This window comes from Nicotiana tomentosiformis, chromosome 2 (genome assembly GCF_000390325.3).
Source record: "Nicotiana tomentosiformis chromosome 2, ASM39032v3, whole genome shotgun sequence".
Taxonomy (NCBI): domain Eukaryota; kingdom Viridiplantae; phylum Streptophyta; class Magnoliopsida; order Solanales; family Solanaceae; genus Nicotiana; species Nicotiana tomentosiformis.
In genome coordinates this window covers 86,156,375-86,228,463 of record NC_090813.1, presented here as the reverse complement: position 1 = coordinate 86,228,463, position 72,089 = coordinate 86,156,375, and the positions used below count along the sequence as shown (strand labels likewise).

The window sequence follows — 72,089 nt, the reverse complement described above, 5'->3', positions numbered from 1 at the left end:
ACACATGGAATCCAAGATGGAATGGCTGAGGACCGAACGCAGCCACTGCGCTTGTTATCGGAACGGATAACGTTTATAAAAGTGTATTAAATGCTCTGCGCCCAGTAGCATTTACTAAAGAATATTCTACAACATTAAGAGTGGCGGTCCGTTATAAAAAATTTAGTATTTACACTTAACGTTACATCTTCATCAATGACCCACATAATTGACATTAAAGAGGGCATGATCCTAAGTATTGCATATTTATTCGATTATTATATTATTTCAGGATCAAATTAGTTCACTTGTCTAGAAACCACGTATAAATTCAACTGTACCATTTTACGGATAAACAAATACTTAGATTACTCTTTTGGAATATCATAATGTCAACTTTTGAGAAGACAAACAACGTTGAGAGTCATGAAGAAGTATTAGTCGAAGATATTAAAATTGATGAAGAAGATGATGAGAAAAACATAGAAGAAAAAGTTTCAGAAAATATCATAATTGAATTAGAAGGGAAGATAAAAGATCAAATTGTTAAGGATGAGGAAGAAGCTTATAACTTATATTGTGAATATGCACGCTCCAAAGGTTTTAGTGTAAGAAAAGATAAACAAAAATTATTTTCAAGGTAGTGTGATTATTCGAGAAAAACATTTTGTGTGTTATAGGCATGGGGAGAAATATGAAAGGTAAAGAAAATCGAGTAAGGCATCTTACATTCACATAGATACACGATCTTAGTATCCTGCAATGATAATCTTTAAGCGTCAATTTTGTAATGGTCCTTTCATGGTGGATAGATTTGTTAAAGAGCATAATCAAGAGTTGGTTTGTTGAATTAGATTTTGCAACTTTACATGTGACATGCACTTGCAAGAAGTTTGAATCTATGAGTATTATATGTGCACACTGTTTATTGATATTAACTTCAAAGAAAGTGTCTCAAATCCCTGAGAAATACATTTTGAAGAGATTGACCAAATATGTGACGAAAAGAATAAAAAAATTGCCAAGTAAGAGTGGTTCTATCAATGAAAATTCAGAATCTGAGATTGTTTACACTAACAATGTGATGCAGAGTTGTTATAATCTTGCTTATCTTAGCAAATCTAATGTGGAATGCCGGGAAATTCTATAAAACTATCTCGAAAATGCTTCAATTGAGATAGATGACTATCTAGGCAAGTTGGACAGTTCTGATATCCATATTTCCACCAAAAATGGTAAGCAAAACATAGAAGAGAAGGTATTGGACCCTGTTGCAAAGAACGTATCCATAACCATTGGAATAAACCCCAAAAAAGAAAAGCTACTCAACCAACTACTCAGGGGAGAATGAGTAAGTATTATGCAACTCTTTACTTTATTTTTATTTTTGATCCATCTAATTAGTTATTTTTGTTACAGAAAAATCTCAAAAAAGTGGTTGCACCACCAATAAAAAAGTTGTTTCAGGACAATGCATACACTCCTCATCAAGTAACATCTCCTTTATCAGAAGCAAATTTTCACGTTAGTTTTCTTTTAGGATTATTCATACAGTGTTTCTTAGACAACCGTTAATTTTGTAAGGATGCTTTTGATTTGGATATGATCGAATCAAATGTTTCATTTTTAACCTTGTTGGAAGGTGTTGATAAAACTACACAGGTAATTATATTTGAAAATTTTCACTATTCTAATTTTCTTTTGGTGTAGCTATCATCTACAAGTACGTGAAAACCAGGACCAAATTATAATTGAAGTGCTATGACTCGACTGCCGTTAATGAGATTTATTGCTGCATTTAAAGTTTTGGCAAAAAGTAGGAGCCATTAGATTGGCAACTGGAATTCTTTGATATTAGTATTTTGAGACTTTTGAGAAGGAGATGCTAGTGAACTTGGTTGCTCTAATTTTTAAATAGTAGTAGCATTTTACATACAATTGTGAACGAAGAAATCATTTCAATGAATAATGATTGGATGTTGTCATGTAAAAAAAATAATTGCTTTTGTTATTGTTATCTTTTTTAATGAGTAAAGCTGAATGTTGTCATTACTCTTCGTGTTTTTCCGATTTTAGATTTTCAAGTCTTTGGTTAAGCTTGTGAAACTTATCCGGAGAGACGTTAGTATAATATGATGGTATTTAAAAGGAGCTCTTAGACATATTGAATAACCTTATATGATGCTTCCTCTGAAAGCTAAGTTTTCGTGTAGTTAACTTAATTTCTACGTGTTAGAGCAAAGTAGAACAATTATCTTGTAGGTTGCCTTGTTGAATGCCTTTAATAGTGATTAGTTTTGTGATTTTATAGCTATTTTTTATGTTAAAGAGGAGTTGAATGATCTACTATAAGTTAGTGTGGAAAGGTGAAAGCTAGTATATTTTTGGCTTTATAAGATCCTGGAAAAATCAATGAGGGTGTATTTGGAGCAAAAATTTATTTAAGAAGAAAGAAGGAGAATTTGGGTGGTTAATGAGAAATTTGTTAGCCTTGATTTGCTCCCTTACGATATTTGTCGTGGAACAACAGAATAACTAGAACATGGTAAAACGAGTTCGAGATATGATTGCGAAGGATCGGAATCGAAGCAAGGGTATCCTTGAGTCAAAGTACGGGGGCCGATTGTCGGCCCTCGATAATATCGGGGTCATGATTCGAGATCGACCTAAATCCTGAAGGACTTCGGAGAACGTTGTCGGGCAATCAAGCACGGCCAATAGGAGGCCGTAATATTCGCGACCGGCTGGATATCACGGCATGGATCTCGACACGTATCGATGTAGAACACGCAATCAATTAAACAGAAGGTTTCTTTTACCTTTTATAGAGTTATAATTAGAGTAGGATTCCCCTACTATATAAAGGGGCTGATAATTCATTAAGTACATTGTAACACGCATTCCAAAGTAATATATTATTATTCTCGCTGTTATTATAAGCTTTTTCTTTAATCCACCAACATTGTCCACCGTGAGCCCGGATCGGTAAGGCTGCAATCATCCTCCTCGCGTGGTTTGAATTTACTGTATTTCTATTTGTTCATTCTAATCCAATTTATCATTTTGTATCAAATTATTCCGCGTATCCTTAAAACTATTTACAAATTCAATTGTTATCCGATTTTGAGGGTAAACAGTTTGGCGCCTACTGTGGGGCTAAGGATAATAGTGACAATTTGATACAAATTTCCATAACACACCCTACTTCACACTTGTTCTTTGAAGTGTCTTTGATTTCAGGTCTACGTTTAAAATATCGAACTCCCAATATTCCCCTCTAAACACAGATGTCGAGTCTAGCCACCATGGCGACAACAATAATACAGTCCCAATCTGCCCCTTCTAGTTCTGTTTATCCCGTCCGAGCTAGTGACAGATCCAAAAGAGACATTTATCGTGAACCAAAGTCAAGTGGGGATCGGTATCAACTGTACAACGGTGATCGTAGGGGTAACGGGACTGGATGAAACCCTGTGAGAAATGAAAGAAGAAGCGATCGGAGTCAAAATAACCGGGGACTCATGAGCAAAAACGGCTTCGACAGGCCCATCGGGCCTAAGGAAGCGCCGAGGTTATCGGAGTATAACTTCAATGTCGATGCTACTGCTATCGTATCCGCCATCGGACGCATTAAACACACCAAATGGCCTCGACCTATTCATTCCGATCCAGCCCAAAGGGATCCCAACTTAATATGCAAATATCATGTCACACACGGCCACAGAACAAAGGATTGCCGACAATTGAGAGAGGAAGTAGTTCGGTTATTCAACAACGGATATCTCCGGGAGTTCCTGAGCGATAGAGCCAAAAATCATTTCAGGAATAGATATTCTAGTAAGTAGACTCAGCAGGAGGAACCTCAGCACGTCATTAACATGATCATCGGTGGGGTCGACGTTCCCCACGGGCCGATGTTAAAACGCACCAAAGTATCCATCACGAGGGAAAAATAGACTCGAGACTACGTACCAGAAGGAATCTTATCTTCAATGATGAGGACGCTGAAGGCATAGTGCAGCCCCACAACGATGCACTGGTAATATTTGTACTCATAAATAAATCTCGAGTTAAGCGTGTGTTAATTGATCAAGGTAGCTCGGCCAATATCATTACATTGAAGGTCGTGGAACAACTAGGTCTACAAGACCGAATCGTGCCTGCAGTCAGGATTCTAATTGGACTCAACATGGCATGTAAGACCACTAAAGGAGAGATAACATTACCAGTGAACACTGTCGGAACCATTCAGGAAACAAAGTTCTGCGTGATCGAAGGAGACATGAGGTAAATTGCTCTGTTCGGGAGACCATGGATTCATAACATGAGGGTAGTACCCTCGACGCTACACCAGGTGCTGAAATTCCTGATGCCAGGAGAAATTAAAATAGTTTACGGGGAACAAGCTAAGCCTGGATCCAAAGTTCCATCCGATCAAGAAGAAAAGGAGACTTCAGTACGAAATCAAGCATGCATTCATCAAGGATGAGATATCTAAACTCCTTAAAATAGGGTCCATCGGGGAGGTTAAGTACCCGGATTGGTTAGCAAACGCAGTAGTAGTAATCCCTAAAAAGGGAAATAAATTAAGAATGTGTGTAGACTATAAAGACTTGAATAATCCATGCCCCGAGGACTCTTTCCCTCTGCCAAACATCGATCGCATGATCGATGCAACGGCCGGTCACGAGATCCTCAGTTTTCTCGACGCTTTCTCCGAGTACAACCAAATTCGGATAGACCCGGACGACCAGGAAAAAATGTCCTTCATTACTAATATGGTACCTACTGCTATAACATAATGCCATTCGGACTAAAAAATGACGGTGCCACTTACCAACGCCTAGTAAATCGGATGTTCAAAGAGTAAATAGAAAAATCAATGGAGGTTACATTGACGATATGTTAGTTCAGTCCCTACGAGCAGAGGACCATTTGAAACATTTGCAGGAAACCTTCAGCATATTGAAAAAGTATAATATAAAGCTAAACCCGGAGAAATGCGCATTTGGAGTCGGAACCAGGAAATTCCTTGGATTCATGGTGTCCAACCGGGGAATCGAGATTAATCCCGATAAGATCAAGGCCATCGAGGACATCACCATTTAGGATAGTTTCAAGGCCGTACAAAGGTTAACCAGGCGCATGGCAGCTTTGGGTCGATTCATCTCGAGGTCCTTCGATAAGAGCCATCGGTTCTTTTCACTGTTGAAAAAGAAGAATAACTTCTCATGGACCCCGGAGTGCCATCAAGCCCTGTAGGAACTCAAGTGGTACCTCTCGAGCCCACCTTTGCTTCATACTCTGAAGGCAGACGAACAGTTATACCTGTACTTAGCGGTATCCGAGGTAGCGGTAAGTGGAGTCCTAGTCCGAGAAGAGGAAGGTATGCAATTTCCTAACTATTATGCTAGCATAAGTCTAGGCGAGGCCGAAACTAGGTATCCTTACCTAGAAAAATTGGTGCTCACTTTGCTGAGCGCCTCTAGGAAGCTAAAGCCGTATTTCCAATGCCATTACATATGTGTTGTGACTACTTATCCATTAAGAAACATAATGCATAAGCCTGAGCTCTCAGGACGATTGGCCAAATAGGATGTGGAGATCAGCGGGTACGACATCGAATATCGACCCTGAACCGCCATCAAATCTCAAATTTTGGCGGACTTCGTGGCCGACTTCACGCCGGCCCTAATTCCTCAGGTCGAGAAGGAGTTGTTGTTGAACTCGAGGATGTCTTCTGGAATCTGGACCCTCTTTAAGGACGGTGCCTCGAATGCAAAGGGTCCGGACTTGGCATCGTCTTGAAACCACCGGTGGGTAATGTAGTTAGGCAATCTATTAGAACTGTAAAATTGACTAACAACGAAGCCGAATATGAGGCCATGATTGCAGGTCTTGAACTAGATAAAAGCCTGGGAGCCAAGGTTTTCGAAGCTTAGTGTGATTCCCTCCTCGTGGTGAACCAAGTTAATGGAATGTTCGAAGTCAAAGAGGAATGAATGCGAAGATACCTGGATAAGCTACAGATAACATTACATCGGTTCAGGGAATGGACTTTACAACATGTACCTCGAGATCAAAACAGCGAGGTCGATGCTCTTGCTAACTTGGGATCGTCGGTCGACGAGGATGAATTCAACTCGGGAACGGTCTTACAACTCATGAAATCGGTATTGGAGGAAGGCCATGCCGAAATAAACTCGACAAGCTTAACCTAGGACTAGACAAACAAGTACATAGATTACTTGAAGACTGGAAAACTTCCTTCGGATCCTAAAGAATTGAGAGCTTTGCGTACGAAGGCGGCCCGATTCAGCTTGTCCGAAGACGGTACCCTATTCAAAAGGGCATTCGATGGCCCACTCACAATATGTCTGGGACCGGGAGACACCGAGTATGTTTTGAGTGAAGTCCACGAGGTCACCTGCGGGAACCATTTGGGCGTCGAGTCATTGGTTTAGAAGATAATCAGAGTCGGATACTACTAGATCGATATGGAGAAAGACGCAAAAGAGTTCGTGCGAAAATGCAACGAGTGTCAAAGGCATGCTCCGATGATCCACCATCCCGGGGAACCGCTGCATTCGGTCTTGTCACCCTAGCCGTTCATGAAATGGGGGATGGACATCGTTGGTCCCCTGCTTTGGGTGCCCGGTAAGGCTCAATTTATCTTATTTATGACTGATTATTTTTCTAAGCGGGTGGAAGCCCAGGCATTTGAGAAAGTCAGGGAAAAGGAGGTTATTCATTTCATATGGGACCACATAATATGCCGATTCGAAATGCCGGCCGAGATCATGTGCGACAATAGGAAGCAGTTCATTGGAAGTAAAGTGAGCATGTTTTTCGAGGACCATAAGACTAAAAGGATTCTATCAACGTCCTATCACCCTAGTGGAAATGGGCAAGCGGAGTCCACGAACAAAACCATACTCCAAAACCTCAAAAAGAGGTTAACCAACACCAAATAGAAATGGAAGGAAATCTTGTCCGAAGTCCAATGGGCATATCGTACGACCTCAAAATCTAGTACCGGGGCCACCATGTTCTTGTTGGTCTACGGTTCCGAAGCTCTTATACTGGTCAAAGTGAGAGAACCAAGTCTCAGGGTCCGATATGCGACTGAAGAGTCAAACGATAAGTCCATGAATACGAATCTGGAACTATTAGACGATAGACGCGAGACAGCCCTTGTCCGAATGACCGCCCAAAAGCAATGGATCGAAAGATATTACAATCGGAGAACCAACCATCGACACTTCAATGTCAGGGAATTAGTGTTAATAAGGGTGACACTGAACACCCGAAACCCAAACGAAGGGAAGCTGGGACCGAATTGGGAAGGCCCATATCAAATTGTTGAGATCATCGGTAAAGGATCTTACAAACTCAAAATGATGAACGGTGAACGTCTACCGACAACTGGAACATAACCCACTTAAAACGATACTACTGCTAAGGTACGGCCCCATTCATTACCTTTATTTAAATATATTACGGATTGGACTAACACTTGCAGGTAACGACTAAGGAACGACGCGACTATTAGGCCTGAAAGAACGCGTTGCACTTTTTTTCCCTTGAACTAGTTTTGTCCCAAATGGGTTTTCCGACAAGTTTTTTAGTGAGGCAAAAGTGGATTGTGCTAACTTAGAATTGAAGACCGACTAAAAACCGGTGTCAAGGTTCGTATCAACAGTATCCGAGCCCTCTCTAAAATCGGCCTCAAATACTGGGGGCCATCACCCTCGGGTAATGATTTTAGCAAGGAATTGTGCCCACATAGACCACTTAAGCCATAACATGAAACTTGTACACATTTGCAGTCTTGTATGTTGCACAGAACTAAAAGAAAATTTCTACCTTGCAGATACATATTTTGTCTCTTAAAAACTACTGTATTTTGTACCTTAAGGACATCGGCCCCAAGGGCCATGAAACTTGTGCACATTTGCAGTCTTGTATGTTGCACAGAAATAAAATAAAGTTTCTACCTTTCAGATACATATTGCCTCTTAAAAACTACTGTATTTTGTACCTTAAGGACATCGGGCCCAAGGGACACCTCTGTCAGAATTCAAGAGATCATCCCCGCTCGGGGACTATCGTCATGGGCAAGCCTGGACATCTCGGGCTATGAAATTCGGGGGCACAAAACCTATTAGGCAGTGCCCAAACTTAAAAGGTTATGACCATCCTTATTCGGGGACTATTATCCCGGGAAAGCCCGGATGGCTTGGGGTAATAAGCCCATTGGGCAACACCCGAACTTAAAAGGCTACGGCCATCTTAGAACGGCTCGGAGACATCCGAGATCTGTAACCAAAACATAAGGCCTTCAAAATTTCTAAACCGATTCGAAGGCTACCCTCAGCAAAAATTATAAAAATTCTAAGTAGACACTTTGGAGAAAGCTTCAGGTAATACCAAGCCCCCAAGAGTCATAAGTAAAATAATATCGAGAACTAACAAACATTGTTTGAATCTCCGGATAGGACCTAATTATTATGTGCTAAGGCATTCGAAATCTTTGCAATCATAAAAAAAAAAAAGCAAAACAAAAAACAAGCTTGAAATTTGCCGAAAGGAAAAAGCCTTGTATATATATACATAAATCTTTACATAGGCCAAACGGCCTCAACAAAATGCGAAAGTACAAAAACGAAGAAAATCTACAAGGCACCTAAGAAGCCTGATCTTCGCCGGAGACCGCCTCGTCACCAGGGCCATCAGGGTCTTCTCCGTACTCGGATCCGCCCGAACCCTCTGAATCTTTCTGGTCCTCGGGGTACGCCAACTTCTTGGCCTCGGTCTCGAGCCTTTTAACATTTTCAAGCTCGGGAGATAAATCGAACCCCCGGACATGAACCTCCTTGAGAGCCTCCCTCCGGGATTGCCACTTTACATAAAAAATGGTCTTTAGGCGTTCCTGAGTTGCCTCAGCATCGGATTTATACTGGGCCACCATCTCTTCAGTGTCAGCCCTAGTCATTTTCGCCAATGACTTGGCTACTTCAAGCTCCTTGGCAAGAGTATCCCGTGCGGCAACGGCCGAGCCCAGTTGAGACTGGAGATCTTCGATTTCTGGGGACCAGATCTCAGCCTTCTCCTTCACCAATCGAAGTTGGGCCTCCGCCGAGGCCAGCTACTCCCGGCCAGTCTCCTTTTACGAAGCCAATTGGTCCATCTTGCCTTTCCACTCCTCAGCCATGGCCTTGACTTCATCCATCTCAGTTTGGAGCTAGTCGACCCGATCAACCTTCTACTGGACTTGTGGATTCTGACCATTAGACACCGTGTTTAGCTCATCATCACTAACTTCAAAGATTTTTACCTGTTCCAACAGGTCATCGTGTTCCTTCTGAGCCGCGTCCAACTCAGCTCAGAGGCTCCTGACTTCTCCTTCACGTTGCTCGCTAAGAAGCTTATACATGCCTCTCTTCTGAGCAAGCTCTTTTGACTTCGGCCTCCAGTTGGCTCAACTCATCTCGATATCGGAGGAAGGTATCGTGGTGGAGCACCGAGGCCTGTAAATACGAGAAACAATATTAGAATTATCAAAAATTAGTTCAAATATTAGAAGAGATAGAAGAATCATCGAGAATTATCAAGAATTACCAGTTCAACTCCTGTTGTGCTTTGATGAACAAGCATGGCGCGTCTACCTCATTCATTTTGTCCTGGTATTCTTCAGTTACCTGACACCGGAGGTAACTAGCTATCCTTATGGGGTCGGAAAGGATTCGTGCATCCTCGAAAATGGTGATAACGACAGTTCGCTTCCGACAAGGATCCGTGCTCGGAGCGGGGAACCGATTGGATAATCTCGGGCTAGAGCTCGACCTGCCAGCCTCCAAAGGTGAACTTTTCTTCGGCACCTCTAAGTCACCCAACCAGGTAAAATCCTCTAGGGAGGATGAGTCTATGCCGTTAAAAATGCCTCGGAGGGGATCATCCGCTCCATGGACCTCCTCATGGGATCGCTCCTTCGTTGTTTGGTCTTCATCGAACATTGATTCTATGAATGAAGGCGATTCCAAAATATCTATAACATCGTGTGGGCAGGACCGACATCTCGCGAGTCCTCGTCCCTTACCTCGGCATCAGCCTCGCGAACTTAAGGGGGATTAGCTTCAGTTGTTTCCCCCTCGGCTGCCACCCATTCCTCGAGGATAGGTGGATCATGGGCCATAAAGATGTTATCCTCTTCAGGCTCATCTCTGAGCAGGAGGAGTGATTCCGAGTCAAGCATTTAAGAGCTGGAGGTTTCCTTTGGCTTACGAACCAGCCTCCTTCTCGTTTTCTTTTTCTCTGAGCTCGGTGAACTCGGGGCCCTTTTTCTTTTCTTCACCGCTGCTGTGGCTCTGAGATGTCCCAAAGCGGAAGAATCGGCAGGTAGGTCCTCCTCCCCAACCGAGGGCCTAAGCTCGACGGTCTTAGGCAAACCAGCAAAAGGGAAGTAAAGAAAGAATAATAAGAACGTAATGCTAAGAGAAGAAGCCTAACACAACCTCCTCGGAAAAAGAATCTTACCATGGGAACGGGCCTCCCAACGGCCCTTCGAGAGTTTGCACCAAGAGCGTTCGGAGTAGGGCATCTATGAGACAATACCTTCGACCCACTCTTTGAGTCGAGGGACAACATTTGGGACTCGGACGACAGCTGCACCACCACGGATACCAATGAGAAAAAGAGAGATGAACACGGAATCAACATTCGAGGGAAAGTTTTTACTTGCGTGATGCATTCCACTTCTCGGGGAATGGCCTGAATTCGGCCGGGATCAAATATGAGGTCAACACCCGGACAAAATGACCCTGCCAACCTCGATCTCGGTTCTCATCGATACTCTAAAATGGGGCTTTGCTGGCCCAGCGAACAAGCTTTATTAGTCCCCCTCGGAAGATTCGGGGACTGTATAAACGAAGCAGATGATCGATGATGAAGGTGCACGAATAGATTTTATCCACAAAAAGTCGGAGGAGGATCACAATCCTCCACATTAAAGGGTGAATTTTTCCAAGACATACTTCGTACCTCTTGCAGAAATCCAAGATGATCGGATCCACCGGGGCCAGCGTAAAGGGATAAGTGTAGACACTTAGTATCCCTCAACGTGAGTAGTAATGGCCTCCTCAGAGTCGGGGACCACTATGTCTTTTTCGGCCCAGTTACAGTCTTTTCAGACTAAGGGGAGATCGTCTTCGGTGATCGAGCAAATATACCTCGATGCCTCCTCACACCGACCCTGCACCGAGGAGGGTTTCTCGACATTGAAGTCATCAGCGACCGAACAACACCCAGGAAAGAACATCTTCAAGGGAGGTTCAAGAGCCGGTTCGTTGATGACCACGTTAGCAGCAGATCTACCGAGGTCGACCACATCGGAAATGGTATCACTGGTTCCGGCAATCGTTTGGGAGGTAGAAGTAACCTTTTGGGGGATAGATTTTGAGGTTTTTGCCATTGTTCTAAGAGAAAGCTTGAAGAAGATAGAAAAGGGTTGAAATCTGGAGGCTCAGATGTGTTGGCATGAGTGGTTTATGAGTAACATTTTCGAAGGAATCTCGAATACCAGAGGTACAAATGCTAGAATGTGAAAAAGAGTAATGAAATCCTGAGGGTACTAGGGTAACGGTTTAATGTAAAGTAAAAAGGGAATGAAATAGGGGTTATTTATAGTGGTTCCGCGATGTTTTGCCTCCACGGACATCTGATGGTAGTCTATAATCTGGTGTTTTAATCGCTTATTGCACTCTAATTTACTGTACTTTAATTTAGTTTGAGCTTTAATCGCTAGTATTTTGCACTAATTGTGTGTTTTATGCCTTGTAGGAGTGATTCTGATCTATGTAGATGTTATGGAATAAATTCAAGCTATTCTGGAGCTTTGAAGTCCGAGTAAAAGCCCAAGGATTAAGTTGGGATCATGTTCGGGGATCAACGAATGATAGTGCACTTTAAGAACGAAACGAAGAATCAAGCAGGCATACTGCACATTGTCCAGTAAAATGCACATAACCTTTCGTTCAGAAATCCATTTGGGCTCCACAATATATCGTTGGAAAGCTACTTAAAGGTTCTACAACTCTCATGTTTTACATTCCCCCAAATTCCCAACTACCACGTCTCATGGTGCGGCACGGCTGTGCAAAATGTGCCCAGAATCCATTTTGTAAATTATTCTGGAAATTGCCACAAGCGCGTCGCATGGTGTGGCGCGGTAGTGCAAACTTCTTAGAGTATGTTCCCAATTCCGCTAAAAAGGGTATTTTCGTCCGGGATTCATTTGGGGGATAGTTAAATACACGGGGAAAATATCATTTCTGGACTTTTGACATACCTTAGACCTAAGGAAGCTAAGGAGAAGCAAGAGCACAAGGATTTCATCCTTCCTTCTTCACTCAAGATCAGGGTTTGGATTGTATTTATGTTTTTCTATACTTTTATTTCATTTGTGAAGAACTTCTCCATGTCTATGGAGTAATTCCATTTGGGTTTTGATGGATTTGGTGTATTGATGGTTGTTTGTGCATTATAACTCTATTTTTATGTAATTGAATGGTTTTGGAAGACTTAATTGTTTCATCTATATTCACTAGTTCAAGTAATCGAAAGAGGCATAACTTGTGATATTTTTGCATTATATTGTTGGTTGAGTTCATAGATTCTTCTAAGTAATTGAAAGAGGCTAGTTGAATTATTGATTAAACCTAGTTAGGAGGATAATCGATAGAGGTTCTCCTAAAGAACAATCCATTACGCATTCTTGCATATCTTCACAGAGCTTAAATTGGTTCATATTGTGAGGTTGAGACTTAATTGAGAGAGGGCTTTCTACTAAACAATTGTACTGATAATTAAGTGAATTCGAGAGACTCACTTGAACATTAGAAGTGAATTATCTAGAGTTAGATCCCAAACAATTATCTTGCATCTATCCTATCAACCCCTATTTTCTCCCATTTATAACTTCCTTGTTTACCTTTCTTGCGATTGTCATTAGTCAATAGCTCTAGGTTCTTAGTTAATTGTAGTTAGAAATCATAAAAATCTCCATTGTTGATCCTCTTGGATAGCAATCAAGCTAGAAACTACGAGAACATTGTTTAAATCTAATCCATGTGGATACGATATTATATTATACTATCTTTGACTAGCGAGCACAATTTAAGTGTGTGTTTTGCGCTCGTCAAATTTTGGCGTTGTTGCCGGGGATTGGATATCAATAGTGCTTGAAGTAGTTTGTAGTACTAATTCAGGAATTAGCTATTAATTTTTCCTTTTATTTTTAGTTTTGTTTGGTGAATTTCTCTTCAAGATTTTTTTTGTTGAAGAAATCTTGACGAGCATATTTTTGTTATTGAACTCTAAATGATGTAAAGATAGAGTACAACCAGCCTAAGAAAGCGGTTGAAGAGTTAGCAGCTGAATATTATTAGCGGTGTGCTACATGTTTTAAATGCGGTGAAAATCATCTATGGGTTGATTGTCAAGCAAGTAGGTATTCTTCATATGGTTCATCCTTTGAACACTCTCACTTTGTCTCTAGTCCGTACATGTATGAGGATTCATATAGGTACAATTCTGACTCGGGTTGGGATGAATACCCTTATTATGACTGGAATGAAAGAGAAGTGAGACAACCACCTCAAGAGGAGAATAATAGTTTAGAAGAGCTGATGTATAAGTTCATAAATAAGGTGGAAGAGAAGTTTATACAAGATGATGAAGCCACTAACAACCTAACAATGCAAGTGAATCAATTAGTAAATAGACATAGCTCGTTGCATTGTGATGGTGAATATATGGAAGAGATACCGTGTGAAATTGAGCCTACCTGAGATGATGAACATCTACAGAGAGAGTTTTCCACTCTGCAAGAGGACTCGTTTACAACTGAGATGATTGAAGATGATGCTTGGGTTGATTGTGTGTTAATAAAAGAAGAGTTCAAATCCCCATCCACTTATCCACAACCACAATTTTTATTAGAAGAGAATGAGGAACAAATGGTCTTGGACATACTAGAGGAATACTCACATGACCCTTCTTCTTCAATTTCTTATTCTAACCTTGATCACGTGGATTTTGTTTTTGGGGATTTACAGGAATATGCAGAGATTGATCTTGTGAATGAATGCAAAAACAAGTTGAGCATAATTCTACAAGAACAATCCAGCACTCAAAATGAGTCCAAGAAAGAAAGAAAGAAAAAAGCGGGTCTTTCAAAAATCCCTAAAGAACTTTGGCCTGATGAGCTCTATAAAGAATCCCGAGAAGCGAAATCGAAAAATGCATTCAGAATTAGGGGTGGAGTTCACAAGTTCTCGGAAATGGAATAAGTCCAGGGGAGTTTTCTTTACCTCTTGCTTTTTATTTGTGTGTCATGGGGACATGCCACAATTTAAAGTGTGGGGTGGGATGTAAATATGTAAATAACCTTTTGTGTATGTTTTCGTTTCTTTTGAATGGAATTTTTAAAGTCGAAGAAAAAAAATTATTTTCTTTAGTTAATGTATTAATTCCCCCTTGGTTTTTCTTTGTGTCGCGGTTCTTTTCCAAGGGTTTTGATTGAACCAGGTGTAGTTAGTTTTAATATTTTTTTAGGAGTAGGAAACCTTGTGCTATGATTTTAAATGAAAGCAATATCTCTTGACTTAATTATGCCTTGAGAATAATAAGTGCTTTAGTTGTGACGCTTAGGCTAAGTTTTTTGACTCTTTTATAAGCACCTTAAATTGTATGATCTTAAACTTGCTTAACTGCTTTGACTAGAGTGTCTTGATGAGTCCGATCCTGAGTGAGTTATGTGCCATATTTGTGTGAGATTTTGGGTATTCTGTGCATTGCATTTGATGCCTAGAACTTGCCTTGTGTGTTTGCAAAGCGAAACAGTAGTTTTATTCAGTCTTGGAAGTGATATAGGCGTTTCTTTGTTGAGCTAGCTATATATTTTACCCACCAAATTGTTATGTATCGTAGTTAACCCTGTTGAGCCTGTAATCCTATTTCTTTAGTAACCACATTACAAGTCTTACCCTTTTATTTGGATTGACCATCTATTTGAACCATTTACCTCTCGTGATCACTTGAAATTGGTATGAACTTTGTAAAAGTTGAAGTGTGGGGTGGTTGGTTTGGCTTTTGAGTAGAACTATTGAAATAGGAAAAAGGTGCAATGTTTTGAAAAAGTAAGAGCCACTTGAATTGGAAAAGAAAAAAAAATATAGTTGTATTGTTGTGCAAATATTCATTGATAAGTGGTAACTCTTTATGTAATTCTGCTTAAAGAAGTGGGAGTTAAAGTATAATGATGTTAAGATGGAGTTATGGTTTGACATAAGTGTGGGGTTTTGAAAGGTAAAGTGTATGTATTAAAGCGCTTAGGGAGGTGTAGTGTTACAACCCAAATTCGCATACCATAGATCACGCTGTAAGTTAGTCGACGTAAATCCAAGAAGAGATTATCTTTGAGATGATAAGAAGTTAATCCTATTGGTCTTAAACGATACAAGGGTGTATAAGAGTGGTTAACAAGTATTAGAAATTAAACAAATCAAGGATGTTGTAACCCGTATTTTCGAGTAATACTAGAGGTGATTAACTGTCCCAAGAGGTCTTGTTTTAATGTATTTGAATCATATAATATCCGTATCATAAGTTTTGAAGTCAAGCGAGTTATGAAACAAAAGTCGATAAAAGTTGTCGCAACTTAGGTTTATAATTTTACTTAAACTTTAGGTCAAATGTTACTGCATTTTTCTCCCAATGTGCTTGGAATTATGGGGTGATCTACCCATCAAATTTAATATCTATGAGTCTAGTTTCCAACGCATTAAACCGTTCGTCGATACGATCTCGGAATAGAGAGATATTCACGTTTTTGCGAGAGTGCGCCAAGCTGCTCTCTATGGGGCCCACAAAGGCGGTTTAAGACATATGGACATATATAAGATACCTCAACCCCGTTTTAAGTCATCATTTTTCAGTATATTCAGACCTTATAACCCTAAAAACAGTCTCTCAAGGTTCTCTCATGATCCAAGACCCAAACAAAGGGCAAACAACACAAATCAAATGTCGGGAATCCCGTGGCGCTAGTAAATTTCTTGTTCTTCTTGTTGTTGCTGATTTTTGTGTTGTTCCAGCTCGTGTGGGAGGTTGTTTTAAGTGCTTTATGTTCTGTAAATACACCTTCAAGTGTTTAATATCAACCCTTGGTGATTTCAAGTCTTCTAAAGTAATTCTAGTGCCAAAAAACCCGAATTAATTGCTAGTTTCGCTTCCTTATTCTTGTGGCAGAATTGAAGGGATATTTCGTGGAAAATTAAGGTCAAATTGGAGTTGTTCTTTCTGTTTAAAGGTAAGGAACCTCTTACTCTATATATATTTAAGATTATCCAAGTTGTGGCTAAGTCGTTGATGCTAGAACTTGTGAAATATATATCGAAAGGCTTGGTAGTAATGTTGTTAGTTGGTGGACTGTTTTGGAGGCTCAATATGATTATTAATGATGTTGTTTGGGCTGTTTGGTGATTGTATTGACTTGTGGGAAGTCATATAAATAGGGGAGGTGCTGTCCGTTTCATCGTAAAATAGGTTGCGGTCGATACATAATAGTTACGACGCTTAAACGATAATGATAGTGTCATTTCTCTTATTGTAGACTAAGGAGTCGTGACATTTGCATAGCTTGAGGTTGGGCAGTATATACAAGGTATGCGAGGCTATCCCCTTCATTCTTTTGCACGACTCTGATTGTACATAATGTAATGAACGAGCTCCCAAAGATACTCTACTCTTAGAAACTAGCAGTACTTATATTGCTGCTCTTCTTATGAAAAGATTGATATTGATGTTACTTCTCTTATTCTTATATTATCAATGTTGTTGGTAGTTCCTGATTCTTATAAAATTCTTGATGAAGAGTTAATCCTAATAACGTGTACGAAGGATACCGACCTTACGTCACTCCGAAAGGTTCAAAATGTGATTCCAATGAGTCCAACATGCATCATATATATGTATCTATTTTACTCTACCGAGCCGTGCTATAGTCGGCCGGGTATGGCACCTATTGTGCAACCACTTATCAGTTGGGTTTTACCGAGCTCCACGTGGCCGGGTACGATTCTACCGAGCCCTATGATGGCCGGGTACGTTTTACCGAGCCTATTACGGTCGGGTACGATATGATGATGATGATGCCCACAAAGGCGTATGTTTTAAAAGTTTATGTATATATATATATATGTATGTATCATGTATTTCATGTCAGTAGCCCTCAGAAGTACCCAGATGTCACAGGTTGTATATTCCCTATCACTGTTTACATTATTGTTCTTACTTATGCTTTCCTGCCTTACATACTCAGTATTTTATTCGTACTGACGTCCTTTTTATTTGTGGACGCTACATGTCATACTGCAGGTCCTGATAGACGGGTAGATGCAGCTCCCCCATCACAGTAGGCTATCCGGTTCAGCGATTATTGGCGAGATCCCTTCTCCGGACTTGCCGTGGTCTTGGTATGCATTTTTGTTATAGACATTATGGGTATGTCGGGGCCCTGTTCCAGCAATGTTGTAGCACTTATGTTCTTTTAGAGGCTCATAGATAGGTGTCGACTCATGTATGGTTTGGAATGCCTTGTCGGCTGATTTTTGTTGTATAGTCTTTCATGGCACCATGGTAGCTCGTACCTTATATATAGTTTCTTGACAGTCTTATCGTCCCATGTTACGTATGTTTATGACATTATCTTTCATTGTTGGATGTTCATGATCCATGTCTACCATTTATATTAGTCTTGTCGGCCCTTAAAGATAATAAGGAAGGTTAGATAAAATGTACGTTGGTGCTCGGCAAGTATGGCCCGGGTTCTAGTCATGACCTTCCAGTTGGGTCGTGACAAACTTGGTATCAGAGCAAGTCTGTCCTAGGGGATGTCTATGAGCCGTGTCTAGTAGAGTTTTGATTATGGATGTGTAGCGCGCCACATTTATAATCAGGAGGCTATGTGACATCTAGACCCTCCAGTGTTTACCTGATCAGACCCCAAGGAGGACCCACAAACATTTATTGATTAGGTTCATCGTACATTGTGGGTTATGCATGCTAGTGATACAGAGGCAGTAGAGTTGGCTTCTTATCGGTTACGGGATTTAGCGGTTTTCTGGTATGATAGTTGGGAGAGATCTAGGGGTCCGAACGCTCCTCCAGCCATGTGGAAGGAATTTTCTGAGGCCTTTCTTCGTCACTACTTGCCAGTTGAGATACGACGAGCTAGAGCTGATAAGTTCTTGAACCTTCGACAGGGTAATATGAGTGTACGAGAGTATAGTATACAGTTTGATTCTTTAGCAAGGTATGCTCCCCATATGGTGTCCGAGATGAGTGATAGGGTGCATCTGTTGGTGAACGGGTTGGGACCACATCTGATAAATGAGTGCACAACAGCCTCCTTGGTAGAGGGCATGGATATTTCCCGTATTCAGGCTTATGCCCAGACCCTAGAGGATCGTAAGCGCCAGCAAAGGGCAGATAGGGAGCAGGATAGGGGCCAGCATAAGAGGGCGAGATTTGCAGGGTATTCTGATGAGTTCAGAGGCAGTATCAGGCCCCAATCTTCGAGGAGTTCGGCGCCACCTGCAGCTAGTGCTCCTCCATAGTTTCAGAGGCCTCGGTATGATCGATTTACCTATTCTGGTTCAGGTCAGAGTTCGAGGGCATCAGGCTCACAATTTCATAGAGATACTAGTCAGACGAGACCCCCAACACCTCGTTGTGATCAGTGCGGCAAGGCCCACTTTAGACTGTGCCGTCGAGGTTCCGATGCGTGCTATTCTTGCGGACAGCCTGGCCATATGATGCGGGATTGTCCTAACAAAGGAGGTGGTGGTATGGCTCAACCGACTGGATCTGTGTCTGGTTCTTCCTCATCAGTTCGACCTCCAGCACAAGGTTTTCAACAGTCGACAGGTCGTGGTAGAGGTAGAGGTTCAGTGCCGAGTTCGAGTGGTGCTCAAAATCGAACCTATGCTCTAATAGGTCGACAAGATCTCGAGTCATCTCCGGATGTTGTTACAGGTATATTGTCTGTGTTTTCTTATGATGTATATGCGCTAATTGATCCAGGATCTACCTTATCATATGTTACACCCTTTGTGGCTAATAAGTTTGGCATTGAACCTGAATTGATAAGTAAACCACTTGCGGTATCCACTCCGATAGGAGATTCTGTGATTGCTAGAAGGGTATATAAAGGTTGCACTGTGATGATTTGTAGTCGTCAAACCTCGGCAAATTTATTTGAGTTAGAAATGGTTGATTTCGATGTGATAATGGGAATGGACTGGTTGGCCTCATGCTATGCAAATGTTGACTGTCGTACGAAGATGGTTAGGTTTCAGTTTCCTTGTGAACCCGCCATTGAATGGAAGGGGAACATTGCTACGCCGAAAGATAGGTTTATTTCCTATCTTAAGGCAAGGAAGATGATCTCAAAAGGTTACATTTATCATCTTGTTTGCGTTAGGGATGCGGAGGCGAAGCCGCCTACTCTACAATCAATCCCTGTGGTCAATGAATTTCCAGATGTTTTCCCAGATGAACTCCCAGGCCTTCCTCCTGAAAGGGAGATTGAGTTTAGCATTGATGCGTTGCCTGACACTCAACCGATCTCTATCCCTCCATACAGGATGGCCCCGGCAGAGTTGCGAGAGTTGAAGGCGCAGTTGAAGGACTTGCTGGATAAGGGTTTCATTAGGCCTAGCACTTCACCTTGGGGTGCACCAGTCTTGTTCGTGCGGAAGAAAGATGGGTCGTTAAGGATGTGTATCGATTATCGACAGTTGAATAAGTTTACAATAAAGAACAAGTATCCACTTCCAAGGATTGATGACCTGTTTGACCAACTCCAGGGTGCCAAATATTTCTCCAAGATTGACTTGCGTTCAGGGTATCATCAGGTAAGGGTTAAGGAGAAGGATATTCCAAAGACGGCCTTCCGGACAAGATATGGGCACTTTGAGTTCTTGGTGATGTTGTTCGGGCTAACAAATGCCCCAGCAGCTTTTATGGATCTCATGAATAGTGTATTCAGGCCCTATCTTGATGTGTTCGTGATCGTATTCATTGATGACATTCTGGTGTATTCTCGTTCGGAGGCGGAACATGCGGGCCACTTGCGGATAGTATTACAGACCCTTCAGGATCATAAGTTATATGCTAAGCTCTCTAAATGTGAATTCTGGCTGAACTCAGTAGCATTCCTTGGCCATGTGATATCTGATGAGGGTATTAGTGTCGACACTCAGAAGATCGATGCAGTGAAGAATTGGCCGAGACCTACAACACCGTCAGAAGTCCGCAGCTTCCTGGGGCTAGCAGGATATTATAGGCAGTTTGTAGAAGGGTTTTCCTCTATATCAGCACCATTGACTAAGTTAACACAGAAAGCTACCAAGTTCCAGTGGTCTGATGCTTGTGAACATAGTTTTCAGGAGCTAAAGAATCGATTGACATTTATGCCAGTGCTCACTCTCCCAGAAGGAACAGAAGGTTATGTGGTATATTGTGATGCCTCAGGTATAGGTTTGGGGTGCGTATTGATGCAACGTGGGAAGGTGATTGCTTATGCATCAAGACAATTGAAGAAGCATGAAAAGAATTACCCGACTCATGATTTGGAATTGGCTGCAGTAATATATGCTTTAAAGATATGGCGGCACTACTTATACGGCGTCCATGTTGACATCTACACAGATCACAAGAGTTTACAATACATCTTCAAGCAGAAGGAGTTGAATTTGAGGCAGCGTAGGTGGCTTGAATTACTGAAAGACTATGACGTCGAGATATTGTACCATCCCGGTAAAGCCAATGTTGTGGCAGACGCTCTCAGCCGTAAGTCAATGGGAAGCTTAATACATATTGAGGCAGGTAGACAAGGGTTGACCAAAGAGCTTCACCAGCTGGCCAATATGAGAATCAGATTGTTGGACTCTGATGACGGAGGTGTTACTGTACAGAATACAGCAGAATCATCTTTGGTAGCCGAGGTAAAAGCACGGCAATATGAAGATCCTACCTTAGTAAGATTGAGAGAGGGAATTCAGCAGTGTAAGATTACAGCTTTCAAGATCGGAGGAGATGGGACACTGAGATACCAGGGCCGATTATGTGTGCCTAGTGTGGCAGGGTTGCGAGAGAAGATTATGATTGAGATTCATCAGTCCCGATATTCTATCCATCCTGGCTCGACAAAGATGTATCATGACGTTAAGGAGCAGTATTGGTGGGATAACATGAAGAAGTCTATTGCAGAATTTGTAGCCCAGTGTCCTAATTGTCAACAAGTAAAGATCGAGCATCAGAAACCCAGTGGATTGATTCAGAATATAGAGATTCCGACCTGGAAATGGGAGGTGATTAATATGGACTTCATTATTGGATTACCTCGCTCTTATCATAAGTTTGACTCCATCTGGGTGATAGTTGATCGACTTACAAAATCTGCCCATTTTCTACCAGTTAAGACAACTTACACGGCTGAAGATTATGCGAAGTTGTATATCAAGGAGATTGTTAGGCTTCATGGTGTGCCGGTATCTATTATATCAGACCGAGGAGCTCAATTTACGACTAACTTTTGGAGGTCTTTTCAGAAGGGTTTAGGCACACAAGTAAATCTCAGCACTGCATTCCATTCGCAGACTGACGGACAAGCTGAACGTACCATCCAAACGCTTGAAGATATGCTACGAGCATGTGTTCTAGATTTCAAGGGGAATTGGGATGGCCATCTGGCACTTATAGAATTTGCCTACAATAATAGCTACCATTCCAATATTAAAATGGCCCCGTATGAGGCACTGTACGGGAGGAGATGTAGATCACCAGTTGGATGGTTTGAAGTCGGTGAGACAGAATTATATGGGCCAGATTTGATTCACCAAGCCATTGAGAAGGTGAAAGTGATACAAGAGCGACTGAGGACGGCACAAAGCAGGCAAAAGTCTTATTCCGATGTCCGACGTCGTGATCTGGAATTTGAGGTTGGTGATTGGGTTTTCCTGAAGATCTCGCCGATGAAGGGTGTTATGCGTTTTGGGAAGAAGGGTAAGTTGAGTCCGCGGTATATTGGGCCGTACAAAATTCTTCGACGAATTGGACAGGTGGCTTACGAGTTAGAATTGCCATCTGAATTGGAATTTGTCCACCCGGTATTCCATGTATCTATGTTGAGGAAATGTATTGGAGACCCTTCTCGGGTCGTCCCTATCAAAGATGTACAAGTTACAAAGGATCTATCATATGATGAAGTGCCAGTGGCTATATTAGATCGACAAGTCCGCAAGCTGAGAACAAAGGATGTAGCTTCCGTGAAAGTATTATGGAGGAACAAGAATATAGAAGAAATGACATGGGAAGCAGAAGAGGAGATGAAGTCTAAATACCCTTACCTATTCCAGAGTGAAGATAACGAGGATGCCGGGGGAAAGAAGGACGCATTATAAGGTGAAACGGCTCTATGAGGTAAGCAATAGCTTGTGAATACTCTTTTTTTTAATACAAAATGGTAATATGCAGATAATGTACATATCCATAATGCTTTGTATAGTCTTGTAAGGCCATAGGTTAGGTTTAACTGCTTGCAAGTTTGGCTAGTGTCCATTTTATAGGGGAAACTCAGCCGGAAATCTCCGTCGGAATCCACAATGAGTTAGACACCCCATAAACCCTTACATTCGAGGACGAATGTTCCTAAGGGGGAGAGGGTGTTACAACCCAAATTCGCATACCATAGATCACGCCGTAAGTTAGTCGACGTAAATCCAAGAAGAGATTATCTTTGAGATGATAAGAAGTTAATCCTATTGGTCTTAAACGATACAAGGGTGTATAAGAGTGGTTAACAAGTATTTGAAGTTAAACGAATCAAGGATGTTGTAACCCGTATTTTCGGGTAACACTAGAGGTGATTAATTGTCCCAAGAGGTCTTGTTTTAATGTATTTGAATCATATAATATCCGCATCATAAGTCTTGAAGTCAAGCGAGTTATGAAACAAAAGTCGATAAAAGTTGTCGCAACTTAGGTTTATAATTTTACTTAAACTTTAGGTCAAATGTTACTGCATTTTTCTCCCAATGTGCTTGGAATTATGGGGTGATCTACCTATCAAATTGAAGATCTATGAGTCTAGTTTCCAACGCATTAAACCGTTCGTCGATACGATCTCGGAATAGAGAGATATTCGCGTTTTCGCGAGAGTGCGCCAAGCTGCTCTCTATGGGGCCCACAAAGGCGGTTTAAGACATTTGGACATATATAAGATAACTCAACCCCGTTTTAAGTCATTATTTTTCAGTATATTCAGACCTTATAACCCTAAAAACATTCTCTCAAGGTTCTCTCATGATCCAAGACCCAAACAAAGGGCAAACAACACAAATCAAATGTCGGGAATCCCGTGGCGCTAGTAAGTTTCTTGTTCTTCTTGTTGTTGCTGATTTTTGTGTTGTTCCAGCTCGTGTGGGAGGTTGTTTTAAGTGTTTTATGTCCTGTAAATACACCTTCAAGTTTTTAATATCAACCCTAGGTGATTTCAAGTCTTCTAAAGTAATTCTAGTGCCGAAAAACCCGAATTAATTGCTAGTTTCGCTTCCTTGTTCTTGTGGCAGAATTGAAGGGATATTTCGTGGAAAATTAAGGTCAAATTGGAGTTGTTCTTTCTGTTTAAAGGTAAGGAACCTCTTACTCTATATATATTTAAGATTATCCAAGTTGTGGCTAAGTCGTTGATGCTAGAACTTGTGAAATATATATCGAAAGGCTTGGTAGTAATGTTGTTAGTTGGTGGACTGTTTTGGAGGCTCAATATGATTATTAATGATGTTGTTTGGGCTGTTTGGTGATTGTATTGACTTGTGGGAAGTCATATAAATAGGGTAGGTGCTGTCCGTTTCATCGTAAAATAGGTTGCGGTCGATACATAATAGTTACGACGCTTAAACGATAATGATAGTGTCATTTCTCTTATTGTAGACTAAGGAGTCGTGACATTTGCATAGCTTGAGGTTGGGCAGTATATACAAGGTATGTGAGGCTATCCCCTTCATTCTTTTGCACGACTCTGATTGTACATAATGTAATGAACGAGCTCCCAAAGATACTCTACTCTTAGAAGCTAGCAGTACTTACATTGCTGCCCTTCTTATGAAACGATTGATATTGATGTTACTTCTCTTATTCTTATATTATCAATGTTGTTGGTAGTTCCTGATTCTTATAAGATTCTTGATGAAGAGTTAATCCTAATAACGTGTACGAAGGATACCGACCTTACGTCACTCCGAAAGGTTCAAAATGTGATTCCAATGAGTCCAGCATGCATCATATATATGTATCTATTTTACTCTACCGAGCCGCGCTATAGTCGGCCGGGTATGGCACCTATTGTGCAACCACTGATCAGTTGGGTTTTACCGAGCTCCACGTGGCCGGGTACGATTCTACCGAGCCCTATGATGGCCGGGTACGTTTTACCGAGCCTATTATGGCCGGGTACGATATGATGATGATGATGCCCACAAAGGCATATGTTTTAAACGTTTATGTATATATATATATGTATGTATCATGTATTTCATGTCAGTAGCCCTCAGAGGTACCCAGATGTCACAGGTTGTATATTCCCTATCACTGTTTACATTATTGTTCTTACTTATGCTATTCTGCCTTACATACTCAGTACTTTATTCGTACTGACGTCCTTTTTATTTGTGGACGCTGCATGTCGTGCTGCAGGTCCTGATAGACGGGTAGACGCAGCTCCCCCATCACAGTAGGCTATCCGGTTCAGCGTTATTGGCAAGATCCTTTCTCCGGACTTGCCGTGGTCTTGGTATGCATTTTTGTTATAGACATTATGGGTATGTCGGGGCCCTGTTCCGGCAATGTTGTAGCACTTATGTTCTTTTAGAGGCTCATAGACAGGTGTCGACTCATGTATGGTTTGGAATGCCTTGTCGGCTGATTTTTGTTGTATAGTCTTTCATGGCACCATGGTAGCTCGTACCTTATATATAGTTTCTTGACAGTCTTGTCGTCCCATGTTACGTATGTTCATGACATTATCTTTCATTGTTGGATGTTCATGATCCATGTCTACCATTTATATTGGTCTTGTCGGCCCTTAAAGATAATAAGGAAGGTTAGATAAAATGTACGTTGGTGCTCGGCAAGTATGGCCCGGGTTCTAGTCATGACCTTCCAGTTGGGTCGTGACATGTAGTCACTGTTATATCTAAATATATCATACCCGTCCCGCAGCCTACATTACAACCAATTAAAGTCCTACTTGAACCTTGACTAAATGAGGTCGAATTAGTAGAGTAGTACACTACGGGAAAGCCTATGGTGCATCTTTTGTGGCATATGAATGTTGTTCTGAGAGTGAGTGAATTTTTTCTATCTTGCGTTCCTGGTTGTTCTTAAATCTTATTGTGTGTGGAACTACTCTCTATTGTTGTGTGAGGGCACTTGATTCATGAAGGAAAGGTAATGCTTGACCTCTGTGTTTGAGTAAGTGAGCAGGTTATAAATAATACGTGGTGCTTGTGAGTCAAATCTTGAGGTGAGTATGTTGCACTATTGTGCTTAGTCTATTTTAAATATTCTTGGTGTAATGAGTTAGGAGAGTAGCTAAGTAAGGTGTGTCTATATAAAGTATGGTTTGATTGCTCGAGGACGAGCAATGGTTTAAATGTGGGGTATTGATGGTAGTGTATAATCTCGTGTTTTAGTCGCTTATTGCACTCTAATTTACTGCACTTTAATTGAGTTTGAGCTTTAATCGCTAGTGTTTTGCACTAATTATGTATTTTATGCCTTGTAGGAGTGATTCCGATCTATGTAGATGTTATGGAATGAATTCAAGCTATTCTGGAGCTTTGAAGTTGAGTAAAAGCCCAAGGATTAAGTTGGGATCATGTCCGGGGATCAACGAATGATAGTGCTCTTTAAGAACGAAACGAAGAATCGAGTAGGCATACTGCACATTGTCCAGTAAAATGCACATAACCTTTCGCTCATAAATCCGTTTGGGCTCCACAATATATCGTTCGAAAGCTATTTAAAAGTGCTACAACTCTCATGCTTTACATTCCCCAAAATTCCCAACTGCCACGTCGCATGGTGTGGTGCGGCATGCGGCGCGGCTGTGCAAAATGTGCCCAGAATCCATTCTGTAAATTGTTCTAGAAATTGCCACTAGCGCGTCGCATGATGCGGCGCGGTAGTGCAAAATTCTTAGAGTATGTTCCCAATTTCGCTAAAAATGGTATTTTCGTCCGGGATTCATTTGGGGGATAGTTAAATACATAGGAAAAATATCATTTCTGGACTTTTGACATACCTTAGACCTAAGCAAGCTAAGGAGAAGTAAGAGCACAAGGATTTCATCCTTCCTTCCTCACTCAAGATCCGGGTTTGGATTGTATTTATGTTTTCCTATACTTTTATTTCATTTGTGAAGAACTTCTCCATGTCTATGGAGTAGTTCCATTTGGGTTTTGATGGATTTGGTGTATTGATGGTTATTTGTGGATTATAACTCTATTTTTATGTAATTGAATCGTTTTGGAAGACTTAATTGTTGCTCTATATTCACTAGTTCAAGTAATCGAAAGAGGCATAACTTGTGATATCTTTGTATTATATTGTTGGTTGAGTTCATAGATTCTTCTAAGTAATCGAAAGAGGGTAGTTGAATCATTGATTAAACCTATTTAGGAGGATAATCGAGAGAGGTTCTCCTAAAGACCAATCCATTACGCATTTTTGCATATCTTCACAAAGCTTAAATTGGTTCATATTGTGAGGTTGAGACTTAATCGAGAGAGGAGTTCCTACTAAACAATTGTACTGATAATTAAGTGAATTCAAGAGACTCACTTGAACATTAGAAGTGAATTATCTAGAGTTAGATCTCGAACAATTATCTTACACCTATCCTATCAACCCCTATTTTCTCCCATTGATAACTTCCTTGCTTACCTTTGTTGCGATTGTCATTAGTCAATAGCTCTAGGTTCTTAGTTAATTATAGTTAGAAATCATAAAAATCTCCATTGTTGATCCTCCTGGATAGCAATAAAGCTAGAAACTACGAGAACACTGTTTAAATCCAATCCCTGTGGATACGATATTATACTATACTATCTTTGACTAGCGAGCACAATTTAAGTGTGTATTTTGCGCTCGTCAACAGCCGGCCGGCGGCTGGCGTGCATTAAATGCCATTATGACATGACTGATGAGACATTTTGTGCTTTTTGTCGTTTATGTCATTGTGTATTAAAGAAGGAATCGGGATGCTCATGTTGTTTCTCGTCCGCTTGCTTTTTCGAGAAACGAGGGGACTATCTGTATACGGGTAAAAATCAGGCTCATAATACACTCCGGCCTCCAACAGGGTAAAACGAGCTCGAGGTATGATTGCGAAGGATCGGAATCGAAGCAAGGGTATCCTCGAGTCAGAGTACGGGGGCCGACTGTCGGCCCTCGATAATGTCGGGGTCATGATTCGAGATCGACCTAAATCCTGAAGGACTTCGGAGAACGTTGTCGGGCAATCAAGCACGGCCAACAGGAGGCAGTAATATCCGCGACCGACCGGATATCACGGCGTGGATCTCAGCGAGCACGTATCGATGTAGAACCGAAAATCAATTAAACAGAAGGTTTTTTACCTTTTATAGAGTTATACTTAGAGTAGGATTCCCCTACTATATAAAGGAGGTCTAATAATTCATTAAGTACATTGTAACACGCATTCCAAAGCAATATATTATTATTCTCGTTGTTATTATAAGTTTTTTCTTTCATCCACCAACAATGTCCACCGTGAGCCAGGATCGAGGGTGAATATTTCAATAAGGCTGAAATCCTCCTTCTCGCGTGGCTTGAATTTACTGTATTTCTATTTGTTCATTCTAATCTAATTTATCGTTTTGTATCAAATTAATCTGTGTATCCTTAAAACCACTTACAAATTCAATTGTTATCCGATTTTGAGGGTAAACTCATTTAAGTTTATTATTATATTATTATTATTTAAGATTATATAAAAATTAGATGGCGTTAACTATGATTAAATACTATTAGTTTATAATTAAATAAGGTGACAAGTGTTATTTTATTATTGGCTTGGAATTGGAGACGCTAAGAGTAGCGTGAACAATTTGAAATCTAATTCAAAATATTATGACTAAATTAAAGCAACTATGTTTATTCTTATCGAAACCTTTACCCAATTACTAATATGGTACAACGTTTACCTTTAATAATATACTGACTGTGAATGAGTAACTCATTACTTCAACCATCGATAATATCTGTTGTTATCAAAGAAGTTAACATTCAGAGCTTTCTCTATTTCTTGGATAAAATAGAAGCCATCATAAATCTTTAAATCAACATCTCTAAAGATTCATGAGCAATATACAATTGTCAGAAATTTTCCCTAATTATAATTATAACCGTGACAAACAAATGGGAGAAAACAATTGACAAACACACCAAACATACATTAATTCCTCTATTAATTACTCCTATAAGATTATTACTACTATTACTTTAAACAGTCTTTTTTCTGATGCAAAACTTTAATCTATTTCCAGATGTTTTAAAATATAACAATTACTACAATTTATGGTAATCTTGTTTTATGTTATTTTTTAATATGTAAAACTACATAAAATTAAATTTCCCATAACAATCTTGAGATGTTAATTCTCATACACCAAATACTCATTTGCTCCTCTTTCGTGGCTACCATATCTCATGGCAAAATAGGGCTGTTAGGTGCTTTTTCTATTCTTTTTTTACCCGTTGATGTTTTAAAGTTATTTTTGTGTTATCTATTAGTCATGTGTTTGAACTGTAAAATTAGTTACTAATACTTACATCAAGATAGACCGTTTATGTCATATATTTGGGAATGCCACTCTTTCCCGAAACGTATGAATTCGGGATACTTAGCTGCATTTATTTAATGCACCTAGCTAGCGATACAAGGTAGAAACTGGATTTTCAATTAAATTTCAAGATTGTATCGAGTCTGTGCCCGCTACCATAGGCAAAGCAAACCCCATACTCAACCTTCCCCGTAACAGTCTGTCACGTTTTCTACTGCATACGTGTCAAACAGCTGACACCTCATGACCACATGGACCACAGCTCCCACGTGGCTTGGGCCATACTCTGCCGGTCTGGCCACGTGGACCCCCTTCTGGACCACCATGTAGATGTTGTTGGATACCTGTAATATTGGCCCTCAAAAATCCCCCAATAGAAGATTGTTTGGATTGAAAATGAAAAAAAGTAAAGTAAGGAAAAGAAATTTGAGTCTCACTCCCACTCCCTCTTTTTCCTTTGGCCTCTTCCACCTTTCAATAATTTCATGTCCCTTTCCTTATAGGGTCCATCACCCACATCTATTTTCACCTCATTGCTCCCCTCTTTTCTTTTTTCTTTTTTAATCTTTCTTCCTTTTAATTTCCTATTTTCTGAGATGAATATATACTTATAACAATGAAGTTACACAGTGGGAACAAGAAAAAGCTGAAAATTAATTTAATCGAGTCAGAGGAGGCATACCATGAGAATGTTGGTCCTTTATTTAATATAATCATGAGATGGGGAAAGTGACTCATTTGAGAAAGACCCTTAGTCCCTGCTTACTCTTTCTGCTTCTCTTCTTTGCTTTTACACTCATATAATATACTTCTTACTACAATCCACCCTTTCTTTTCCTAATTTTAACTGTTCCATAATTACCGAAATGAAACTTTCCTGCCTTTTTGTCCCTTTTAATTTCTTAACCCAATCACCTTCAATATCATGACCCACCAACCTCCAAAAACAAAACAGAAAAAAAAAAAAAAAAAAGATAAAGAAAAAAGTAGTAATAGGAGTATTTATTTTTTACACGAGACATCTTAAAATAAACTACTAGTATTATATTGCTTACAGTTGTAGTGACAAATTAAATCTACTGCTCCAGATAGAAACTTACCATGCAATATACTAAATTTTATTACTAATAGAAATGATTTCATTTTCATTGATTGGCTAATGAAGCTTAGGAAGACATAGTGCTTCGCAAGTTGCAAATTTTCAAATGCCAGTTCATTGTTTTACACGGTCCAACATTACGACCAACATATAAAAATAAATGTATACTTAATATAAAACTTGTGTACTTTTTGGGGCTACAAAAGGTGATTGGTTAACTCATTAAAATAAAACGAGAACTCGTGTATGACATGAATAGCACCTTTGAAATGAACATCTGACGTTATTGTAATGATTTTCCTCATAATACAAGTTCTCAAAACAGAGATAGATTTCAACTTTTTGGACCAATAGAGGAGGAAACTGAATAAATTAAAAAAACCTATCTAATGTTTGGTGGGGCTGTTGTCGTAGCCTTTGATTTTAAGTAAAATATATATATCCAACTATATGTGGCTTTATAGCTTGGTTTCTCTTTTGCTTGCTTATTAGAACAGCATACATATATAGAATCTACAGAGATTCCAGTTCAATTCATTGAAATTTCGTTAGTTAGGATGTTTTACATCATTAGGTGAAAGGTTCTGTGATCTTTAATATATTTGTGTATTATATCTTTTCTTTCCTCTTTACAATCAAACAACTAGGATTTCATTTTTCATGTGATCTTAGTTTTATATTCACTTGTGTTTTTTCAAATCAAATTTTCAAAACGTCTGCCTCCTCTTTTTAAATTTTCAGGATAAACTATATACAAGGCGATGCGTTTACTTGGACTATTACTCCTATGTTTCAATATTTCATAGAAAAAATTGCAAGATAACGCGTTTATGTGGACTAGTATCTAGTACTCCTATTCGTTAATTTACTGACCTAAGGTTAGTGAAATTTAGATTAAAATCACATTATAACATTTCATAAGAAAATGCAAGTATCCACCTTTATGTTGCAGTATATACATAAATCAAGTACGAAGATTAAGTTACAAATTGTAATATCCGCATTGTTGCAATAACAGGAAAAAGATACCATAAGAAACTTTTAATATTAATTTCTGGGACACATTGTTCAATTAAAAGATAAGTATTACTACATTGTTATTGACATAAACCAAGGTTTCATTAAAAAAAAATTCAAACAGATTTAAGTTGCAAAATATGTTACGCGTAAACGGGATAATCCACTTGGTACAGTATATTATCACTTGATATACTAACATGATAATAAAATGTCAGTTTAAAGCTAAAAAGTTGTCCATCTTGTATACGATAGAAATGGATTTCAGCATTGACATGTCCGGTACGATTCGAAAGGTGGTGTATCGAAGTAAGATCCCGAAGGGGGCACGAACTAACCTAGAGCCCGGGGAGGCCAGTCCGTATTGAGATCGATATCATAATCAAACTCGAACAAGAATCGAACCATGGCGCGGGTAGATCTATCGTGCTGATAATCCAAAAACCAACCTACATCGACCTGGAATCCATCCGAGGGCTCGAACCAGGATCGGGCTGGAACCAAGATCACAAGTTTGAGCCGAAATCAAGCTCGAACCAAAATCGAGGATTCTAAGCAAGATCGAGCTCGCAGACAAAAGCCGTTGTAATCCCACTAGAGGGAATCTTGACAGAAATTATGGAAAAGCTGATTTATCATGGGTTTCCCACTGAATATTTATTTTATTATACTTGGAGCCAAACCCTTTCACTATAAAAGGGCTTGTTTATCATTCTTGTAGGGCATCTTTTTTTAGACTTAGACTATCAAAAACTGTATTATTTCCTCTATAAGCAAGAGTGATCTTTCTAGTTTCTTAGATTGATTCTATTTTATTAAATCCTAAATTCACTGTTCATAATTGATTCGCCTGGATTACGTTTTCTCCAACCTATATTCATCCTTTTATTTATCTTAGCATTCTGTATTAAGTTGTACCACATATCTTCGGAACTGCGTATAAATTCAACTATATCCATTTTTCGGGTAAACACATCTATAGACAATATGTACTAAGTATAACAAATTATGCTAATTGTTCTAATTTAGATAAGACATAAACTTGAAATTTATGACCATTTGAACACATATAACCCCATGACGACCCAGGTGACTATGGTAATTTTGCTTAGTAAATTTAGCTCTCAAGAAACTAAACCTATATATTGTCATATAATCATGATAACAGATGTTGAATTTTTAAATGGTCGTTGCTACATAGGTATATTTAATGAACTTATTAATGTTTGGTGCTTAAACAGAAAAGGGTCTAAAATTCCAGTGAAACACTTTTTTTACGTAGCACATCTTTTTCAACTGCGTCCCCTCCTCAAATTAAAGGGGGTAATTAAAGTCATAAAAGTTTGGACCGCAACGTATATTAAATGAAGATATGCAACCTCAGCAAAAGTTGGTCAAGGTTTGATCCATCAAAAGGCTCCGGTCAGTCAATGGCATCAGAATACTCTATATATGCCAATGCCACACACAAAAAGATATTGTATACAATAAATTAAAAGATTTACATTTTTTCTTGTTTTTATATTGTTTAGGTCTTGAAAATAGAAAGGAGAAGTTGAACCCACAATGTCAAGGTCGTGACTCGTGAAGGTGACTTTTTATAACAAGTCCACTTAGAATGATCAAGGAAGGTCCCTCCGGCCAGTGGAATAGTGGTCACTGCTAAATGCTACTAATAAATAAAGCTTTCGTATAATTATATTCTCAAAAGGGGGAATGAAAAGAAAGAGCATCCGTAAAAGGAAAAGATGGATTCGATTGATGCCAAAAGGAAAAAAGGTAAAAAAGAACCATCCCATTTCAACCCTTTGCTATTATATTTAAGATTTAAGTTAAATAAATCATGCAATTTATTAACATGTTATGCCAAGTTTCAACATCTTACTATATATAAAATTACTTGTAATACCTTGAAATAATTTGATTGTATATCTATATATATATATATATATATAACGTAAGAACATATATTTATATGAAATGAAAAATAACACCAATCTCGTTAATATTGCAAGAATTTGAGCGTCTATGGGATTTTTCCATTGTATGGCGAGTTGTGCAAGAAAACCGATTTGGTTCGAGCTTATTTGGATTGATTTGAATTGTAATTTTTTCAATTCAAAAGGCAAAAATATAAAGAAATTTCCATATTCAATTCTAACTCTCGGAACGCCCCTCCTAATTTGTGCCATAGGAATAGTATAACAAGGGTTATGTGGGCCGTGGGTGGGGGGTGGAGGCTCCAAATTAAATCATATTCTCGTCCCATCCCTTGATTCTTTTGCTGTGCATCATTCACCTTTTTTCGTTTCTCCATTAGGCAAAGAGACAGATACAGGAATTGGAGTTGACGCTTCCTCGTACGAAAAACTCACTTTCATCTTCTTCGCCATTCTTTCTTTTTCACTCCTTACCTAGGGTTTAGCTCGAGTACACTAGTATTATTATTATAACTCCACTTAGCAATTTTTTTGAGGTTAACGTTGAAACAGACAAAGTTGGCTTTGACAACGTGATTGGAAACATAGTGCGCTACTATGAGCTGATAATTATAATAATTTTTATTTTGTAGCATTGAAGGGTAACCTAGAATAATTGACAAGTAATTTGGTATAATAGGTTAAATTATATAAATATTAGTGCAAAGAATTTATTACACTATCAGTATAAAGGGTAGCCCGGTGCACTAAGCTATCGCTATCAGTGTATGTAACTTAAATCCTTTTCTTATTATGTATTTGATGCAATTTCTAATATATTATTTTCACTGAATTATTTGTTAATTTAAAAAAGAATTTAAGTTATATAGTATATATACTAAGAGTGTATAACCCTTTTATAACATGTTAGTTATCATTTTTATCAGGTGATCAGTTACTCCTAATACTTATTATCTGATTATTATTTTATAGTTACTTTATAGAGGACCCTGATAGTTAAATAAAATTAACTTGAACTCATTACAGAATCCCAATAAGTTACTTCATATATATTGGCATTCAATATCTTGAACATGATTTTGCTCGATACATTTCACAGACTGATTGGTCTGAGGTCAGACAGCTTTTGAGGGAAATGCAACTTTAGGTAACATCACCAAACATGTGTGCGGAGAAATTAGTTTTGACCTTGAGTTAAAAAACAAAAAGAAGTTAAAGAGATCAAAGAGTCATAATGTGACTAATTTCTTGTCTTTTTTTAAGTGTTTTACAAAACCAGCAGAATATGATACAAATTAAATTATCCAACTAAATTCAATGCGAACTTTATCAAGTTTCTTTCTAGTTGCATTCGCATATCGAACTTCTTATTAGAATCGTTCACTACAATATTGTTCAAATTGTATTGATTAATAGATCTATTAATTCCCGCACTAGTTTTAGAATCAAGTTCATTTCTATTGAATTGAAATTATGGCTGTGTTAGCCTCACTATTTTCCGAAAGAAGTTAAATCAAGCCACCGATATATAAACACTTTTTAGCTTTTGTATGCCCCCCTAAAATAACAAAAAATGTGATGCTTATTAAATCCTTAAAGTCCTCTACTTTAACACGTGAATTTTGGTAGAATCAATAATTGGAAGTATGGAAAGAAAAACAAAGGCGCTTAATTAAATCACTAGAACAAAATTATATCGGTTGGTACCATTTGAAATTTGAAGCGACATTTCGTGACTCATTTAAATATTTTTGCTTTTTAGACTTCAATTAAGTCGAAATAATAATTAAATAAAGTAGCGAAAGGTAAGGGGTAGCACGTGTGAAGCAGATATAGACATAATGAGGTGGTCCTATCAAGTTTCAAGCGTGTGAGGAGGGGGAGGTGTGAGAACCACGTGACATCACCCTAAAGCTCACAACAGACGGGTTGAAAGTTGGGCTGTCAACCATCAATCCTCTTTGATGTTTGGTACGTTTCACCTCTCCCCCTTCTACTCCTCCATAGAGTTTTCTGAAATATTCTATAGTTTTGTTTAACATACAATTCAAGTAGTTAGACACCTGTAGAGGTAGTATTGAAATTTAAAGTTTATGCGTTTTAAATTTGCTATCAAGTTTATATATAATTTATTTTAGCTATTGAATTCATAATTGAAAATATATACATATTTAACGTTTTGGATTGCTTAAATGTCCATTTTTATTGCTTCATTTGTTTATTTATATGACCTAATTCGATTGGGTATGAAATTTAATTTACAAAAATCTATAAAACTTATGGTTTTAAACATATACTATATATGAGATTTTTGTGGCTAAAAAACATGCAGTTATTTGGAAAATAAAATAAAACATGCAATTAAGATGTAAAATAGAAAAGTAGAGATCGATAATTTAACAAGAAAATTAAAATAAAAGTTAAAGCTAAATTAAATGTAAATATAAAAATGTATTCTTTTTGACGAACTAATAAAAAAATATTATCATCACGTAAAATGGAATGGAGAGAGAAAATGACATCAAAGCAAGATTAATCGTCCCCTTTCTTGATTTACTCAATGTTAGAACTTCCATGTTATATTATCAACAAACAAAATGTACAAGTACAGGCGCACATATGTGTTACATTGTTTCATGACTTTGAACCCGTTTGGGCATAAGAAATTTTTTCTTTTTCGAAATCAGCATTTATTTATAAAAATTTTAATTTTTACTTGAAGATGCATTTTGGAAATTTTTAAAAATTTAAAAAACTCCAAAAAATTATTTTTTAAAATTTTCACTCACATCACCCACAAAGCTTCAAAAACAACCCAAAATTATATTCATGTCCAAACACAACTCTAAATTTCAAATATCATTTTCACTTGAAAATTTTTTTTCCCTATTTTGAAATTTTACAATTCTTATGTCCAAACACCCACTTAGTCTTAGAAGCGATTCTCACCTATCAGATAGATTTTGAATTAATTAGTCTCAAGATCTATTTTCTTATATGCGCAATTTAATATGCATATATATGTAACTAATTGTGATTGTACATGGCAATGTGATCAGAGCGTGCTATCTGAATTCAGTCAGTCTCACGAGTGAGACTTTAGTTACCGGTATCTCTTATTTCAGTATTTAAACGGAGGAGTTCTCTTTTCTTACAATTATTCACTAAGTAAACTTTAATCTAAAAAAGATCAAGATCAAATGTAAAAAAAAAAAATAAAAAAAAAATAAAGAAGAAAATAGAAGAAGAGCATATTCATTCCTCAAGAGGATGTATAGGAGGTAAGTTGTCATATCCCCCTCTTACATGCATTTATCAATTGGTTAATAATAATTAAACAGGTAACTTATACGATCAGCCTACTAACCCCTTATCCAAAAGAGTGGCACTAGAAAAAAGATAATCGCAAAACATAATAATCACGTCTACTCTTCTTCTTGTTCTACTCATTACTATTAGGGGTGTCATATGAGCAGTTTGGACTGATTTGAGCAAATTAGAACGAGCTGAGTCAATAAATAAAAGTTACTTGAATTGAGATGGGTTGGATCAAGATTAGCTAAAATTTGGGTCATAGCCCATTCGGTTCAACTCTTATCAAGCTTTAATTAATATGTATTATTTTTTTATGAATTGTTTAATTATAAAATAAGACTTTTTTTATTTTTTATGATCATATATAATATATCAAACAAAAAAAGAATTATTTTAAAGATATTTTAATAAAGTTACTCATAAATTAATTTGGGCTAAAAATCAGCCCAACTTTAGATTGACTGAAATGGGATTAGTCAAGATGGACTGAGTTCAAAAAATGGACGGATTAATAACCGGCCAAACTTTGAACGGGTGAGTTTTGGCACAAATTGCCACCCCTAGTACTATATTTCTTTTATGTAGTCTCTTTATCTTTCATCACACACGTGGTACTTTCTAGCTGCTACTTTAATTCTAATTTTGTATTATTTAGCTCATTTCTCTGAGGTAAAAAAAAAAAAAAAAAAAAAAAGTGGCATATGCAAAGTAGCGACTCCTGTACTGATCAGGAACCTTTAGATTCTTCTGTAAGGTACTCTTGAAAGGGAAATGTACTATACGCGTAGGTTATAATCATAGTAAAATTAAAATATTCAGAGAAAGCGAATGAAACATTGGCCAAAATAAAAGACAATGACTAAAGCGGGTAAATCTAGTAGTCTTCCTCAAACCCAAACGTAAGTCTGTTATGAGTGGCTTTCAGGTCTCCAGCGTAGCAGCTCACCATTTACACTTTGTAGACAAATCCCATTTGCACGTGACTTCTTTTAGGTTTCTCTAATTTTAATTATTATCTTCTCTTTTCCTATTGTTGTGGTCATATAAACTTTTAGAAAGAATTTATACGCTATCAAGTCGCTTAATAAAAATAACAAAATCATAATAAGGAGATGAATAATCAAAAAAAATTAAGGCAAGTAAAATTACTATAGTTGAGTAATTTTACTGATAATGTAAAACTATTTTATATATCCGTATATAAGTTAATTAGTTCCATATATAAAAAAGAAAATAGGAAGTCAAGAAAGTGATTGGCATGAACCTAGCAACTATACCAGTATGCCACTACTGTCATGCAGGCAATGTTATAAGGGACACAATTGTCATCTAAACTAAAGAAAATATATTATGTTCTTTCTTTGTTTTCTTCTTCTTCGATAAGAAAATGTCATTGGGATGACTCACTGCTCACCTTATCCTTTTTTATTATAAATTCAAAATATGGTATTGGTTTCCAAGGGCTATGGATCGGATTAAAAATTACACCTCAGGTTTGCTGAAAGCTGAGGCCTTGGTTCGGTGAGCAAAGCTATGATAATGATAGATTAACGTTTCATAAAATGACCTTGAAATCTCTTTTTAACCTACCTTAATTTTAAACTTCTTAAAGAAAATTGTATCTTCGGCAGATTAAAAGTTTATCTACTGAAAATATTAGATGCAACAGCAGTTCCCATGTCATTTTAAATTGTAAAAGTTTATCTTTCCGGACTTTCTTGTCACGACGTGATATCATTTGGGAAGAAATTTCTAAATTAAGAAAGCAATTTTGATTTCACAAAAGGAGTTTAAGCTTTATCTACTGTGTACAAATATTTATACACTAATCATTTAGGAACGAGTAGATTAATGTTTACAGAAATTTAGGATTGATATATTATAAAATGATGTGTAAACTGTGACTAACCTTCAATTTACGATGTGAACAGTTTTGCACTGTCGCTTTTTGTTTAAGCAATGGTAATTGTTGCTCCCAAACGCACACGCAAGTATACGTTGTCGTACAAGTAATAAAATCATAAGTCGAGTATCGAACCCACAGATACTTGTATTAACTATCCACTAATTTTACCAAGATTGTTATTCAGTCGAGCCAATCCGAGTTCAAAAGTGTGATTTTACTAAACAATAATTCTAACTAGTAACTAAATTATCAAGCAGCAAAATGATAATTATGTATTCAATAGAGATAAATATTCCAGGGTTGTAATCGATCATATTGTGTTCTAGTTAACTCTCCCCTTCAAACAATTCACTCATGGTTGTTAATTAATCAAACAATTGCTCTCGTAGCCTTCTCCTGAAGTACTACTCGCCTATTCAAAATAGATTAACGTTTATATTCATATGAAATCAATCTATTAAGAATGCATTAAGATTACGATATTTAATTAATCACCGTGACTAGGTATATTCCTATCCTAACCACAAATCCGCTCCCTCCCTCCCCCCCTCCCCCCTAGAGGTAAGATCGTGCTCTCTTCAAATCTTCTCTAATCTAAACATGGCTTTCCCAAGCATAGCATAGATAGTAAATAGAACCTAACTGTTGGCCAGACAATTAAGCAATTAATCATAGAATTGAAGAAAGAACCATTTATTAGTGAATTGAAATCAAGGTTAAGTTAACATTAAACAATAATATTCATGGCTAAATCACAACCCCAGAACTATGGGTTTTAGCCACTCATGATAGTATCAAACAATTTTATAAGTGTTGGATAATTGAAAATACTAAGAAAAGATGAAGAAAACTGAGATCTCTTCGCTCCCGAATGTTTCTCGTGTGTATTCCCTCTTCAAAGTGGCGTCCCCCCTCTAAAAATAAGCTTAGTCTTGCTTTTATACGTGTTAGGTAGATCTAGGGCCGAAATAACCTTGTCCCGAGCAAAATTGGACAAACTTTCGTCGCCAGCGTCCAGCCCAGCGCCCCACGCTGGGCTTCTTGATCATTCTGCCTCTGACGCCACAGGTGGCGCTCCACGCTGCATGTGGCGCTGAAAATTCGAGGTTTCCTTTTTTCGTCCGTTTTGGCTCTAATCTCGCACCTTTCGCCCCCAATTGCTTCCGGATGATTCCTACACATAAAAACACCCCGAATTAATATAAATCAACACATTTTACATCTGAAATCCACGAAACACGAGTAAAACATGAGGCGATATACGTATAAATATATATACTTTAAGTTAAATATCAACACCCAAACTTAGACTCTTGCTCGTCCTCGAGCGATAGGACTATCAAACATACCGCCAGTTACGTACAAATCTCAACTATAGAGGAGCACTTTAATTTCTAACCATACACTCTACCCTTGACTATGATCAGTATCGGCCATCAAGCTTGAACATGCAAAATTTACATTCTTCCCGTTTTAAGCACGCCCAAGTATAACATTTTAATTCGATCAATTCAAACAACCTATGTGTAACCACCCAACCTCAAGAGTCGACTCGTTACCACTAAGTACCCTCAACTCGCGTACTCACCCAATAAAAGAATTTTACAACAATACCAATCATTCATGAGATCATGTGCCCTCACCAACAAACAAAAGAGTGAATATAGACTAGTCCACACATTCAAGTATGCTTTTGAATATAAATTAAGGACATCACACAATTGAATAAAATTCGCTCACTCTCACAAAGAATTTATATGCATCCCGTGGTCGTACCATAAGCTTGCCCGTAGTATACATCTATACTAATCTAAGCTAGCCAAATCTAGGATCAATTAGGACTTTAAGGTTGTAATGTAGGCTAAAGGGCAGGTATGATACATTTAAGAATGGTGACTAACCCGCCTAGGCACTTTAATACACTACACTCACAAATCGAACACATATTCTTCTCAACCAATTCACTTGCCACAAACCATATACAACATAGTCCTTTTTTTCATTAAGCACTTCTATACTCCCACTAGCATAAATTAGTAAAATTAGGAGATTTTTGTTTTTCTACATACTTTGACTATCATTTTTTTTTTCTACACACACTCCACACTTTAAAGTCTATCGGCTAGTGACTTTTGATTTCAACTTTAGTGCACCAAAGGGCCCTTCCATGGTTCCACTCAAAAGCGACTCCCCAATCTCCCACCTTACTTCTTTTAGCGACTAAGTGCCTTAGGAGGTAAAGGTTCAACAATCACAAATTAAGAACAAAATAGGGGTATGTCTTGTAATGTGGTTGCCAAAAGAAAGGTCTATAGGCTCAAAGGGGCTAGCAACGGAAACTTTATTTTATGTGACAAGCACATCTAAGATCAAGCAAGAAACGCCTACGTCATCTCCTAGATTAGCACAACTTAACAATTTCGCTTCTATTAACACACGGGGCAAGTTCTAGACTACACATGATAGCATAAAAGATCACAAAACCTCACACACACATTGCACATGAATCAATCAAGACGGTTTTGTTCAACTCTCAAGTCAAGCAAGCACACATAATTGAGAAATTTTAAGCAATATTGCACTGGGTGGCATACGAGTTAATGCACGGGAAGATAAAATGTATGTCATAGCCTAATGTGCCAGCTTTCAACACGTCAATGAGTGTCTCAGAGCAACTCAGTTTCTTCCTAACCTACTCCTAAAAAACTAAAGTACTCGGTTCGAGCTACACCCTTGGAAAAGAACTGGTGCCCAAAGAAACACCAAGGGATACTACCTAACTATCCTAAAAAAATCTTTTTGATGTTTTAAATCGGACTTTATCCCTCAAGAAAATTGTCCAAAAAATCTATCGTCGGAAAAAGTCCGAGCTTTTTCTGATTTTTTTAAAAAACTAAACTAGACTTAAAACTAGACTTGTCACACCTCTTTTTGCCTCAAAAGATATGTATTATGGGCTAAAGAGTTTTTTCAATTAAAGTGACAAATTTGAGTAGGTATTATTTTATTTACAGAGTCGCCACTTGGAATTGATTTTTGGGTGTTCCAAGTCACCTTTTATTTGAATCCCTAGTCAAAGGAAGGTTTTCATTATTGGTCTGCAAAAATAAAGTGCGGGTAAGGAATTCTGTTGATCGGGGAGAAGGTGTAAGGAATTTCCCGAGTTCCGTGGTTCTAGTACGGACGCTTTATTGAGTACATTTGGCTTATATTATTTTTGGATAACCTGTGTTTTATTGGTTCTCATGTTTTACCTATGTCCGCTTTTATTGCTTGATTAGATTTATGAAAATTATCTTGAAATAAGTCACGCGTACGTGTACTCATTTTTGTTTGGCATCAAAAATCATGTCACGCGTACATGCATGCAATTAATATCATTTTTATTATATTTAAGGTTATTTCGCCCAAAGTTGCACGAACGCATACCTTGATTTTAGTTTTGGGAATCGTAATTATGTCACACGAACGTATACATAATCACGATGATTCAATTAATTAAGAGTACGCCAAAAGCATTCTAGCGCATTCATGATTTGTTTCTTTCCTAAGTTTGAGATTATTATGAAGGCCATGAATTATGAAATTACTTGTGGAAGAAGTGTATGATTTTAGATATTTGAATAAATAAACCATCATATACCAATACCCTACAACCCAACAATTGAAGCCCAAACTCATTAGGGTCCAAATCTTTCCACCTTTAAAGCAAGTTTGAATACCATATTTCCAAAAACATGATTAAGCATATAGCATTTAAGGATTAACTTACATTATTATTTATAAAGTTTAAAGGCAAATAAATAAAATCACATGAAATAAGATAAAAAGAACAGAGGGAAGAATAAACTTTTAATGCAAAATTTCCAATTAAATGAGTCTCCAAGAACAGGTACAACAAATCAGACGAACGTCAAACAAGCATATATAAGCGACGAATAACATCAAACCTAGTGAACGGAGCTCCAACGGAATCCTCGACCTCGACTATTGACTCCACTTTTTGGCGTGTAAAAAGGGATATTATGAAATATTTTTATTGGATTTTGGGTGATGACTAGCTGGATTTTTCGAAAAAAAGACGAAGAAAAAATGACACGAGTAGAAATTCCCTTAGCGTAAAAGAAGAAAAATAATTTCTCTTAATTCCCTCCCCACCTTCTTTTTTTCTCCTTCTCCCCTCCCTTTTCTCCTCACATTTCTCTTCTATTTATAGAAAAAAGATTTCGGAATTTTTTCAGATTTTGTTTTTGTATTATTTTATTATTTATTAATTAAAAAGAATTCTCACTTCCCATTTTTCTTCTTTTTAAAAAATAATAATTCACCACTTTCCTTTACTTTTCTTTTTTTAATTTTCCACTTTTTTTACTTTTCTTTTTTTATTTTCCACTTATTTTACTTTTCATTTTTTTTTTAATTTCCACTTATTTTACTTTTCTTTTTTTTAATTTCCACTTTCTTTTCCTTTTTTTAAAAACTTTTACCTACATTTACTTTTATTTTTTAATTTCAAATTTCTTTTACTTTTCATTTTTAAAATTTTCACATTCTTTTACTTTTATGTTTTTTAATTTTCCACTTTCTTTTACTTTTTAAAAAAATATAATTTCCACCTACTTTTACTTTTACTTTTTAATTCCATACTTCTACTTTTCCTATTTTTTATTCCCATCCGAAATGTAAAAAATATTTTTTTTGGTTTTTTAATTTATTTTATTTTAAAATAAAGATAAAATTAAAAATAAAAATAATATTAATAGTAATAATTGAACTTTTGAATTATTTTTGATTTTTACCTTATATATAAAAAAAGTGTAACAAAGCTAAAAAATATTTATTAAATTTCTAAAAATATTTACATTGTAGAAGGTAATAAAATTTTAAATATAGTCAAAAATTAGGTGCTCACAAGACTAAGTAAAACTAATAAAAGAAACAAATTGATACAAGTTATACAAACTAAATCACATGTAGTATTTCTTCCACCCTACACTTAGCTTATGCATAGTCCCCGATGCAAATAAAAATGTAAAACAGAGTAGGGTGACAAAAAAACTCCCTGTCAGTCGGAGTCCTCCTCCTCAGCATGCCCTCCATCCACAGTTCCGGGCACATCATCATCAGGCCTGAGAGGAACCAAAGCCAGGAGCCCCGTAACATCATCATCCATATCATCCTCCGTGTCAGAGCCTTTTACAGTGTTTGCGTCCTCTGACGAGTGAACGGGTCTGCCAGGCGCAATCCCCAACATCTCTTTGGACGAACAAGACAAGTCATTGCATAAATGCATACGCTCTTCGTCTGAGATACCAACCCTGCTCATGATTAAATTCAAGGAGTTATAAAGATACCTGTTGAAGTTCTCATCTCGTTCGTTCCGTGCAGCCTGAGTAAGCTTAGATGTAGGCTCCAACAAGGATGTGATGTCCAACAGCCCTTTAGGTGCCTCCACTACCTCATCATACCCTGGGTACTCCGGCACCTCTCGAGAGAGCATATATTGCGTGAGCAAGTTGCCAAAGAAGAACCTCCTAATCTGTCGCCCAAATCGCGTGCGGGCCATCTCACCGAGCATGATCTCACCCACATTAATGGGTCTGCCAGTCATCAAAAACAATATGACACACACTCGAGCTCGAGTGCAGTCGTTGTTTTGCTCCACGGGCAAGAGCCTAGCTTGCACAAAATTCTGCCACACCTTGGCGGTCTTGATGAAATCAAAGTGAACCATATGAAGGTGAATATCACCTTGCTTTCTGGTCCACTTGGCATTTGAATCTACGCCACAACGAGTGTGACGTATCGCCATGTAGCTCGGGCTTTCGGCAAATTTAGTTAGCCTTCTTGGGTCGGCGTTCTCAACCCCCAAAAATGCACATAAAGACTGCTTATCCAGTGACACGTCTATTCCACGGACACGTGACAGGAACAAGTTTGCATTCCAGTTGGCGTACAGTTCCTGCACCATGCTCAAATTTGCATGCCCGAGGCATTCTAGGAGTTTTTCCATGTTCAGTGCACGCAATCGGCCAAGTACATGTGGGAAGTTTCTTTCTAAAGTTTTGACATAAATCCCCATTTTAGAAACGTACAGCCCCGAGGGCACAAAATCCCTATGCCATGCAATAGCCTCATCATTACTTAAATTCAAGCGAGGTCTCTGTCGTAATGGTGTCTGCTGTGATCCCTCGGCAACTTGTTTTCCTTTAGCTTGACTCGAGGACCCTTCTCCTTGCTTGCGTTTTTGGGCACGGGGACGGTGGTGGAAGATTTTCCTATGACCTTGCCTTTGCTTGCCATATCAACCTATAACACAGATAAGCATGAATGTGAGAATGAATCAACAAATCCGCCTAAGGTTGTCGCGCGCGTCAAAAATGACCCCACACTTAAAACCGAAGGCTCACTGTAGAATATTTCACAATTTTGATCTAAAATGCACAAGTGTTACACTCCAAGGTCATGGGTACTCGAGACTTCCCCATGCCACACAATAGCTAAAAGGCACTAATGATGCCACCAAAAACAAGTGATCGATCATGGCTAACTAAATTCACTTTAATGCAAGCAAGTGGCAGATGGTACTTTAATGTCTACAACTATTACAACTACACTAATTTAGCTTACTCTACAACATTCTACAACATACTTCATATAGGATACATGGTGTGGGCACATGTGTGCATTGAAACCAAACTCCCAAGCATGTAAAATCATTCCCACACTTAGCCCAATATCATATGCAATATACTCGGTTACTCAGACTTCACCGGTGCACAAAATATTCATTCAAACATTTTAATAAACACCTTGTGGGCATGAAGTGTGTGCATTCTAGTTTAACAATGGTGGAACATTGTGGCCCTCCCAAATTTTAACGAAGTAGAGGGAATTCTAGTTTACAACTCCGTATACAATATACCCACAATAAATTTCGGCCAATAATTGGACCACCCACCATAGAACAATATCTTAAGAAGCCACATAGGTGCAAAATTTGGGGATTAGGGAAATTGGGAGAATGGGAAGTATATGGTCATCTACCTATTAAAATACAAAAAGAAGAAGAAGAAACCATACCTGTAGGATTTAGGATGAGAACAAGAGAAGAACTTGAGAAATTTGTGAGATAGAAGAGTGAAGAAGCTCGGCTTTTGCTGTTGAATCGTGAGTGAGAGAGAGAGAGAGAGAGAGAGAGAGAGAGAGAGAGAGAGAGAGAGAGAGAGAGAGAGAGAGAGGAAGATGGGGAGAAATTCGGGTGTTTAGGGAGGGGGATTTATGTTTTAATTTGTGTTGTGGGTTGGTATGGGTATTTGAGTGGATTATAATGTGAGAGAATATGGGTATATGGGTTGGTTTTTATGGGTATGGTTTAAATAAAATATATAATTAACAAAAAAAATTAAAAACTTACCTGGCCACCCGCAGCCCAACGCTCTGCGGTATGCCTGGCGCTGGGGTTTTTTAAACACTGTCTTCAGCGCCACATGTAGCGCGGGGTGCTATTCGACGATATATATATATTTAAATAATTTTCCAATCCCCCCAGCCTTTTTATATATCCAATTTACATATCCCACACCATTCTACCTATGAATTCTATGTCTACAGAGAAAATACAAACTCTATTCTACTCTAACTAAAAATAAATAAAAAGCTAGGCTATGAAAGCAATAAAAATTGGATTTCCTCCCAACAAGTGCCTGATTTAACGTCGCGCCATGACGCAGGGTCTTGCTTACTCATCAGCGAGTACAACCTTGGTCTTCTCACGATCAATTATTCCTTCCCAATAGTGCTTGAATTATGTGTCCATTCATCAAAAATTTCCCTTCACTATTTAAAACTCGCAGCTCAATTGCACCATAAGGAGTGACTCTCACCACCTCAAACGGGCTTGACCATCTCGATTTTAACTTCCCAAGAAATAGCCTTAGCCTAGAATTGAACAATAATACTTGTTAGCCTGGCTCGAAGTGACGTGGCTTGATATGCTTGTCATACCATCTTTTTGTCTTTTCTTTGTAAAGCTTAGCCTTTTCATAAGAGTGCAGCCTGAACTCATCTAACTCATTCAACTGCAAGAGTCTTTTCTCGCCCGTGGATTCAAAGTCCATATTCAACTTCTTAACAGCCCAATACGCTTTGTGTTCAAGTTCAACAGGAAAGTGACATGCCTTCCCATAAACAAGCTTATACGGCGACGCCCCAATTGGCGTTTTGTATGCAGTTCTATATGCCCACAAGGCATCATCTAACTTTGTAGCCCAATCCTTCCTATTCATACTCATCGTCTTCTCTAAGATTTGATTTATTTCTCTATTAGACACCTCAGCTTGTCCACTTGTTTGAGGATAATACGTCGTAGTAACTCTATGGCGGACTCCATATTTAGCCAGTAGGTTATTCAACAAATGATTGCAAAAATGTGTCCCTTCATCACTATCAAGGCACGTGGAGTTCCAAACCTCGAAAATAGGTTCTTTTTCACAAACGCAGCTACCACCATAGCATCATTTGTTGGAAATGCGATCGCTTCTACCCATTTTGATACGTAGTCCACTGCTAGCAGGATGCATTTGTTTCCCCTGGACAATGGGAATGGTCCCATAAAATCTATCCCACACACATCAAAAAATTTGACCTCCAGGATGTTATTTAAAGTTATCTCGTGCCTCTTTGTGATTGTTCATGTTCTTTGATACTGGTCACACTTCTTAACAAATTCATGGGCATCCTTGAATAATGTTGGCCAAAAGAAACCGGATTGTAATACCTTTTCAGTTGTTTTATCGCCTCCATGATGGCCCCCATAGGGTGATGCATGTCAATCATACAACACTAATTCTACCTCATTTTCTGGGATGCATCTCCTTATCAACTGATCAGCACACTGCTTGTACAAATATGGTTCATCCCAATAGTAGAAGTTCACATCATGTAGAAACTTCTTTCTAGTTTTAGATTTCATTTTAGGAGGAAGTATCCCGCTCACCAAAAAATTCACAAAGTCCGCGTACCATGGGGGAGGGTCTTGGGTGATAGCAAAAGGTTACTCATCGGGAAATGCTTCTTTAATTTGTCCACCCTCCTCCACGTGGTCGTGATTTTCCAGCCTTGATAGATGGTCAGCTACTTGGTTCTCTGTTCCCTTTCGATCTCGTATTTCCACATCAAATTCCTGCAACAACAAAACCCAGCACATCAATCTAGCCTTAGATTCTTTTTCTGTAAATACATACCTGATTGTTGCATGATCGGTATGGACTATGACTTTTGTTCCCACAAAGTATGCCCGATATTTCTCAAAGGTCCACACAACGGCCAACAACTTATTTTCCGCGATGGTGTAATTCAGTTGTGATCAAGAGTCTTACTCGCATAGTAGATGGAATAAAACATCTTGTCCTTCCTCTTGCCTAGCACTGCCCCAATAGCCTGGTCACTCGCGTCACACATAAGTTCAAATGGTAAGGACCAATTTGGTGCCACAATAATGGGGGCAACCACCAACTTCTTTTTGAGCTCTTCAAATGCCTTCAGGCAGACGTCATCAAACTTGAAAGTGACATCCTTTTTAAGCAACTTGCACAAATGAGTAGCAATTTTAGAAAAATCCTTAATAAAGCGCCGATAGAATCCTGCATATCCCAAGAAACTCCGAACACCCTTCACAGAAATGGGTGGAGGTAATTTTTCAATCGCCTCCACCTTCGCCTTATCAACTTCAATGCCGCTCCTAGATACTCTGTGACGCAACACGATGCCTTCCTGCACCATAAAATGGCACTTTTCCAAATTCATTACCAGATTTATTTCTTTACAACGGGCTAGAACCTTGCTCAAATTATTCAAATAATCATCATAAGAAGACCCAAAGACCGAAAAATGATCCATAAAAACTTCCACAAATTTTTCCACCATATCGGTGAAAATAGCCATCATGCATCTCTGGAAAGTGGCTGGTGCATTACAAAGACCAAACGTCATTTGCTTGAAGGCGAAAGTGTCATAAGGGCAAGTAAAAGAGGTCTTCTCTTGATCCTCTGGGCATATGACAATCTGGTTGTACCCCGAATAACCATCAAGGAAGCAATAATATTCATGCCCCGCCAATCTGTCCAACATTTGATCAATGAATGGAAGTGGGAAGTGGTCCTTGCGGGTTGCCTTGTTGAGCCTTATGTAATCAATGCAAACTCTCTATCCCGTCACAGTGCGAGTAGGAATTAGCTCATTTTTCTCATTCTCAACCACAGTCATCCCTCCCTTTTTTGGCACACATTGCACTGGGCTTACCCAGTTGTTGTCAGAGATGGGAAAGATGATACATGCATCGAGCCACTTAATTACTTCCTTCTTCACGACTTCCTTCATGATGGGATTTAATCTCCTTTGCTTCTCAACACTGGGGCGGTGTCCATCTTCCAGAAAGATTTTATGCATGCAAAATGATGGACTGATTCTCTTGATGTCAACAGGTGTCCACCCTATAGCCTTTTTATGCTCGCGAAGTATTCTGAGCAATTTTTCTTCTTGTACATTAGTTAGGCTGGACGATATAATTATTGGCAGTGTTTCAGAGTTTCCCAAATAAGCATAGCGCAGATACGCTGGAAGGTGCTTTAGCTCTATCCTTGGAGCTTCTTCAATAGATGGCTTAGGAAGGATCATAGTAATAGGCCTGCCCAACTCCTCAAATCTCCCAAACCCATGGACATAATTGCATGACATAGAAAGTACTTGCTCAAATTCGCCCATCATCTCATCTTCACTTCATTCTTCATTCCCAATCAAAGCTCGTTCAAGAAGATCTATGGGGCTCATATAAGGCACCAATGACGTAGTATTGCTTTTCCCTACAGCAATCATGGATAACTCTTCATAATAGGCTGGCAATCTAATTGCTTTATACAAGTTAAATATCTCCACTCGATCACCTACTCTCATTGTCATCTTTCCTTCGCATACATCAATAATAGCTCGGCTCGTGGCTAAGAATGGATATCTCAAAATAAATGAGACCTCTTGATCAGGCTCGTATTCTAAGATAATGAAATCAGCAGGGAATATAAAAGAACCCATTTGAACAAACACATCTTCAATCACTCCTTCTGGATGAGCAAGGGAGCGATCAGCCAATTGTAAGATCATCGTTGTTGGGTGTGGCTCACCCAACCCCAACTGTCCGAACACAGACAGTGGCATCAAATTGATGCTCACTCCAAGATCACACAAAGCTCGCCCGTCTGCATGCTTACCAATCGAAATTTGGATAGTGAAACTACCTGGATTCTTCAATTTCTGAGGTAGCTTGCTTTGGATTTTAGAGCTACATTCCTTAGTGAGTGCTACAGTCTCGAATTCGGTCAACCTCCTCTTATTTGCCACTATGTCCTTGATGTATTTTGCATATTTGGGCACTTCTTGTAGGATATCTACCAGTGGACTATTGATTTGCACCTGCTTCAAAATATCAAGAAACTTTTTATTGGGAACGGAGGTGGTGGCCTTGCAACTACTAGTGGAGGTTGCTCAGCCACCGCCTCTTCAGCTAGCTTCTCTGAATCCTTTGATTTTTCTAATTTTAACTCTATAGTGGCCGACTTCTCATTAAAGGTCACTTGTTTTTTCTTTTTTGACTGGACTTCTTCTAATTGTCTCCCATTCCTCAATGACATAGCATTAATAGATGCCTTAGGATTAGCCTTAGTGTCACTTGGAAAAGCTCCAACTGGTCGAGTATTTTGGGCACAAGCAAGTTGTCCCATTTGGCGCCCCAAACTTCTCATTACTGTGGCTTGGGCCTGCTGGTCAGCCATCATTTTCTTTATCATATCTGTTGTGTGGGCTTGCAGGTCAGCCATCAATTTCTTCATCATTTCCTCAAGGTGACTTGGAGAGTTTGCATGTTGTTCAGCCTGAGGTGGTCTATATTGTTGTTGAAGTGCTTGTGGTCAGTATTGATTCTGAGCACCTTGGTTTTCACCCCAAGAGAAGTTTGGGCGGTTCCTCCAATTGGGATTGTAAGTGTTCCCATACTGGTTTGTCTGGCTCCTATTTGCATTACCCACAAAATAGACAGACTCAGGATTAACAAGGCATAAGTCACTCGTATGACCCTCTCCACATACTTCGTAAAACAATTGGACCTATTGCACTGGCTGAGCTTGTTGCTTGTTAATAACCAAGGTCATCTGATTGACTTGGTTGGTCAATGTGAAAATCTGCGTTGATAATGCCGAGACGACATCCAACTCGAGAACCTCTGCAGATTTTTGAACTGTGTGTCTTCCCATCTCTCCTTGCCAATCAGGATTGCTTGGAGAATTTGTTCAATAATGCATATATCTCATCAAAGCTTTTCTCCAACACTTAACCTCCAGCTACAGCATCTACCACAATCTTTGTCTCGGGATGTAGCCTTTCTATGAAAGTGTGAGCTAACACTTCGTTTGTCTGATTGTGATGAGGACAATCTCTGAGCAACCCCTTGAACCTCTCCCAAGCTGAGTATAAAGACTCCCCCGCTTTCTGTTTGAAGGCGACTATCTCACTTCTGATCTTTGTAGTTTAGCCTGAAGGGAAGAACCTTGCCAGAAATTTCCTTGCCAGATTATTCCATGATGTAATAGAGTTAGTTGGTTCTGCCTTCAGTCATCGCTTTGCTTCACCCAACAGAGAGAACGAAAAAAGTGTGAGCCTCACATAATCTAGAGTTACCCCGTTAGTGATGTAAGTATCACTAATCTCCAAGAAGTTCAGAATATGCTGTTGTGGATCCTCGTGTGGAATACCTAAAAATTGCCCTTTCGCATGAAGTAGCTGGATCATGCTCTGTTTCAACTTAAAGTGACTAATGATTCTGGGCTTCACTATGCCGGAGGTGACATTAGCAATGCTAGGCATCGCCACCTCCTGAACAGCCATATGTTGCTCCTCTGCCATGTTCACAGAAAATTGAACAAGTGCCTGAAGATTATTTGTATCCCTTGCTTCCCTCAACCTCCTATGAAATGTCCTCTCAGGTTCGGGGTCAAAGCCTTGAAGTCTGTCATGGCTTATGACCTTTTGCATTCAATCAAAGTTCCTGATAACAGAGCAACGATCAAGTAACGTTAGACTTGACGAAATAAACAATTAAAGTAAAAACTAGAAAGTAGTCAATATTCAAGTCCCCGGCAACGGCGCCAAAAACTTGTTACTCCCAAACGCACACGCAAGTATACGTGGTCGTACAAGTAATAAAATGATAAGTCGAATATCGAACCCACATAGACTTGTATTAACTACCCACTAATTTTACCAAGATTGTTATTCTGTCGAGCCAATCTGAGTTCAAAAGTGTGAGTTTACTAAACAATAATTTTAACTAGTAACTAAATTATCAAGCAGCAAAATGATTATTATGTATTCAATAGAGACAAATATTCCAGGGTTACGATCGATTCACCAATCCTATTGTGTTCTAGTTAACTCTCCCCTTCATACAATTCACTCATGATTACTAATTAATCGAACAATTGCTCTCGTAGCCTTCTCCCGAAGTACTACTCGCTTATTCAAAATAGATTTATGCCTATATTTCTATGAAATCAATCTATTAAGAACGCATTAAGATTACGATATTTAATTAATCATGGTGACTAGGTATATTCCTATCCTAACTACAAATCTGTCTCCCCTCCCCCCCCCCCCAGAGTTAAGGTCGTGCTTTCTTCAAATCTTCTCTAATCTAAATATGGCTTTCCCAAGCATAACATATATAGTAAATAGAACCTAACTGTTGGCCAGACAATTAAGCAATTAATCACAGAATTGAAGAAATAATCATATATTAGTAAATTGAAATTAAGGTTAAGTTAACGTTAAATACAAATATTCATGGCTAAATCACAACCCCAGAACTATGGGTTTTAGCCACTCATGATAGTATCAAACAATTTCATAAGTGTTGGATAATTGAAAATACTAAGAAAAGATGAAGAAAACTGAGATCTCTTCGCTCCCGAATGTTTCTCGTGTGTATTCCCTCTTCAAAGTGGTGTCCCCCCCTCTAAAAATAAGCTTAGTCTTGCTTTTATACGTGTTGGGTAGGTCTAGGGCCGAAATAACCCTGTCCTGGGAAAAATTGGACAAACTTCCGTCGCCAGCGTCCAGCCCAGCGCCCCACGTTGGCCCTGGCGCTGGGCTTCTTGATCATTCTGCCTCTGGCGCCACAAGTGGCGCTCCACGCTGCCTATGGCGCTGAAAATCCGGGGTTTCCTTTTTTCGTCTGTTTTGGCTCTTATCTCGCACCTTTCGCCCCCAATTGCTTCCGGATGATTCCTACACATAAAAACACCCCGAATTAATATAAATTAACACATTTTACATCCGAAATCCACGAAACACGAGTAAAACATGAGGCGATATACATATAAATATATATACTTTAAGCTAAATATCAGTAACCGTCCATAAAAGGTTATACCCTAGCAACCTAAAAAATAAGGTAGATTATTTGTTATATACAACATTTTAAAATATATTGTATATTTTTTTTACATTATCATATCTATAAGTTGAATCCTTACTTTATCTTTTCCTTTTACATTTATTCGGGAGGTTTGGTGAGCATATATTATAGTCACTCACTCATCCCATCAACATCTTGGGTTGCTCTAGTATAGTCGGAGGTTAAATCTGTCAATTCAAAATCTCACTAAATAATTCAGGTATTTTATATCTTCGTCCATGGACTAAAAATCCAGTGACTTTAAGAGTTTATTTGTCAAGCAAGGAAATAAAACGAAACTAGTACTAGTACTATTTTATGGAATATAAAATTAGTTGAGTGAAACAAAGAGATGTAGAAGAAGAACAGCGACCTCTTCTCTATTTTCTCCCCTTATATGTCTCATCTCTATCTCTCTCTATCTCTCTCGAGGGTGTGTTGCTTTCTATGAAAGAGAGAGAGAGACAAACACAGATATGTGATTTTCATATAAATCAACTACACATATAAAACCATAATACATGTCACAGTTGATGAAGGAACTCCATCTTCTTTATTTTTAATATTTATATTCTCCTGCTATATAGTTCAATTCTCTTTCCAGAAGGCGATTGTAGAGACATACAGCACTCACTGCAAAGCAAAGGAGGAGCAACAAAGAGAAAGAAAAAAAGGAGAGAGAGAAAGAGAAAGATATCAGTATAGATAAACGACAGCCTCAGAAACAACAGAGACAGAAAGAAAGAGAGAGAGAAAGAGAGAGAGACATATACAACTTTGGCTTTCAAATCCCACGAAGAGAAAACGATATCTGAGAAACCTTTGTACCCCTTTTCCGACCTGCAAGTTCTTAAGAGGTTTGTGCCTCTACATGAATAAAGCTGAAGCCTTTTATTTATTTATTTTCTAAATTTTTATTGAAGAATTAAAAAAAGAAAAAGTCTTTTTCTCTCCCCTCAACCCTTACTCTTTGCCACACTTATTATCTCTTTTTTATCTCCTGACAATAATTCATGTATATATTCCATGATCTCTTTTTTGATTTCTTTTAATGACTATAAACCGATTTTAACTCTCTTTATACCCGATCCGAGCAGAAAAGAGATGATGAAGAGGAAGACAACGCTGCCATGGGAATAACAAGTACACCACCTCGTCCTTCTATTGTTACATCTCATAATTCAAAGGGTCACATTAATCCAACAATTCTTCATCCTCAACTCTCGGAAAATCCCAATTCTATGTCCCAAGATTATCATCACCAAAGTCTTTTCAGTTTCCCGAATGGGTTCGAGAGATCACAAGTGGAACAACAACAGCAGCAGCAACAGCAACAGCAACAACACATGGCTCAACAGATCCGTCGAGATAAATTACGAGTGCAAGGATTTGAACCCCAACCGTTTGAAGAAGAAACGAGTGGGCTTCCAGTTTATGATCAGACCGCTGGAATGTTATCTGAAATGTTTAGTTTCCCACCGGGCACGTCAACGGAGTTGTTGGAGGCCCAATTCAACCCGAATTTTAGACACCCGAACCCGAATCAACGGTCTCAGCCACAGCAGATTCCTCCTCCCGCCGGCATGGGAAACGAGTGGTTCGGGAACCGACAAGGAATGGTAGTACCATTGGGATATGCAAAAAATCATAACAATCAGATATCAAGTGCTAGTATTAATGCGGCGGAGTCCATGCAACTTTTTCTTATGAATCCACAGCCAAGGTCACCTTCACCTTCTCCTTCTCATCCTCCTCCTCCTCCTCCTCCTTCAACTAATTCTTCTACTCTTCACATGTTGTTACCAAATCCATCATCTACTTCAACACTTGAAGGGTTTCCCAATCCAGCTGAAGGATCTTTTGGTCAATTCACATGGGGTAATAATGGAGGTGCAAGTGCCGGTCTCAATACCCCTAATGAAATCGGAGCTGGAGTAAATCATGTTGTTGAAAGCCAAGGCCTTTCTTTATCTTTATCATCTTCGTTACAGCATAAGGCAGAGGAATTAAGGATGGGTGAGGAAAGTGGAATGTTATTTTTCAATCAAGGAGGAGGAGGGTCTACTACTTGTGGACAATTTCGATACAAGAATTTGAATATTGGTAACAGTGGAGTAGTAGGTCAAAACCTTCATCAACAAGTCCATGTTGGGTACGGCTCTTCTTTAGGAGTGGTCAATGTGTTGAGAAATTCCAAGTATGCTAAAGCTGCCCAAGAATTACTGGAAGAATTTTGCAGTGTTGGGAGGGGTAAATTCAAGAAGAATAACAAAGCAGCAGCCGCTAACCCTAATTCTAATAACCCTAGTGGCGGCACTAATGGTGGCGGCGGTAACAATAATACTTCATCGTCTTCTTCAAAGGATGTACCTCCTTTGTCAGCTGCTGATAGGATTGAACATCAGAGAAGGAAGGTCAAACTTTTATCTATGCTTGATGAGGCACGTATCCTTTCTCTCTCTCTTAGGGAGTCAATAGCCAATCATTGTTGTTTATTTAGTCTGTTAATTAAAGAAAAATATCTACAGAAAGTTACGGCATTTTAAGTGGAATATTTTATAAATATAAAATTAGGCCGGCTAGGGGAATATGTTTTTGTCATTTCCGAGTTTTAACTAGATTCTAATTAAGAAATCTTTATTTTGTTAATTAAGGAGTGATTCGACGGGTGGGGCACTAAGCTACGTATTAGATTGCCGACGAGTAGAACAATTAAGTGATCAGAAACTTTCCTTATAAGTGGGAAAACATAGGTTTGTATCAGGGATTCTATTATTGTCGTAATGTTAATTTGGTCGTAAGCTACCATCGGACTAAAGCCTTAAACAAGGAAATAAGCAAGTGCGACGACACTAGAATGCACTTAAAAGTCCATCGTGGTTGGTTTGAGCTGACTTTTAATTTTGATTTTCTTCAATTGCTTATGCAAATACTAAGACGCTGATATTAACTTGTTGGCTGTATTGATAGAAACCCAAGACAAAGCAGGAATTCAACAATCATTTCAGCGTACTAATTAATGTTCATTTCCCAGCTTTCTACCTTTTTTTTTTCTTTCTCCAATTATTTTTCCTTTTTTTATTGCTCTTATCTAATGCTCCACATTGAAAATTGTTTGAGACGCTTAAGTCACTCGAACTTGGTATATGATCCTTCTTACGAATTGAATTGTTGATCTTGAATTTCTCTTTATTTCTTGAAGTAACTTACATTATATTTTTTAGAGTAGTCTTCTTTTTGTATCATAATCATTTTTTTTTCTTTTTTTATTTGCAAGCAGGTAGATAGGAGGTACAATCATTACTGCGAACAAATGCAAATGGTGGTAAACTCGTTTGATCTAGTGATGGGTTTCGGTGCAGCAATTCCTTACACAGCACTTGCACAGAAGGCTATGTCAAGACACTTCAGGTGTTTGAAGGATGCAATAACAGCACAATTGAAGCACAGTTGTGAACTGCTGGGAGACAAAGATGGTGGCACTTCGGGATTGACTAAAGGAGAAACTCCAAGGCTTAAGATGCTCGAACAAAGTCTGAGGCAGCAAAGGGCATTTCACCAAATGGGAATGATGGAACAAGAAGCTTGGAGACCCCAAAGAGGCTTACCTGAACGCTCTGTCAACATTTTAAGAGCTTGGCTTTTCGAGCATTTTCTCCACCCGTACGTGACTCTCTACTCTATTCTACATTACGAGTTTGATTCCATCTCTATACTGTCTTAGTATACATTAATTTATTAATTATTGCAAGTAATATGTCCTACTTTTCAAGTTACTAATCTTAATTTTGGTTGACACAAATTCTTGAGACAGACAATTATTTTTAAAAATAGTGTAGTAACTTAATATGGATACCAGGCACATGGTGGTGGGAAACCAAAAAAAAAGTTTTTTAATCCGCTGCATTGTGTTCCTATACATGCTTTAATTCTGTTGACCATAATAAAGTCTAACCTTTTTTTCAATCCCCATGTCTTAACTCCTAACACCTATGGGAATCTGAATCTTCTTACATTTACTGTATAAACAAAAGTCGAAACCCCATTATTATGGAATTATGAAGAGACAAAATGAAGCTTCACACCCATCAATCAACTTTTATTAGTCTAAGACACATTTCCAACATCACTTTTTAGCTTTTCTTTTTTCTTTTTCTTTCCCTTGCAGTGTCTGAGTTTAAAGGAACCCGAATTCAGTGTCCTTTGATGTATAAAGTAAATTTAGCTCTTTCTCCTGGATCCAATGCGCTAGTGCTGTCTCCTGCTGACATAGGCATGATTTTGAACATGGAAAAGAAAAGAACCTACTCAATAATCTGACATGCATATAGTAACAATAATGATGATAAAAGCAGCTTGGGGAGCTACTACACAAAAGAAATAAAATTGAATCTAACTATTTATCTAAAAATGAATGCTATGAAAAAGATGAGTGCATGCATTTTTTTTTTTGTGCCTTTACTGCTGTTACTAGTGGCAGAGAGGTACTGCTGCTGCTGTTGCGTTTTTCTTGGATTGTCACGCCCATGCAGAGAAAAAGAAAGCAAGAAAGTGTCAATTCACATCTACGGATAAAGAAAATTTAGTCATCTCTTTATACGGTTTTGTTAATGAGTCTGATGTTTTTATTTTTTTCTTGGGGTCACTTTTCTCAGGTATCCAAGTGATGCTGATAAGCATCTGTTGGCAAGACAGACTGGTCTCTCAAGGAACCAGGTTCGCTCATCGTCTGTTCTTTCTCTTTCAAGTTTTCTTATTCATATTATTATGCATATGCTGGATCTAGAATTTAATTTCTAAATATTCTGTTCCTTACATTAGCAATTTTTTGTTTTTTTCGGGGAATTTAAGTACTTAATGTTAATCCCTATAATATGAAGGAAATGTTACAACATATGACCTGAGCTATTTTTTTAATAATTTATTTTGTTTAAAAAACAAGTTATAAATGTATAGTAATTTATTTAACTGAAGTAAACATCGAGCTAATTAGGAATTTTTATACAAATAGCCCGTCATATTCATTATTTACTTTTTTTAGCCATATACATAGATTATACATTGATTATGATACATAATTATACCTATATAATACATAAATTATCCATTTATTATACCTTCATCGGCTATTTTTAGTTTAAGCACTTTGGTGGAGGGTTATTTAGGTTAATTCTTCAATTAAAATATTGATAAACAGATAGTAGTATTAAATATAATGAGGTTATTTGTGTTGTACATTGCCACCGGCTTGGATATTAAAACTTACGTACTGCTGTACTCGGTAAAAAAACGTTACTAATAGCTTGGGTTGCATGGATTTTTCTTTATAAAAAACTTTGGGATTTTGCAAAAGGGAGGGAACTGTGGAATTGAACCCACACTAATTGTTCGAAAACACCCGATAACACTAGACTTGTATGATTGCATGGATTTGGGTGTTGGTTCTCCACCTTTCTTTTTCTTTACCTAATTCGGGCATGGCAAGAGCCTCTTATTTTTCCATTGGATTCTTTCTACAAAGACATAAATTCTAGATTTATAAAAGAAAATCTAGGAATAGTAAGTGCAGAGGCAAAGTATATGAATGTCCAACCACACGTATATTAATTAAATACGATAGGTAGAGATCTTATGGGGTTTCTCTTCCTTTCCGACAAAATTTTCAAGAAACTAAATATGGTCATGCATGCTGACTCTCTACACTGAAAGATGAATCAACAATAGTATCTACTCCTTACTCCTTTCACATCATTTCATTCTTCCCCGAAAATTTTCTTTATTCAACTCTATGGTGCGTATATGGTATATTAGTATTGTCTGCGTACTAGAACGGAGTAAAGATGGCATGCTATTGAAACTTCTTTTACACCGTTATTATATAAAAGTTAAATTCTTTATTGAAAATGATTGAACTTATATATATTGATTGTATAAGAGAATTTCACACTATAAGTGTAAATTCACATTTTATAGCAAATTATCTGCATTATAATTGAGATTATAATTTATAACTAATATCATTAATCATGTGATGTTACGTGTAGTTATCTTTTAAGTGACTGGTAATGTAAAAGTTCTTTACGGCGTAAGTATGTTAAAATTAAACTCTTATCTGAAGTAACATCTCATATATATCTTTCAAACCTTGAGGTTGTTGAAATATCTCCCAAAATGCAACAAATGAGTGAAAAAAAGTGTAATAAAATATATCATAATGAAAGTTAATGACGGGGTTATTTTTGTATACGAATGTGCTTTTTTCAGGTATCAAACTGGTTCATAAATGCCAGGGTGCGGTTGTGGAAACCCATGGTAGAAGAGATGTATCAACAAGAAGCCAAAGAAGAAGAGGAGGAAGACGATGAAAGAGAGAATAGCCAAAACCAAAACAGTGGCAATAATGCACAAACACCAACGCCTAATATGAGTAACTCTTCTTCTACTAATATGACCACAACTACGACAGCACTAGGAGCAGCTGCAGCTGCAGAGACAGGAACAGCTGCCACAACAGCAACAGCAGCATCCACATTAGGCAAAAGATCCGAAATCAATGCACCTGAAAACGACCCTTCACTCGTTGCAATCAATTCCCATATTTCCTTCTCGGAAAACCAAGCAACTTTCCCGACCAATATTCATGATTCCGACGCCGCCGCATGCCATCGCGGCGGCAACTTCTCCGGTGATGATTATGGGACCACCACTAACGCTGATGTGGGATCCACCATGATAAGATTTGGGACCACTGCTGGTGATGTGTCACTCACCTTAGGGTTACGCCATGCAGGAAATTTACCAGAGAATACTCATTTCTTTGGTTAAAATTTTAGAGGGTGATGCTAATTATCCTTCCTTAATTTATACCATAGTAATTAAACCGAATTTGCTTCTTGCCTCATAATTTATGCCCTTGCTTTTTGTCATAATTAAGCTGCTTTATGTTAGCAATCGCTATGAGAGATTTACTGTAATTGTATAGCAGTAGTAGTAGTACATTATTTTTCCCACCAGCTTTTTGCATATTTGTACTTAGAGTGTTCTGTACCCACATTATCCTTTCAGGATGTATGAAAGCTGATTTTGGACAATAAAAGGAGTCCCAATGAGACAGTATTTTTCATATGCTTTTCGGTAATTTATCGGGTAATTGGAATGTTCATAGAAGCATACAAAACTCACACTGTACAAGTTTATCTTTTTCTTTTTGTCTTAAAAAGTTTCCCGCTCTCGTTTCGGTCAACCTTTCCTTCATTGTGTAGTCTTTAAAAAGTGCATATCAAACAAAAAGCAATCCCTACTTCCTTTATATAAAAAACTTTAATCAGGATTTGAATCAATTTGTGTCATTAATTCGCTTACAAAGTAATTTAACAATTCATTAAGCTTAGAACTTAGCCACTTACTGGTAAGGCTTTTGTAAACTGGAAATTCATTTATTCTTTGCAACAATCTATATATGTCTATTTAGAATTTAAGTTTTATACCTTCACTAAATAAAGAATTTGTACATGTTCAATGTAATATGATTTGACTCCAATAATTATTCATCATCTTTTCTATATTATAAACATATTAAGTGTCTGATTATGTAAAAGTTGTTTTACAAGGTTACCATATAAAACTTAAACACAGTAACTAATCGAAAATTTTCATGTTTAACACCTAGCCCAAGAAGGCTTTTTTATTTTCTTTAGGTGGTTGGGGTGAAGGGACCGGGGCGGGAACATGTCAATCAAAGTATCCCCTTACCCGCCTAGCCCCCACAAATGTTCGGACCTACAAAAGGGTAAAAACGGACAAGTGAGGAAACTTTATATAATACAATAATCATAAGGTAGAAAAATTCTCATGCAAAAGATTCCTAAATTTTTTACACAGTATGGTGATAGAAAGCTACAGTTAATCTGATTAGACGCAATTGCAATATTCTCTCATATTTTATAGTTATCACTAGGCATTTTCCTCGGAGCAAAATCAGTCCAACTGCCACAGTATTATAGCAATTCATATATAGATTATGTTTTACTTTTTGCAATAATGTTTGGTAAGGAAAATGAAGGGAAACAACTACAACTGCAACACTCGCTATCTGCTTTAATTTCTCAGACTTCTTTTTGGCTATATGGTTCCTATTGAGTTAGTTATGTTGCCTATTTTGTCCAACTTACCTTCTCGACCTTTTCTTCAGATTCAAAGAAATTAGATACAAAGCTACAATCACCCTTCACCTAACTTCATCTCTTTCTTTTGTATTTCGTATTTTCATTTTCTTATATTCACCATTAGTATTATTTATTTACTAATTTTATTTCTAATTATTATTTTGCAGAACAATTCTGCCTTTACAATAAGGTGATATGTCAGAGTTATTTGTTGAAATAGTAACACTCAAAATGCTTGGGAAATTTCTCTTTTCCCCTTTAAAGAAGAAAGGAATTTTTGCCACCTTTGTTTGTTTATGGTAAGAGCTAGTGTCCCATCTACTGGGTATATCAAGAAATGTCATTTTCAAGTAATAAAATGCAATGGCATCTATACTTTCCTATATTTATTGTACGGGTTTGGTAGCAGGAAGATATATGATGATTTCTCAACTAGCTACATCACAGCTAGCTCAGTCATCAGATCTGAATTCTTTGTTAGTCCAGTCTCCAGATAATTAATTGGCTTCACAAAACTCTCTAAAATCTTTTAGGATATAAATATATATTACTCCACTAAGTTTCATGCATTCACGTACTTGAATTTGTAGTACGGATGTCGTCTGGATGTTAACAAGTCCAAAGTAACTTTTTATCCCTATAGCTAGGTGCATTGATTATATTGACCACCAAAATTTAAAACACCCTTATGAAATTCAGTACTCGCTCTTTATTTTACATGTAGTTTAAGAAATACTTTGGCATACTTTGACTATAACATGTCAATAATCGTAAAACGGAAAAATTAAAGTTAATAAGTTTCAGACATATATAGATAGATTTTATTTCTGAAGTACTAATGATAAAGAAGTGTCTTTATGAAGTGGAAGTGGGAGTACTTATCTTTTTTCATTTTGTTTCTTCTTAATTTCCTCCTGCAACTGACAGGTAATAAATTTTTGGAGTAATTAGGATATGTCATGAAAGAGTGACCCCTCAGAATTGTTTGTTTGTCTTTCTCACTGTTAATTTACTATTCCCACTGCCAATTAATATGAATATGAATTGTTGAAGACAGTGACCATAAGTCCATAACCATAGTTCGTACAAATTGTATTAGGATATTTAAAATCTTGTCTTCAAATAAGTAAATTAAATGAAGACTACTCTTGGAAGTTAGGCTAAGGTGGGCCCCTATTATGATTGAATGCAAGAGAAAAAAAATGGACTGTTTCATGGGCCCCAACTATGAGGGAAAGGCCGAAGGATCTTTGGATTATATGACACAACTTGGTGTTTGGGCTTTTTAAGTTTGAACCCAATCTTAGCCAATCATAAAGAAACCCACTTTATTTTTTTCCTCCTTTTGAAAAGAAAACCACATTTTGATTTTAGTTTTTAATTTTCTGCGATTTCACCTCTAAAGACAAGCCACTGAAATTGTTAGGTAATGTGGTCTGTCTAACTTTAGATAGTTTTACATTTCTATTAATTTTATTTAACCCTTCTTTTCCAACAATTTGGGTTTTACCTTCTTTATTTTGTTATTGCCTAGAGTCTTGGCCTGTTTGGGAAATGAATACTTACATGAAAGAATGTGAGCAACATATTCAAAAGATAATGATGAAGTTAGCTTAAAATCTTTGTAAATTTCTCTGTGGAGTCCTATCTTAATACTAAAATTTATAAAGCTTTTGTGAGACCTATCGCTTTTATAGGAGAAGAAAAGTTGTCACTGTAGTCCTGGAATTCCTAGTGCTACTGTTATAAAATGATGCATAGAACGATCATTTTCACCATGCAAGTATTTTTCTAGTAAAAAAACTCCAAACTTAGAGAGGTATTCTGCTAAAAAACCAATATTGATCATGACAAGAAATACAGCTAGCTACTTTGTACTCTAGGTTAAGGACCATTATATGGTTCAGAAATAAACATTATTAAAGCAATGAATGTTGAATGAAAATGAGATTGAGAACTTTCAGTACAGGGTTTCATGATTTCAATCTCCACAATAATAAGTGTAGCTAGAGCTAGCAATTGGACCACTTTCAGTCTTACTACTAGTACTAGTAGTGCAGTATATCCACTTCACCTGTTTAAAATTAATGGAGTAAAGAGGACCCCCTCCTTAAAATTTAGCACCCACCAATGAAAATCAAACAAGTACGTAAAACATATATCCGCCATTAAATTTTCTCTAGTCATGTCTCTGATGACCTGGAAAACTAATGTCGTCAAACTATAGAAATTTGTATACCATAGGTTTTATCCACACTAATTTAACGAATTGTATTGCTACCCAATTCGCTCGTTACAGAGCATATATTTGAGAAACTTATACTTTCTACGATCCAATACATTAGCATTTCCCACTTTAGCTTATAATGTACAATTATTTCTGGATGTGGAAAACATTTCAAGATTCAAGATAAACATCCTATATGAGTAGTATCATTTGTATAAGGAATTACTCCTCAAATTGTTTCTTCTCATATCTTTACGATTGAATGCTCTATTATGTAATTCGTTCTTTTCTGCCAATACTCTGTATTCTTAAGAATCGAATTAAAATCCACACTAGCTAATTTCAGGTATTGTCATAAAATACGTTCTAGCAATGAATTAGCATATAAAGAAAAAACAAAAAAGGAAGTTACATTGATCTAACTTTCCGGAAACTCTTGACGTGAATAGGTGGAGGAAAAAAAAGGTCAATTATTGGAATGAGATAGACAAAAATATCCCATGGGTTGGGATATTCAATATTTTATGGATTAGCTATCCTACCTTCTATATGTGATAGCAAATCTCACTATTTAAATATAAATTATAACATGATTCCCAAAACTAATTAATCTCATAACTAAAATAAAATAATTCCTTATTTTGTCCCAAAATTTATCTAATATCTCACATATCAAACGGACCCAAAAAAAGTGAGTAACTTAGGGCAGGTATTGAGTATCTGGAATATGGAAGCCATAAAAGTAAAAACATGGAGCAAAAACATCCACACAGGTGCACGAGTGAAGGTCTTTGATTGTAGACGAATTTTAAAAAGAAGTACTTTTAGACCGTGTGATCTTAAATATGCCATTACATTTCGGTAGGTATTAAGATTATGTGTCATGAAGGGAATTGGAAATTTAAATATGAATTATTTTTCAATATTAAAAAAATGACTAAAAGAAAAGAGTGTCACGTAAAATAAAAGAGACATTGGTTACTTTTAACTTATCTCCCTAATTGAATAAAATGTTCAATTATGTCTTTTCCTGGAGAAAAAAGAATTACAAGTCTTAACTTGCAGAAATTATCTATAATTACTTGTTCCACTCCTGAATGAACGCCAACACAAATCCTAATTAGTTGAATAAGGATCCGGCAACAAGCATGGCTTTATCACTCCACATCTTATAAATGGGACCATAAACGCAACACATAGTACTATATCCATAATTAAATTATTAAGTGGAGTAAAAAAACCAAACATTTGCTTTGGTTAACCAAAGTCAAAAGGGCATCATCAGTGTACTAGAGTTTCATAATAAAAGAATTTATGAGAGTATAGTTAGCATATCTGGGCATTGCAATTTCGTTAGACCTTTTTTGTTTAACGACTTCATTTCTTTTTTAGGAGAAAAAGGAAAGAGATAACAAGTACATGAACTATACCTTTATTTTTTCTTCTCTCCAAACTGGAAAAGCATATTGCATGGTAAAGGCTGAGTAAAAATAAAATAGTTAATTATTAACTGAACCTTATTATGCTAACAGATCTCCCCCATAACTAATGAGACGTTGGGGATCGGACGAAGCTAAATAATGACAATCAGGAACATGGAAAAAGGTGTGCAAAGGCAGTGGCGGACTCAGTATTTTACATAAGCGGGTTCAACAAAAAACAACGTGAACCGGCGATATGGGTTGTATCGACGAGCGGGATTTGTCCGGCGCTTCTTCTTTGGCTTCATAACGCTACCCAAAATGAACAATTTAAAAAATAAAAAAAATGAGGCCCGGATTTCTTTTTTTTAAAAAAAATAATAAGGCACGAAACTTAAAATTTTTAACAAAAAACAATTGCTTTAACTAAAAATGCTAATATTTTATATATCTAATTTTACATTTTTATTAAACTTCAAAAAAAACTATTTACACAATTTAGCTTACAAAGTTAACTAACAATTTACGTAAAATAAATAAAAAATTTAGGATAAACTAGTTTAATATAAACTAACAAATTAGAAAGAAAAAAATCAAAATTTGCACTTGCATAATTTATCAAAATTAATGTAAAATTTTACTTTCTATTTTTTTTTTATCTTTCTGATGTTAAATAGACTTTAGATTAATTTTTATTGGATTTGAGTATGAGATCAAATTTATTTTAAAAATAGAAAATAGAGATAAAATAAAATAGAACAGGAATAAACTAGTTAGCTCTTCGACCCTTGACTAACTTTGAACCTGCTAGACCATCTTTCCACAGGATCCACTTGTGTTAAGTGGGTTCAAAGAATATATATATATATATATATATATATATATATATATATATATATATATATATATATATATACGCATTTTACAGAATTTAACCCACATTAAATATCAAAAATTTTAACGAACCGGATTCATTTGAACCCTCTTAATCCTAGGTGGATCCGCCCCGGGCTCTGGGCTTTGATCTTTGCATTAGCTTTTAATTTCTTTTTTAATTGAGTCAACAAGAAATCTGAATGAGCGTAAAAGAAAAAAAGAACCAAAACTCTAAAAGCAAGACAAATCTTTTTTGGTAACCTTATCATTACACTAGATGGGACTGGTCCGGGCCAACGCTTTGGATTAGAGCGTATTTTATTTTGATAAATACTGTTTGATAGCGTAAAGAGTGATATGGTAACTCTTGCTTAAAAAATATTGCTCTGTGATGAAGATAAAAATTACTTGTAAGATTCGATAATATTTATCAAGCAGGTGCACTTGCAAGACATAAGAATTTATGTATTTTATTATTGCAGAGATAAAACTAACATCTAATGCTTTTTGCCACATAACTATGATGAGATAGTATTTCCTAAGCAATAAAAAAACATGTCAGCATATGAATGGAGTTGGTATCTTCTCTGCTGAAAGTATAGCAGTGTATACTTGCCAATGGGTTGAGAGATGGCTGCGATAAAATGAAAGAATGGAATAAGCAGAAAAGCTCATTACTCTTTCCGAGCGGCAGAACAAACACTTCCAATTATAGTATGTTTCACTTTGACAAATATTTTTTCTCAGCGCACAAAGTACAATATTCAGCTGAAGTACATGTATTTTATGTCATGGTAACGGAATAAACCCCATATTGCTCATGTAATGCATATCCATGTGTTGATCTCCACTCATTTTCTTCAACTTTCCAATTTTACACTGAAAAAAGAAATCTAAACAGAGATATAAACAAGGTGTTAATAATGAGAGAAATTAAGTGAAAAATAAATTACAAAAAGTTCCTTCATTTGCTCTTTTCACCAATTGCACTTTATTTCCTCATAAATCACATTTTACAGATAATGCCAACATCTGTAGAGGCGTCATTTGGGATTACACACATAAACATGTATTCTGATTGATCAAAAGACAAGTATTTATTAATCATAACTGCTGGAAAAGTGCAGGATATCCAGGCACACTCAGACATTCAATTCTCCAACTTCTTCCTCCAAGCAAAACGGATTCCATTTTGGATTCTCGAAACAAAATCATCAAAGGTTTTAGTTTCCTACAAGTTGCAAGTCGACTCAATCGACAATACAACATGGTGGGTCTAACAGGACAAATGAAGCTGTATTGCGAAAAAAAGAATAAATAAACCAGGAAATTTATTCAATCTTTAAGAAAATGAAACCACACCTCAACTAAGCTCAGTCAAAAAATCCTTACCAGAAAATGCAGTAAGAAACCACAAACCCAACATTTATGAAGTTTGGGCTTGCAACGCAAGAAACAAACCTGATCCATGTCCACTAAGACTGCTCGGACAAGTTCAGCAAAGTCGTTCTGTAGAGCAGATCTTATAGCAATGCGATATTCAGTTTTCGAAAGGAAGAAGTATTTATTTTTCATTGATTTGTCATAAGCCGTCACTAATGAAATAATTCTTAATGCATTCCAAGTGTAAGTATTTCTTACAAAGCATAAAAGAATATTTGTAGTACATAAAGCAAAAAAGAAGAATAGGAGATCTATAAATACTGCAAAACACCAGAATAACCACACTATTAACCTTTATTCTGTTTCAATGGTATCTAAAGAAAACTTGCCAAGTTGGTACCTTATAGTCGTAACAAGTTTTTTTCATTAGCCAGACCAATTCCATTCCACGTCTAGAAAAAATTGAAACCATATATCAGATTGTGAGAAGAAAAACTTTAGCTGACAGATAAACCATTTACTATTAGCACAAACATGGGCAGCCATTACGCATCCATCATATACGTCTTTGGAACCATTCGCGCAAGCTATAGTACAACCTGCATATGCTCTTTCTTTTACAGTTAGAATCATGAGTAGTTCCTAACTGCATGGTGGTAAAAATAAATATTGCCTGATAGAAATTTTTTCTCTTAAGTAAACACCATTATAAAAAGAATATAAATTATGAAACATATATTCTTAAACAACACTATTAGAAATTCGCTAAAAACTCACCAAAAAAATCGACCAAAGTTGGTCGGTTATGGCCAATTACCGACCAAAACGCGACCATTAGGGTGTGGACGGTGTTTTGATGGTCGGAATGGCTTACCGACCAAAGTTGGTCAGAAATTACCGACTAACTTTGGCCGGTAGCTTAAAACGACCATCTGACAAGTTTAAGTACTTACCAACCAACTTTGGTCGGAAAACATATTTTATTAATTTAATTTTACCGACCAAAGTTGGTCGGTTTAACTAAATTATGTTTTTTTAATTAATTATTAAAATTTTAAAAAACCGACCAACTTTGGTCGGTAATTGAAAATATTTTTTTTTTAAATAATTAAAATTAAACATTACCGACCAACTATGAACGGTAATCTCAACAGTGCAGGCAAAATACCGACCAAAGTTGGTCGGTAATGTTGAATTCTGGGAATTCAATGTTCATTAACCGACCAACTTTGGTCGGTATTTTGGAATAATTTATTTTTTTATTAAAAACTGACCAACTTTGGTCGGTTTTTTTGGGTTTAATTTTGGCATAAAATGCCTGTTTTGGCAGCTACACCACCTGCCAGCATACCAATACACCTAATAACAACAACAACAACAACAACAACAACAATAACAACAACAACAACAACAACAATAACAACAACAACAACAACAACAACAACAACAACAACAACAACCAAAACATTCAATAAATACTTTAAAACTAACAAATTAAAGTTCAATTGAACATAAAAATCCAAAACCAAGTTAAAACTAATTACAACTAGTTCAAAACTGGTTCTATTTGTCTAGTTCAAAGTATATAAAAGTCAATGGGTGTTTTCTACAACATCATCATCACCGTCTGATGAATTTTCATTTACAAGACGATATAGAGAACGGTCTTGTGGAGGACGGGAAGCACGATCACGGGGAGGACGGGAGGAACGATCATGAGCAGGACGGGAGGAACGATCACGTGCAGGTCGACCCTCTGGAGATGACTCACGAGATCGGGGCAACGGAAAAGCTCCACTAGATAGGAGAGTTCTGATCTGAGCTTGCATGCCAAGGAATTGAGCATCTCTAAGCCTTTCTCTTTCCTTGGCCGCTTCTAGCTCTGATGTGAGCTTTGTCACTGTTTCCCGTATAACGGAGAGGCTCTCCCTATTAAGTTGCTCGCCTTGCGAGGAAGTCCCTATTCCTCGCATTCCACACTTATAGCGATGGAAGTTTTTAGTAGGAAGCCCGTATACCTTCCCCCATTTTGGACCGCCAACAGACTCCAACCATATTCTTTCAGCATCCTCGTCCGAAGGTTGGGTTGGCTCACCCGATTCACCAGCTGGATGACTACGGATGAATTCCTCCACGTTACTTTGGTAGCGACCCTATATTATTTTAAATTAAATCAGTATTTCAAGTTTTTTATAAAAGTAAATTATAATACTTAAATAAAATTGAAAGCTTACATATGCAGTCGAGGCCCGGTCCTCGACCCACCTATCTTGATCCCCCTCTTTCTTCTTCTTCACAATATGTGTCTCCTTGAATAGCTCATCATGACTCATTGGACGCCCATACTTCTTTTCCTGAAAATAAATTAATTTAGTTAATAAACAGAATAGATATACTTAGAAAAGTAAAATAATTTAAGCAATTACGTACCAATCTTCTTTTTATTGTCCCTAGGCTGATCGCACCTCCAGTGTGCAAGGAGCCTCCCTTCTCGGATGCGCGAGCTTTCTTTCCTTTTTTGCTCCTCTCTAAGAACTCTGCGGTAAGCCATTGCCTTTGCAAATCATTCCACAAATTCTCAAGTAACCAGCCAGGCCTCTTGTTCTTCTTTCTAGCATTCGAGAAAGCATCCGTCAATCTCTTGCGAGCTTTATGATGAATATTTGCAGCCACTTCCGCGCTATAGCGGTCTTCCCATACACACTTGCTCTGTATTTCAAAAGTTAAATATTAGATGGAAACATTGAAACACTAATCAATTGAAACTAATTCATAACTAATTAACAAAACCTAGAAATAATAAATAAATGGGTTGTAATTCAAACCTAGAATTTTTAGGAGATGGAGAAGGAGAGGGGTGGCAATGGCAATGGCAGTGGCAGCGGCGACGGCGCGGCGAAGGCGAGGGCTGGGCGGTGGCGACGCGGAGTGGGGAATGGGATTTATGTGAGGGAAATAGAGAAGGAGAAGGGAAAATAAGAGAGAAATGGGGGTTCCCCCATTTTTCAATTCTGATTTCAGAATTACCGACCAAAGTTAGTCGGTAATTTTAGTCGGTACATTAAGTGTTGACCGTTTGACTAAAAACCGACCAACTTTGGTCGGTTTTTAAAAAAAAAATAAAATTAATTTTTTTTTTGTGTTTTTTTTCTTAAAATATTATAAACTATAAAAAAATATTATAAACTACAAGCATTTATTTTATTTAACTATGCAATTATTATAAATAATTATAAACTATAAGCATAATCTTTATAAATAATTATATTAACTATTTAATTTTAATAAATTATAATAGCATCTATCTAAGTAAATTTTCTAAGTTATAATTAAGTATGTGAGTAATTTCTCTCACACACACATATACTATATTGTAATTGATGCTAATAACTTCTTTTTTCATTCGTTCATCACTAATAATGCATGACATAGATTAATCGATATATAGGTCGAGACGTTTTGATGAATCATCGATTAATATTCATCGATACATCTAAATAAGTTATAAGTCGATGAATCAATTTACAAATAGATATATTTGATGATAAAGTATATATACTAATTAGTATCTTCCCAAGTCTATCCCTAAAATTAAAGAACCCGACCCTGTGGTCCTAGCGCTTCGTGTTCTTATATATATACGGCTATATCTATATATATATATATATATATATATATATAAAATTAAAGAATACAACCTGTGGTCCCTAAAAGAACCCGACCATGTGGTCCTAGCGCTTCGTGTTCTTATATATATATATACGGCTATACCTATACACACACACACACACACACACACACAAACACACTTCACTGTAATACTTTAACTATATATATAGCTTGTTATAGTATATGTTAGTGTGTATATATATAGCTTGTTAAAGTTTGACCATGTTTGACCTATTAATTTAACTCGTTTACTTAATACTAATAGCTTCTTTCGTTTATTTAATTTGTGATCCATATATATATATATATGTCAAAGATGTTTAGTATTAATTCTTTTATTTTTCATTCATTCATCACTAATAATGCATGGCATATCTAGATTAATCGATATAGGTCGAGACGTTTTGTTTTTACTATTAGTCGATATAGGTCAAACGTTTTGTTTTTAATATTCATCGATACATCTAAGTAAGTTATAAGTCGATGAATCAATTTACAAATAGCATGTTATATATAGTATATGTTAGTGTATTCATTATTTGTATTATAAAAGTGTTAACGAATTACATTTATATTATTTAGATAGTAAATATAAAAGTAATTCGAAAGTTTGACCAATGTTGACGTAATAACCGACCAACTTTGGTCGGTTATTTTGCAGAAAATAATAATTACTGACCAAAGTTGGTCGGTAAATGCTTCCCTACATTAACCGACCAACGTTGGTCGGTAATTTTAAATATAAATTCTTAAATATTATAAAATATTTTAAATAATAAAATAATTATTAAAATTTAAAAAATTAGATCCAGATTACCGACCAACGTTGGTCTGTAATCCAAAATTTTCTTGTCTGACCAGCTGGGTTAATTCGTTGACCAATTTACCGACTAACGTTGGTCGGTATTTAATTTTAAAAAAAATATAAATTTTTTTTTTTCAGTTTTCGTCCAACCTGGACGATTTTTATCGCTTTTTTTGACCAACCAATGCTGGTCGAAAATATTTGATTCATTTTTAACAGATTTTTAGTAGTGCAAGTCGGCAGTTTGAAAACAAGACAAAAGTTAATCAACCTAATGGAGACCATCTTCATCATTTCTAGTAAAAGAAGATGGATAGAAATCACTCACGTGAATGCATAAATAGACATGAGAAAATATAGGGATTTAAAATGGTAGAACCAAACCGGACCTTCTTCATTCGTTCATATAGAGATGATGGTTGCGACAAAATGAAAGAATGGAGTAAGCAAAAAAAGCTCATTACTCTTTTCGAGGGGCAGAACCAAATTGATGCACATATTGAAAACTGTCAAAACATTTGTGTGAATTGCTTATAGCAATATTATCTTTTTGAATGAAACAAAATGGTCTATGCATGTAATAAAATCAAGAACTTTGACGGAACAGAAGTCTGATCACCAGATAAGCTTTCTGAAATAACTCCGAATAGCCATGTGACTGAATAAAATATCCTAACGTTTCATTCCGATCAATGTCAGAATTGTTATCAAGTGCCTCAAGATAACTGCAATGGAGTGGGAAACATAAACTACATTAAAGACAGCTCTTTTTTTACACAAATACAGAACATGTGCA

The 72,089-nt window shown here is 37.3% G+C and overlaps 2 protein-coding genes and 1 non-coding gene across 4 annotated transcripts; 2 read left to right on the top strand and 1 right to left on the bottom strand.

Moving 5' to 3' along the window:
* Positions 1-49,026: 49,026 nt before the first annotated feature.
* On the bottom strand, positions 49,027-50,117 carry LOC138905209 (uncharacterized). Its single transcript, XM_070193714.1, has 2 exons — positions 49,773-50,117; positions 49,027-49,713 (listed from the first exon to the last, which is right to left on the bottom strand). Exons 1-2 carry the CDS (start codon positions 50,115-50,117, stop codon positions 49,027-49,029), a joined length of 1,032 nt encoding a protein of 343 aa, XP_070049815.1.
* A 595-nt stretch (positions 50,118-50,712) lies between these two features.
* LOC117273254 (small nucleolar RNA R71) lies at positions 50,713-50,817 on the top strand. The gene has a single exon (XR_004503251.1). It is a non-coding gene; the product is annotated as a small nucleolar RNA R71 (small nucleolar RNA).
* Positions 50,818-53,360: 2,543 nt separating this feature from the next.
* LOC104119515 (BEL1-like homeodomain protein 4) lies at positions 53,361-59,870 on the top strand. 2 transcript variants are annotated; one of them, XM_009631035.4, is made up of 5 exons: positions 53,361-53,604; positions 53,845-55,188; positions 56,028-56,410; positions 57,403-57,463; positions 59,012-59,870. In XM_009631035.4, exons 2-5 carry the CDS (start codon positions 53,878-53,880, stop codon positions 59,570-59,572), a joined length of 2,316 nt encoding a protein of 771 aa, XP_009629330.1. In that variant the 5' UTR covers positions 53,361-53,604; positions 53,845-53,877; the 3' UTR covers positions 59,573-59,870. The 2 variants fall into 2 exon arrangements, with proteins under 2 accessions (XP_009629330.1, XP_070051783.1); XM_070195682.1 differs by having other exon boundaries at positions 53,845-55,192; positions 56,032-56,410.
* The last annotated feature ends 12,219 nt before the right edge of the window (positions 59,871-72,089 follow it).

Coding starts and splice junctions, on each gene's coding strand:
- LOC138905209 (XM_070193714.1), bottom strand. CDS start 50,117: ATGGCTGACCTGCAAGCCCACACAACAGATATGATAAAGAAAATGATG. Junction 49,714..49,772: donor TGGCTGAGCAACCTCCACTA/GTAGTTGCAAGG, acceptor ATTTTGAAGCAG/GTGCAAATCAATAGTCCACT.
- LOC104119515 (XM_009631035.4), top strand. CDS start 53,878: ATGGGAATAACAAGTACACCACCTCGTCCTTCTATTGTTACATCTCAT. Junction 56,411..57,402: donor TTCGAGCATTTTCTCCACCC/GTACGTGACTCT, acceptor CACTTTTCTCAG/GTATCCAAGTGATGCTGATA. Junction 57,464..59,011: donor CTGGTCTCTCAAGGAACCAG/GTTCGCTCATCG, acceptor TGCTTTTTTCAG/GTATCAAACTGGTTCATAAA.